The following is a 58,619-nucleotide window of genomic DNA, read 5'->3' as shown; positions in this document are numbered from 1 at the left end:
GTCAGTTCCTCGTTTTTTTCAATTTTTTTATTAATTTTTTTTTTTGATTTTTTTTATTTTTAATTTTTTTTTTCAATTTCTTTAAAAAAATCAAAAAATTGCCACGTGTTAAGCTGTCATCGTGCCACATGGCAATGACAGAGTGATGTGACAGTGACACGTGTCAGTATTATGCCACATGTCATTTTCTTAGTCTCAATTTGTTCCCTTTATTTTAATTTGTCTTAATTTAGTTCCAATTTTTGTAAAAATTAGTAATTTTGTCCCTCTCCAAATTGAAATCAAATTTAATTTCTATATAAATGTACACAAATATTTCCATCAAAATTGATATTTAAAGTAAATATTTTTAACCAAATTAAGTTCATTTAATTCATATTTTACATTGAACTTTATTTAAAATGGTTTAAAAGTTGTTAATAGAAAATAATGTTAATAGAAAAAAATTCATAAATTAACTCGTTCATGTTACAATAAAACACATATAAATTTAAAATTTGAAAACAATTTTAAGTAAAGTTGAATATGAAATATAAGTTTAAATAAACTTAGCTATGTTAAAAATATATAATAAAAATATCAAATTTAATAAAAATATTTGTATAACATTTATATAAAATTAAATTTTGTTTCAATTTGAAGAGGGACAAAATTGCTCATTTTTACAAAAATTAGGACTAAATTGAGACAAATTAAAATAAAGGGACCAAATTGAGACTAAGAAAATGACACTTGGCATAATACTGACACGTGTCACTGTCACTGCCACGTGGCACGATGACATCTTGACACGTGACAATTTTTTTGATTTTTTTAAAAAAAATCAAAAAAAAATTCAAAAAAAAAAATCAAAATAAAAAAATTCAAAAAATCGAGGAACTGACACGTGACACTCCCTCTAACGGCGTCAACCTTGACTTAACAGAAAGGACAAACGTGAGACGTTTCAACAAAAAAGATGACTATTTTGGGACTTGTAAAAATTTGGGTACCATTTTGAGATTTTGACTCCAAAATGGGGACCAAAGGCATAATTAAACCTATAATTTATACCTATATATATAAAAAATACACCTCTTTTGTATGTACACTCTTACTTTTCCTATTTTATTCTTTATAATATAATATTTTAACTTATTTGTCAAGGGTAACTGTATGTATGGAACTATTCACATCACAGCTTCAATTTTATTCTTTCTTTAATCCATTTACCCAACCAACTTTCATTTTTTAAATTTAAAATAAAATTTTTACTAAAATTTATTTATATTTTATTTAGTTTTTTTTTTACTTTATAATTTGGATTAAAATTTTTACTAAAAACTATTTATATTTTATTTGGTAATATTTTGTTGTTTGTTGTATTTTCAAATTTGGATTAAATTTCTTTCTAAAAGTTATTTATATTTTATTTAATAATATGTTTGTGACTCACATTTTTTTCTTTATCTTTATAATTTAGTTACTTTTACTTATTTAACCTACATTTTCTATTTTATGTATCGATAATTTTGTAACTATTTTTTTTTAAATGTTTTTCTAATAATTTCATTAATTATGTATTATTTTTAAATATTTTTAGCATCTCATTTTACCATTTATAAATCAAATTAATGGAATTTAAAAAATTACAATAGCTGAATATTAAAAAATTGTGTAGACACATATACGGATATGTTTACCTAGTATTATATAATTATATAAAGATATTTCTTTGTTTAGTATCTACATTTTTTGCTTATTATTTTACCCTTTAAATAATATTTTATTTTAAATTAAATTAATTATTTTGCTATTTTATTGTTTAATTAGCACATTTTTTAAAATTAACTGTTTTTTTCTTCCAATTTTATTTTTTTAATTTAACTATTTTGTTAAACTAAAAGATTTTTACAAAAATAAATAAAATTCACCTACAATAATGATATAAAATTTATTTTTATTTATTTTTATAATAATAATAATAATAAATTTTATTATTTTTATTATCATAGAAAAATAAACACACAGAGCATTTGTTTTCGCTGACTATACATAAAATTACAAAAGGATATCAAATAAATGCAAAAAAAAAAATTAAATAAATATAGAAAAATAATAATTATAACAACAATAATATTAATAGATAAACGAAGGTTTAAACCCTAGTTTAGATAAGAAAATTTATCTTAGATAAGGAAAGAGTGGAAAAAAATTAAATGATGTATATGAATACCGTGTTCATTTGTGTGGATGTATTATTAATAGAGAATAACAATCGAGCGCTTTATCTAATAAGATTTGTGAGTGAATGTTGGTAATTTATCAAGTTAATCTTGCATCCCATCTTGCTTCATTCGATTCCATCTCCCATATATCTGTGTATTATGAGGGATGTGTTGGAGGTCAGGTGCATGGTGAAGAACCCACCGTCCAAGGTGGGCTATGTGGCCCAACATGGAGAGAAAATGGATTAGGCGTCACCAAAAATGGTGCATGAATAGAGGCTATACACGCATAAATGAAATCAGTTCCAGGAGTTTTGAAATCGGATCTAAAAAATGTACACATGTTCGGAATCAATTCTATTTTTTTCTTTTTTGTAACCTATTCCACTTTCTAAAAAATGTTATAACAAATATTTAATTTTTAGAACTTTAACATCGAAAATAAAAAATATTAAAATTTTTATACCGAAAATATTATAATTTTTATTTATTTCAATTAATAATTATTTTTAATAATTTTATTTATCATAAAAAAAATTCAGAAATAATTACAACTCATCTAAATATCATTTTATATTACTTTTAATCCCAAAAATAATTTGATAATCTTATTTTTTTCATCTAATTAAATTTTATTTTTAATTAGTCAAAATTTTCACAAACTAATATAAAGTTTATCCTTATATCCACCCAAATCAACCATCTACCTCTCGTTCAAATCATTCATTCAAACAGAATACACCATAACAGCTAAAAAAATGATATCTTTCTAGAAATTTGTAGTCTATTATAACTATCTTACAAATATATTTTAATTTTATTTTTAAATAATTATTATATAGTAATTTAATTGTATAGAAAACAAATTTAAAATTAAAGAGTATTTAGAAAGTTAACTAAAAATCTATAATGGATAACACATTTTTTTCATGACTATTTTTATAGACAATTTTTTATAATTTCGTCCAAAATTATTCTTTTAACTCAACTAATTATCACAATAAAATAAATATAAACAATCTAAAATTAGATTATTAAACAACTTATTTATTACTATTTCATATAAAATTTTCAATAATTTAATAGTGTTTTTATTTTAACAATCATTAAAATAATAGATAATGATATTTTGACAATTTTTTCTGACCTATTTTTAATTCATTCCAATCACTCTTCAATTATGTAAGGATGATTGAAGTGGTAAGTTAATAATAGATAGAAAAAAGAGTTAAAATATCACTATCCTAAAATAATATTATTTATTTATTTATTTAAATATGCAATAAAGTATGTTTTCATTTGCACATAATTACAAGTTTATACCAAGCATAATATTCTCTATGATATTGGGAGATTCGATCGAATATTTTAAGATATATTTACTTATCACATATAGATGTTATTGTCATATGTATTTTTTTTTTATTTTTAATATAACAAAAAAAAATGCATCATAATTATTAAAAAAATATATAAAATAAATAATTTTTATAATAGGTTAATTTTTATAGCTAATTAATTAAAATTTTAAAAAGTAATTATAAAATTTAAACAGAAAAATTAAATAAATATCTATATTAAATAATTTTGGAGTGTTAACTTATCTAAAATCAAAGTTGATACATCATTACCTTGAAAAGATAAAATTAGAAAGAACAAAAAAATATATAAACTTAATAATTATGAGATGATACAAAAACCAATTTCTTCTATTAATAAGTATAAATTGGTCACATTTGTATATTTATTACATTAAATTTTAATTTTAATAAAATATATAATTTTGTAAAAGAGGTTACAAAGATGTATGTGAAAAATTAAAGTGATAATAATTTCTGTACTAAAGAAATTGTAATTAAAAGGAAATTTTTTCTCCACTAGTATTATTAGTGAAAATATATACCCACTTTTTCATTAATTAAAAATCATTATTATAATCATTACAAAAATAAAATAATTTTAGATTTTGTAGGTAGTTCTTTTATATCTTAATTAGTTATTTTAATTTAAAAAACTTTTAAAAAAATTACTTATAAAGTAATAAATATTTGTATAGAAAGACACTTCAATATTATAGATTATAGATAATTTTTGTTCTTTTATTGTGTGGGCAAGTTTGAATAGTAAAAATGTGTGTATAATAATAGCATAATGGCATTCAGTGTTTACCAATGCAAAGCACGAGTCACATACTCTAGTTATCATAATTATGTAATTTTATAATTATAAAAAATTCTAAAACTGCCTCATACCTGGGTCATAGTTCTTTGAGAAAATGTTGGAATGTAGGGTGGGAGAAGTAAAGTTACCCCCCACAGATGCCCTTTATTGACACCCATGCTAAACAACCGCACGACTAAGTGTCCACAAAATTTTGAAAATACATACAATCAATCATTTTCAGTGCTCTGTAATTCTATATTTATTTCATGTTCGAATTTTCAAGCGCAGCCAACGGTTATTCTTCAGAAAACCATTTCAGTAACGAATTCTGCAGTGACAAGAATGCTAGTATCAGGCGAGAAACATAAATTTCTCAGAATTTGTAAACCATTTGTTCAGTGTATCCAGCCTCTTTCAGGATGCCAGAAACCTGTAGCAAATCAACAATAAAATAAAGAGCATAAGTCCAGGGATCCATAAAATCAGACACATCACACAAAATCATTTCATACCTCCCCTTGTGTCCAGTCCTTGGCCTTTTCTCCAGATATTTGTTTCATCATCCCAGGAGGTCCACACACCTGAAACGCAGGTGATCATAATGGTTCGGAATTAACTAGAGAAACTTTCGAAATAATAATCGTATTGCTAAACATTCACCCTAAGCCATCTATAAACCTTACCGGAGAAAAACTGAAACATGAATATTAGCATAAAATAGTACAAGGCGATAGTTTTGGCATAAGGCTTTCTGACACAGATCAAGACTATTTGCAGATTGCGCTAACCTTCAGAAGTTTAAGTGTCCATTCGTTTTAAAATTGAATAGAATTTGATTATGAACTGTTAAAAAGTAATTGAGATTTGTGACCAGATTAAGATCAGCTACAAATTTTACATTGGAACGAGAGCACGATATGGGAAGTTGATTTCAATATAAAAATAATGGTCTAGTGCAACAATTTGCCATGGAAGGGGCTGTAAATACATTCAAGTTTCAACTACAAAGCATTGACCAGACTATGAATTCAATATTCAAAAGCCATGAGCCGTGTAGCACCTGATCCTAACGGGGACTATTTGTTCCTGGGTCCAAATCCCTATGGTTGCCCCCACTTTAGAGTACTCTCCTCATGACTTCCGGAGGTGGACCTCTCCTTTGTCCACCTCACCCCTTGAAAAAATTATGAATGCAACATTTAATCCAGGGCATATTTCAGCTATCTGACATGAATGACTTTTCTACTAACAGAGGTACTAATTTGGACCGCTGAAAACGATGACCGACACTGCCAGGGATCTTAAGCACACACCAAATGAATATTTTCCTCTCAACATGATTTATTCCATATCCAAAGTGGTATTACCAGAATTTGAACTGTAAATCACTTAATTAAGAAACACAAGTAGCTACCACTAGTGACAACCAATGTAGTAACTCACATGGCTAATTATTGCACTCAGAAGAAAAGAAAAAACATGTTATTATATTCCTAAAGGTTCAAATTAAATTTTTAAGTAGATCATCAGTACGACAACATTAAAAGAATTCTGTCAATGCTGTGTAGGTATTACTTGAAGCAAAACTCACCAGTATTAGAGTATCATCACTAGGAGCAGGTAAGCCTTTCACAACCATATCCTTTGATATGTAACCTGCACCTCCTCTCCAATTTTTTGTTGGATTATCAACAGTGTAGAATATCTGCAAATTTTCTCAGAGAAAAGAGTTTCCAATTAAAATATTTTGTAATTGGCTAATAATGTCATCTTTGCTAAAGATTTTACCTTTAAGTTTGGGTGGCTTGTTGCCAGAATGTCAAGCTTTTGTTTAAGCAGAATGTCATCTGGGGAGACATTAGCATAAAGTAATGATACCTGTACATGTAAAAGGCCAATAGAAGCTGTGATTTTCTTATGCAGTTGTGTTCATCAGAAATAAATAAATTAAAAAGACAAATTCATATCCATAATAAACAAAATGACAGTCCATATATACCGATATGAATTAAGATGCCCAAAAGTTTAAATAAATAAAAAAATAACAGTCCATATAGTGCTATTTGATAACAAAATTAAGAGTAGACAAAAAACTATATATATTCAGGGAATGAAAAGCAGACGCTTACCACCTACCTGAGTTTTGTCGTCAGGATTCTTCAAAATAGCTTCAATTACCTGAAGCATAGGAGTAATTCCCGAGCCTCCAGCAATCTGGGTCAAACAATAAAAAAGAAAAAGAAGAGAGAGCTCAGGCAAGTATAGCAGGGAAAGCAAATTGAAATATTTATGCAAACATATTTGTACAAACTCAACGTATCACTCATGCCATTATATCTACATGAAATAAAGCGATTAAAAAAAGTTCTGTGTAGGCTTATAATAGGAGTTCTGTGTAGGCATCCAAACAAACTTTTGAGAGGAGTACCTAATATCATGCTTTTCCATTTTGATAGACAAGGTGACAAAATAGGCTTAATTTATATATGTTGAAAAGAACTTTTTATTTAGGAAGTATATACTTTTTAGGAGCCACATTCAGTAAACTCATAGTCCATCATAAGAATAAATTAAAATGATGATACCGAACACCATATCTCAGTATTGTCCATGGCTACAGGTGTGAATATGCTTACCATGCCAATCTGCTTCTTCATATTAGGAGTATATCTGAGTTTTTCAATGGGCCTGAAAATAACAAGGGTTTCTTATATAAATTTTAAATATGGAAAGTATTCTTCTGATCTTAAATTGTTATTACAAATGACATACCCTTTCACTTCAACAACATCACCTGGTTTTAAGCTTGCAAAATGCTGGCTCATCTTCCCTCCAGGATACACCTGAAACAATTTGAAAAGTGAATCACCAAAGTGCTCCTTTAAAATGGTAGGCTAGGGGTCTGTTCGAAAAAACTTCTCTGTAAGCTCCTTATGGGAGAGAAAAATAAGAGGAAATTTTGAAATTAGTTTCTCCATGAGCTCATTTGTGAAAGCTCTCTTGTATAACTATCTTAATTTTTTTTTAACTTCTGCAAAGTTAACTTCAACTTATGGAGAAGTTAATTCCTTTTTTTTTTCATCTTATATCTCTCTCCCACAAGCACTTGTGGAGAATCTCTTCCAAGCATAGACTATCTAAAAGATGAGAAACGTAAGCCTTCATAATGTTGACACACCTTGATAAGCAAGTCAAAATATCCTTTCGAATCTGGATCTGAAATAGGAGTATACCTGAAGATTCAGAAACAAGCGCCCTTTTAAATTAACCTCCATGAAATATCAACAGTAAGCTATAAATTATTAGTATCTCAACAATGATCTTGACAATGAGCGGAAATTTTTTGGGTCTTATTCCTATATTATATGACCTTACCAGAACCACACCACCTCCCTCCACCAAATGCAGACAATAATAACTAATGGGTTCTTTTGAAGCTAGAGAGAGAGAGAGAGAGAGAGAGTAGACGTCTGTAGCCTTACTGCCACGTGTAGAGATGCTGTGATAAAACTATATTAAACTTTTTTGAGTTATATTATTTCATATACGTTGTTACACAAATTATGTTTAGAGGAACCAGAAAAACAAACTTTATTCTTTTCATTAATTCTCCTTGAAAGTAACCTTATACTACTTATCCAGATAAACACAAAGATGTCATCGGAAAGTTTTAGAAGTTGAGATCTAAGGAGCTAGCCTCCCAACGAAATCTAGTCCTACACGGGGGTGGGCTAGAGAATCTCATACACTCTAACAAACTAAGAATGCAATTATTTTACTAAATAGTAAATATTGTCAGCAAAAGCATAAGATAAATCCTCCGCTCCGGTACTATGATATATAGTGTATACATGTTGCACTTCTATTATCTAGACTGCATCTTTTAGTAAGAAAAAAAAATTCCTTTGTCATGGTTTCTAAAGGTTAACGGAAACAAAACATAACATGATTAGAATTACATTATTCAAAAGACAAATAGTATTCAAACATATCCAGAGAAAGGTTCTTGTGAGGACAGAAATGCTACTCATTTCAAAGGGACCCAAAAAAAGGTCACACAGGAAGAAGTTGCATGATAAAGAAATAGTGAGAAGGCAAATTAATCTTTTCATTTAATAATGAATGTATAGCTAAACGAATTTCTGAGGTCCAGAAAATAAGTGGAAAAGAATACACAGCATATGAATGCCTTTCATATTCATTTAAAACCAACAAGGTAGGGTGTTAAGACGACAACAAGCCTTCTGAAAAGCTGTACTGAGTAATCACACTAAGGCCATCGTGGCAAACAGAAAAATAAATTTAGAGAAAAAGCATACGAAGCCTACAATTTAATAAACTGATAATAAATAATTGTGAATGTTTTAGACCGAAGATTGGCAGAAGGTTACATGATCAAGAGCCACAATAGAAAATGATCTGGAGATGAAATCATTGTCTGAACAGGAAAACTTACGGGCGTACAACAAATTTTGGTTTTCCTTCAGCATCTTGTCCCAATGGAGCCCTGCAGTTATACAGATGCTTTAAGTTCACATAGTATTGGAACAAAGAAGAAACATATTAACTATTGAAAAATCTAGCAAAACCTTGTAAGGATGCAAGAAGCAATATCCAGACCCAATTTCTGAGTGGGATCAAACGAAAACCTGGCACCAATCACAGGCGAAGAGACACAGTTATACCAATACAATATAAAAGCTGAAAATGCATTTGCACGCATGAAACTAAAATATTAATGAATATGTGCATCAACAATGAAATCATGCCTTGTATGGTTTGGCTTGAATATGTCAAAACAGTTGAATTAAGTTCTTTAAATAGGAGCCTTATCACGTGAGAACTTAGAGCTTAATTGATAAGCAGTCTCGCAACGAAACATGCTCGATAACATAATTAGAGCATAATTCAAGAAGGGCCACAAACCACTTTCATAAACTTAACCAAACCAAGCACTAGCTTGAATGTTAATAAGACCAGATAAGCTTAACTAAGCTCCTAAGAATCTCTTCTAAACACCTGTCTTTTTCTCCAAATTTCCAGCTCCTTGCTTCAGTTGACATACTTATTATGATACGCATTTCAATTCTCTTAACCAGAATATTTTACAAAGTAATAGTTAGACAAGCATTTTCTACAGAAAACTAGGTGTGATAAGAAACAAGGCTTCACTATTGATAGATAGAAACATGTCTTCTACACACAGCCATTCACGATTTGCCATACCTGAATAGCTGAGTATTGTGACTAACCCTGGCAGTGTCCTGCAACTTAAACTCGATCCATTTGTCCGGGTTGAGCGCTGAAAAAGAAAAGTACAGAATCTTGTTTATGACGCATTGGAAGCGAAAGGCAATTCCAAATCAAATGCACACCCACACTCACCAGTATTTCTACTTTCCTCTTGTCCTGTTTGTTGCGAATGAACCTGCAAACAAACAGTCACCGTAACCGCTTTATTATTCCGTTAGTGTTAGTGTTCACGATAAAAGAATCGATCTAAAAATCTAGAATCGTTTTTTTTAGAAAATTGATAATTAGGAATAGGAAAGAACAATTACGAGGTCGGGAGAGGAATGGTAGTAAAGGAAGGAGACTCCGCCGGAAATGGCGGCGATAGCAGCGAAGGGAAGGCGGAGATTGGAGTGAGAGGAGTTGGATTGGGCGGCGAATGGTATCGGAGTGGCTCTCGCAAACCTTCTCAAGAGAGCAGCCATTTGGGTTGTGTTTTAGGAACAGATTCCAGAAGCGCGCAACGCAAGGCAAACCCAGGGATCAAGATTTTCAACCCCTAACTCTCACTTTCACGCCTCCTTCTAGATGCTCTATTTGTTTCTCTTGTGCAAATATTAAACGACCAGTCGTTGCCACTGCTTCATAAACCCTTCTTTTAAGATTTTAAATTCTCCTAAACAAAGACAGCCTAAATTAAGATCACTTTCATCCTTAGTACACGATAATTTGTGAAGGAAATATAATGAGATAAATGTCTTTTTACATTTTTTATACTCTTTAAAAATATAATGCATAGATTATTTACTTAACAGAAACCTAATTGAACTCTTATTGTAAAAACCATTTCATTTTACAATTTTGACATTATGTATCTAATTTTTTAAGTGAACATTGCTTGTATAGTTCGGCAGCTTGCTAGACTAACTCAGTTTTATGTTAGTTTTGTTTTGAAGTTTCTTTATTATGTGCAACACTTCATCTACCAAGTTAATTTTAATGAAATTAGACGAGCTTCTTAAGTTAAAATAATTTTATTTTATATTAAATATTATATCATGGATAATAATTATGGATATTATATTATTAAATATTATATTAGATGTACTAGTTCAGTGAGGGATAGGGATGTCAAAAAAAATCCGTACCTGCGGGTATCCGTGGATAAAACCCGTAACGGGTAGGAAACAAATATTAAAAATGGATACCCGCTACCCGTGGGTATGGATATTTTTGATACCCGCATGTTAATGGGACGGGGACGAGTATCATAGTATTCGTACCCGTGGATACCCGTATCCGATAAACTTTAATTCAAAAAAATACCCTTATATATATATATATATATATATATATATATATATATATATATATATATATATATATTAGTAAAAAACATTATGAGTCTTCATTCAATAATGTGGTCAAATTCTTACCCAACAACGGAATAAATTACTTCCAGATACTGTGGAGGGATTGATGTGTCTCTAAGACTGGTTATGGACCAACATGAAAGGTAATGAAATTAACATTTTTACTTAGATATTTTAATTAAGTGATTGTTATAAATTTTTAATGAACTTCTTATGTTTTCAGACTCTTCTAAATTAAAATTGGACAACATGAAACTTTATACAATGTTGCAAGAGGTGAACATTGATGAAGTTAATAATTTTTTTAATATTTTATTCAAAAATAAACTACAATATAAATTGGTAGTAATTTTTGATTTGTTTGTTTTTCATGGAGAAAGGGGACTTGTTGATCCAAGCACTAATTATGGTTAAACATTTATTTTTTAAAATATTTTTGTAAATACCCGCGGGTACATGTGGATACCCGTGGATATGAAAAAAATAGACGGGTACCCAACGGATATGGATACGGGTACGTGGCGAATATTTATCCAGCAAATATGATACAGGGAAACTACTACCCGTACTCTACCCGCCCCGTTGACATTCTTAGTGAGAGGAGAAAAACAAATCATCAATTGATTTGGTTGTAGTCATCGTTATACTTTAGCGGATATTATAGCACAACATTATAAAAAAAACAAATAATAATGATTTATTAAATAAAAGTTAAGAAAAGTAAAAATCAAATAAATAAAGGAAAAAGAAAATCATATTGCGACATGATCAAGAATAATAAATCAACATTAAATTTTACAAAAGTTAATATTAATAATAACATTAAATAAATGATCACCTTAATAGTTCTTAATGTAATTTTATTTTATTTAAAGAACAAAAATGTCTATAAATTTAAAAAAAATGCTAATCGGGACCAACTAATGCTCTTGTAGCAATATTTAAGGTATAACTGATGAATATTTTTGAATCTTATGAAAATTCATAGATAACTATAATATTAAATTAATCATAACCTTAACAATAAAATAATATAAATGTATTCTTATTTTATTTAAAGGAAAAAAATACTTACAAATGTTATATATTTATATTTGATAAAAAAATTAAAAATAATAAAATAACTATATTTGAATATTGTTAAAAATTAAAATATAATTAAACATAAAATAACTTAAATTAACAGAAAATAAGATATTGTTTTTTTAATACAAACACTATTATGTTAATTGTTTTTATATTAAAAAAATAATATTTTATTTTATGTTAGTTTAATATTTTTAATGTTTAATTATATTTTACTTTTTAGCAATATTAAAATATAGTTATTTGATTACTTGTTTTTTTTTTGTGTCCAGTAGTTAAATCATCAATTATAGATGTATAACACTAATGAACATTTCTATCCTCTAAATAAAATAAAAGTGCATTAATAATTGTTAAGGTAAAAATTCATTTAATATTTCATTCGTCAACTTTTACAAAATTCAATGTTAATAATTATACTTTAAAAAAATTAAATAATAAAATAATTTTAACGTTGTTATACTATTTCTCTTAATGTTGCTAAAAGAATATAATTAAACATAGTTAACATAGAAAGCAACATACAAAATTAAAAAATAAGCAATAGAGTATATCAACTATCAAGTAATAAAATATTAAAAATCGAAAGAAATATAAAAATGGGAAAAAAATTATCATCTTATTTATCATTTAAACCAATGAAAATTAATTTGAATGAGTGACAAAAAACAATATAAAGAAAGAGAAATTTTTTTCATAAAAAGTGTAATCTTTTTATCATTAAAGAATTTAGAAAAGGCTAAAAATTTCAAAAGATTTTTTTTTCTTTTGAAAAAATTAAAGACCATTTCAAACATTTTAAGCCTTCACATTTTAAGTTCTCATTGAGAGACGATCTTCAAATGTTAGAGAGATGTTTTTGTTTGTCTACTTGGAAATTGAAAATGTTGATTTACGAGAGAGTTTCAAATTTTGTCACTCTTTCTCACTAAAGAGACATGCTAAGAAAGTCATCTTATCACATTAAATTTACGTGATTTTTCTTATCATCTAATCCATTAATATATATTATTATAATTATATATATATAATTAATATTTATTTTTTAATAATAACAATCATTATTATAATAATTATATTATTATTATTATTAGTGAGACACAAAATTCAAATGTGGTTTTGTAATATGTTATGTGTAAAAGATTTTAAATGAATTAAGTATATAAAATTAAATACATTTAAATATAACTTGAGACTTTTTTTTGTGTTAAATTAAATAACGTATATTATAAATTATTTCAGAGGTTATTGAGAATATTAATAATTATTTAAGGTTATTAATGATAATATCAATAAATTATATTTTTTTAATTTTAAATAACAGTTTTTAATTTTATTTTAATATTACTTTTCCTATTTACATTAAAGGGTAAAATGATAATCATACAATTTAATTTATTAAAAGTAAAAATTTATTAAATTTTACCGAACATATCATACATAAACTTTTCACTAATATCTATTTAATTCATACTATCTTTCTTTAATCCAAATAATCTCATCTTCACCTGTAAATCAACTTAAATCGAACACAAATTCACTCTTCCAAATCTACACCCCAATCCAAATGTAGGATAAGGGATCAATTATATGAATTTATATTATTTTAATTAAAGAAGTTAATTATTTCATATTTCAACATAAGTATTTTAAAACAATAATCATTAATTGTACTTAAAATAAAAAAATCATGAATTATAAAGAGTGTCCTATGAACATCAGTTAAAATTGCCCTTAAAAAAATACCTAAAATCATACATTTTCAATGAAAAAACTTATTTCAAGTAATTAATTCATTTTTAATAAGTCATTTACTTCGAATCCTATATTATTTATACACTTACTTAATTTTTTTTAAACAAATTTGTAATGATTAATTAATTTTATTAATAATTGTCTCTGTAGTCATCATCAAACGACCAATTCAGCTGAAAAATCGCTAAATTGGTTTGGTATCCAGCTTACTAAACGATTAAACAAGGGGTTTTATTTATTTCTTTTACACTTCAATATTTTCTTCCAATAAAAAGAATCCAAATTATTGATATAGCTTAGACATATTTTAGATGTTAAGATTTAAAAATGTAATTTAAATTTTGTAATCGAAATATGAAAATGTATTACGAATTATATAATTTAAAAGTATATTATAAATTATACAATTAAAATATACTTTATATATATATATATATATTATTTAATTACTCAAATAACTTTCCACTTTTGAACATATGTTAATTTGTTTCCTAAATTTGTTAATGTGCGTCAAATTTTCTACTTTTAAACAAATGTAGTGTGTTAAATTAGTGTCTGCTTTTAAACATATGTTAATTTGGTTTCTAAATTCATTAATGTGCGTCAATCATGCAAAAAATACTAACATTCCCATAAATCAAACATTCATAATAACACAATTCATATGTTATAAACGAATTTACAAATATACTAGTTATAATCAAATATGGATTTATGCATCGATTTGGACAATAGAAATCATGCACCTATCATGAGATCATAAAAAAATGTCATAACTGACCCTTAAACTACAAGGTCGATCGAGCACTCGACTGCATGGTCGACTAGCCACTTGACTGCATGATTTCAATTCCTCATGACAAAGTAAGTTACTTATGACATGGTAAAATGAGAAGTTCTACCTCTAACTCTCACCACTTAGATTACAACACTATATGTAAGTATGTAAGTCTAGCCAAGTATAATATAGTTTCAACCTAACATGTATCTCTAGTCGATGCATAACATTAAACTAACAAAGATTTATATTTCTTCCTTATAAGACAAAACCCCAAACAATCATACAATTCAAAACTTTTCACATTCCATTTCATTGATACAGTTTCATTATCTTAAAACCATCACACTTCCATAAAACACAATTCATAACTTTTTTTACTAACCTTTCTTAAATATACATTGCTTGATATCATAATATAACATTATAAGACGAATTCACAAATACCATAACAAAATTTCACAAAATCTTCGTACTCTCATGTATTATTTACATTTCAACGTTCAAACAATACTATATTCAAATTAACTTCATTCACTTCCCACAAAATATATATATATATATATATATATATATATATAATTTTTATGTATTTGAATGTTGGAAACGGATAAAATATTTACTTTTAGGTTTTTAGTATTAATAAGTTATGATATTAGAAATATACGATGTTATTTAATAAATTGTATTGTTTTATTATTATTAATTTCAACCGTGGACATGTGAGTCTTGAACCGGTGATATTTGGTATAATCTTCAAACATTACTTGTAACTTTGATGTGATATTCTTGAATGTTATAACTTTAATAAGAAACAACCAGGTGTCATTGCTTCAGAGTTGTTCCCAACAATCATGTTCTACTCCAAGCAGTGTCAAATGATGAGTTTGGTTTATGATTATCACCTGATCAATTATTGCTTGTCACATTTTCTAAATTGATTTGCTAGGATCCAATGACCAATTAAATTAGACAAATATTTTAGTTATGATCAATCACTTACCTTTGCACCCTTCTTGAGCCGTGACTATCCTTTGCATATGTTATTTCTTAAAAGTGAGTGGTAGATCCTGTGTTCTAATTCTACAAGTTTCTATCAAATTCTCATAATTATAAATAATAAGAAAACATCTACAAGCTCGATATAAGGTATACTTCCTATCGCTTTATTTCTTAAAGAAAATAAAATTAAAAAATATATTGTATTGTTAAAATAAGGGCGTGATTTGTAACATGTGTATAATTGCTTTTCTTTATCACTTAGATAATTTATTTTAATTCTCTAATTTAAAATATAATTAAAAGTAAATTAGGAATACCAGATATAAAAATCAATTTCTTTATATATTATTATAGATAATTTCTCTTAAATATGTAGTCAATATATATAAATTCTTGACAATTTTTTTTATAAAGTTTGGCAAAATTAGCTTTTCGGTACATAATAAAGTTTTTTCTTCTCTTATCAAATCACATCAAACTTTTTTTTATCTATTGAGACGTTGTCAAGTATACATTGTCAAAAATTTATTAACAAAAGTTTGTTAAAAAATAATTTTCCTTCTAATTTGTATTTTAAATTACTAAAACATCTAAAATATAATTCTTTTATCCATTACAGTTTTATATAAAAGGAATACTTTTACTTTAATTTACTTTTCTTTTAATTTATTCTTAATATTCATTTTTGAAATTATCTTTTAAATAGATTCATGTATAATCAAATTTATTTGATCACAATTAAAAATTTTCTAACAATGTTATTTTCTACCCTCATAATAGTCTCTTAACTAAATAAAAATAAATTCCTATCCATCAATTTTAATTTAATATGTTATTATTTCGTTATATATATATATATGAATATAATATGCAGGCACAGATAGAGACATTTATTGAGCAAAATTGCAAACTAATAATTAGCGGGAGTGGGGACAATCATTGAGCAGGAGACAAATGAACTTTTTCCTTTTTAAATTTGAAAAGAACTATAATGTGTTTCATTGGCTCCAGCATATGGAACAAACGGAGGAGGGATGGCAAATGGATTTTATGTGCATAATTTTTAATCGAACAACACTAAAGACTCGCGTCAAGTATTTATTCCTTTCCGTGCTATTGTAGAAAGAAACAAATAATATCTAATAATTCAGTGAAACAAATAAGTTGTGACATGACGGATCACATGTCTTCGATTCAAAGATTACAACTTAGAGTAGTTTTATTGGTTCCACCATCTATCGCATTCATTGATCTTCTCAACGGTGTACAATGTACTAGCCCAGAGACTTGGAAAAATAAATACTAATAATAAATATAAAAATCTATGTTAATTTGGATTTTTTAAGAAAGTAACAAGAGAAGGAAAATAACAAAATTAAGAAAATAAAATTAAATGTATTATCGCATGATAATAAAGAGAAAATATTTTAAACATGATGTAATTTGATTGATTAAATAAAAAAAAATGTGTGAAAGTAATATACTTAGTCCCACAGATTATTTATTCTTTTCTCCCCTCTACCAAACACACAAAATCAATTAATTTCCTCTCCATCTTTCTCAACCATACCAATCACATCCTAAAGGATTTAGTCTCACACAAATGATAACTATGTTGGTTTAGCCAAAACACTCTCAGAGTAGTACCTTAAATTTCTTACAACCACAGACCTAAACAAGGAAATGTGGGAGGGTGGTGCTGTTACTTGTTACTTTTTTATAAGCCAGTTGTTACTTCTTACTTAGTTACCTACTCTTTTGCATTTTACATGTCATCAATTATTGGTTACTGGAGTATATAAAAATAACACCTTATATATATAAGATCCATTGTGGTTATTTGAATTATTGTCCTTTTGTCCTAGATTCTGTTCTGGGGAATCTGGTATAGAAAGTGATGTCAGCTTGTGCTCTTTCTGATTTGGCTTTAAAATCTGCTATAGGTTTGCCAAAGGCCAAACACCGAAACCATGAAAACCCAAGCAACAGGGTCCTGGTATTTAGTGACGTGACTGTGACAACTTTCTTGAGCACTTGTCGACTTTTCACTGGTGATGGTAAATAGACTCTTGCCATTTAGAGGAGAAAATATTTTCATAGAAACCGGGATGCTAGAGATGTTAGAGAGGGGCATATTGATGTCTCTGCAGACGCTAAATCACCCTCCATTTCTTACGGGTGATGCCTTTAGAAAGAGGACACAGACTCGGTGCAGAGCGAAATCAAATTTAAGCACAGGTTTACAGTTATCTTCTGAAGAGAATGGAAAATATGCAGAGGCAGGTAGTTCCCTTATGAGATGTGAAAGCTCTGCTGGTTCTCTGCTAAGCCAACCAAACACTGTTGGTGTTATAGGAGGAGTGTCAGTTCTATCAACTCTGATTTTCTTGGAGAAGCTTGCTTGTTGGGGTTCAAGAAATGGTAGGGAATGCCCACCTTTCGTTGTTTCCAGTGATGATGTGCTAAGCAAAGTGCTTTCGTTTCGTGGTCCCCTCCCTTCTGCAAGAAGCAGAGTCGATCGAATCAAATTGAATCAGGACTTTGTGATTGAGAATTTGAGGTGCAAAAGGAATTTTCTTCAGCAGTCTGGAGCTCAGGGATTGGCCATGCCTTGCCATCTCTCACATGCGTGGCACAGTGAAATTTCTGAGGATAGTTCCCTACCCTTTCTTCATGTTGGTGATTGTGTGGCCCTGGAACTCAAGAACGCCAAGTTGAAACCAATCCATGCTGCTTATACTGTGAGGATTGGACTGCTGACTACGGATTCCGCTTTTGTAGCTAGTTATTACCAGGAGAAGCTTCAAAGCCAGGTATTCATAGTGACTCGTGTTAATAACAGAAACTAACAAACAATCCAAACACTTCGCGAGTTCAATACTATCGGTACTTTTGTTGGTGTACCAGATTGAATTTTATTTTTGTGTAAATGATGGTAGAATTTATCTGCAGGGATTTGAAGTAGTGTTGCTAGATAAGGCAACCGAGGAGCATGTATTGGTTCCTGCAATGGAGGCATTGTACCGAAAGGACATCGAAGGGGCAAGGAATCTATTGAGAATTGCAATCCATGTTCTGTTGGTTAGGGCAGTGAACCTGGTGCTTCTGGCATCTGATGATTTGCTGGGGGTTCTCCCTCACAATGATCCTCTTCTCAGGAAATGTATTGACCCCATGGATGCTTTGGCCAGGTCAATTATACATTGGGCAGAAACAACGGCAAAGGTGCACAAGAAATTGTAATATTCCCTTCTTCCGAAAGCTTGCCATAGTGATTGCATTATCTCTGTGAAAAGAAAAAGAACCGTGGCTTCGTGTAGATAGAATTTCTCCTTTGCCACTGCATCTTTCTTTGATAGATAGAGGAATAAAATGAGGAACTGCAGTTAGAATAGCATTTGATAACTTGATAGTTGTAGCTCATCTGCACTTCATATTGCAGATTTTGGCGTGCCTTTGTATGCAATAAAATTCTCTTGGTATCTCCGCAGAAACCACTTAAGTCATGATATGTCGTGAAATCACTCCATGCAAAGCAATCACATGGCATACAATAAGCCTAGTAAGTTACGCACAACATAAGTGCATTACTAAATACAAACCTCAAAAACTCTAGTAAAACAAAATTTAAGATGAACTGCAAGTTAATCAAAGAAACATCATGAAACCATAACAAGCAAATGGTCATGTATAATATTAATAAGATCGTTGATAATAGACAATATGAATAGTACGTGAAAGAATAATGCAAAATCAAAAGTTGAGCTCTTCAATTCCAGGACTGCAGAATCTAAAAACAATTTGACGAGAAAATATCATCACCAGCAGCAGAACCCCCTACATTATTGGGGATAAAAAGACATTTAACAATAATAACACAAATTTTATTTCCAGAGGCTCCTTGAAAAAGAGTTTCTGAAATTCCTACGAATTTATCAAAGAACTGATGCGTTATTTTGAATGATGAACCACATCTTTATCTGAGAACGCCCAAGAAGAAATAAGGTGATGGGCTATTGCAAAGGGTCCAGGGAAAACTATTGGAGCATTTTCACCAGCACTTTCCACGTTGAAATCTGAAGCGAAGCTTCTGTTCTCTTCTAGTCCCTTACATATTTGCTCGACCTTTTCTGCTGCAGTTCTTTGGGTTTCCTTGTATTTAGCAGACGTCAATGCTTTTCTTACTTCTTCTCTACTGTACCACTGAGCATCTAGAAAAGCATGTTGCGGAATCAGTTGTTGCCAATTAAATAAACCAAACAAAAGAAATTGAGATAAACAGAAATTATCTGCATAAGTTTATAACTCAAGGAAAATACTTGCATTGCATACACCAAATATACGGATATGGTGCAGCTGAAGTTTCAAACAAAAGTGACACGTGTACAACTGAGAAATCAGCCACTCCACAAACATATAAACGTTGTACCTAAATCTGTCTCACAAATACGGTTTTACAGACTAACTCACCATTTCAAGTCATGCATATAAATAAATGGGAAATAGGAAAAAGAGAAAGCAGTATGAGGGCTAAGTTCTAGTATATACAAGCGAGGTCAATGCACCTTCTAACTCTTTCTTGTCCACAGTTATTTCAAGCGATTTTGCATATGCAAAGAACCCAACCATCAACTGGCATGGAATGCCACTTGGTCCAACTAGAAACAAAAAACAATACAAATTGTGATATTAATAGACAATATGGGGAGGAATATAATTACAAAACTGATAAGGAAAATGGTAAAATACACAGAATTATGTTAACTCATCATTACATGAGATTATGTTCACCTGTGAAAGCTGCCCACGTGTGAGAAGAATTAAGAGTTTCAAACATATTAAGGTCTCACCAAGTTCTTATTTAGTTTGAACATGTTCAAACCACAGCAGAACTACCAGCAATTAATTTCAAGAATTCACTCATGTTCTCCATTAGCCACATGCAACTACGCAAATTAAAGTAAGGTGTAAAAAAATGGACAGGGTCAATTATTGTTATTCCAACGGGTATCTAAATGAATTAAGTGCAAATTATTTGAGCTTTTTCAAGCTAGACCAATTTCATTTGTAAGTTTGTGCCTGAAGCTAAGATTTCTAATTCAAAGTTCGATGTCAATAGCTAACGAATAGCCCTTCTACACGTGCTTGAGTGTGTACACTTTTTTTATCAGCATGCATGAGTGCGTACATAGAAGTAATACATTGACCAAGTAATTTTAGTTTGACTTGTGAAGAAAGAGGCATTATAATTATCACACTCAATATGCAAATAAAAACTATATAAGATCATTAAAGTTACCTTAAAATGAATTATGAAAAGAAAAGAAAAAAAATTATTTCAATTTCTTCTTCCTTTTCAATCACAAATATGAACTTAATTTGAAATCAACCAAACTCGAGTAGCTTGTTTTTTATACAGCGAAACTTGAGCTTCAAATGCTTAGCTTGACTCAATTTGTTTCAGCCCTAGTTAATACCATACAAGTAAAAGCATATTCAAATATATTTGAATATGCTTTTACTAAAAAAACCTTATTACGCAACTTTGTATATGCATAGGCACATGCATGGGTTATCTTAAAAACTAGTATATATAGACGTCTTTGGTGCACGGTTCAGAAGTACTTTTCAATCATTTTCTGATAATGCAAAACCCTATTCTTTCACCTCCTTTCTCTCATCTTTCATGGTATCTAGAGCCGTTTTTTTTTTGTCACAATGACTTCCTCCTCCTCCACTACTAGCACTCCACTTCTAACAATTGATCATTCTTCCTTTATTCCCCACACCTTCAATACCCCTATCAATCTCAAATTGGATGAGGACAACTACTTGATTTGGCAGCAACAAGTCCTTGCCACCGTTTGTGGCCTCAATCTTACGCACTTCTTGGATGGTTCTTGTGCGCCTCCACGCTTCTCCAAATCCGTCAAGCCAAAAAAGACAGATCTGTTACCACCTATTTCTTGATATCAAGAAAATAGTTGACACTCTTGCTGCTGTTGGGTCTCCTACTATTCCCGATGACCATATTGCAGCTATCCTAGATGGTTTATCTGAAGACTATGACGGTTTTGTCAAGTCTGTTACGTCCAAAATCTATCCTTACAGTGTTCAAGATATCGAAGCCCTTCTATTAGCCCAAGAAGAAAGATTTGACAGACACAGCCTCCAAGAACAACAGATAGTGCAAGCAAATGTCGCTTTCACCTCGAATAATACTTCAAGAAATTTTTCCAGATCTCCGTCTAGTCAAAATAGAGGAGGCAGGTTCAGATTTAACAACAGAAACTCAAGGTCTTCCTTCAGAAACAATACCAGAAACTCAACAACAAATAATACTAACCACATGAATCGGGTCCAATGTCAAATATGTGGAAAAAATGGTCATAGCGCTCTGAACTGTTGGCACCAGTATGAACAAGACAATTCTACTTCTATAACAGCTAACTCCTCTCAACTTTTTCCCTCATGTGACAATGATTCATCAATTCTTGGCACACCCTCCACACTTAATGATCCGTAGTGGTATCCTGGTAGTGGAGCCCACATCACATTACCAATGATGTATGTAGGTACTGCACGATTTAAGTTTCCACTCACACAATCACCAATCTTGCTTAATAATCCTTTTCATGTTCCGGAAATTACGAAGAACCTTGAGTGTATCTAAATTTGCTAAATACAATAATGTCTCTTTTGAATTTCACTCTAACACATGCTATGTTGAAAACCAGGCAACTCAGGACAATTCAGGAGATAATTGTACATGGAAATCTTAAGATGCCCTATATGTTTTCCCTTCTTTTATGAATGCAAACAAATACTATGTCCACTCTGCTACGTATAAACCTGTGAAATCTACGTTTACTCTTTGGCACTCAAGACTTGGCCATGCATCATCTAATGTTGTTCAAAGTGTGATCACGTACTGCAATATATCTTGTAATAAACTGAATACTATTTGTGAATCGTGTGTTCTTGCTAAGTCACATCAGCTTCCGTTTCTAGATCAAACACTGTTTACACTGCTCCTTTATAATTAGTGTTTATTGATATATGAGGGTTCCGTTTCTTGATGCTTTCTCAGTTATAGTTGGCTATACTTGATACACTCCAAATCTCAAGTGCTATCTGTTTTCAAACTGTTCAAAGTTTTTCCAGAAACTCAAACTAGCTGCAAACTAAAGCGCAATCAAACAGATAAACTTAAGAATCTCTATGCTTTTCTACTGTTTTACGTGAGTATGGAATATGTCATCGCCTAACTTGTACATATACACATGAACAAAATGGTTCTATCAAAATCGTTATTGGCTGGATCGTCTTTACCTATGAGTTACGGGGGAAGCTTTTACTTCTTTCTATATCTATTATTGATATGCTGCCCACACCTGTGTTGAATAATGTGTTTCCATATCACCTTTTGTTTAATAAATCACCAGACTATCATTTTCTAAAACTTCTGGTTGTCCATGTAACCCAATGCTTCAACCATATAATTCAAACAAACTTGCTTTAAGATCTTCTTTATGTTTATTTTTTGGTTACACTCCTAATTTCAAAGGATATGTTTGTGAGTCTCTTTTAATCTTTCAAACCTAAATGTTTCACATGCAAACAAAAGAGAAATGATAAAATTATCAAAGACTAGAGTTTAATTAACATTAGGTGAAGATGCATAAGTTATAACCAGGCCACGGCTGAGAACTGTGATATACAACTTCTCCCACTTCAACACGAGTCTCTTCCCATGTTTCTCTTCTCACAGCTTCCTCCAAGCTTTCTCCTGGCTAAATGGAACAAGGGGATAGAAACTAATTATATTTTTGTATAGAAGGAAAAAAAAAAAAAGGATCAAACTGAAAACAACTATGAAACGATCCCAGACAAAAATGAACTCTTAAGCTCATGAAACCTGGCCTTACAGGCATCATTTTTCCTGTTAAGAAAGTTGAACTAGTCACAGATAAAAAAAGTACAGAGTTTTGGTCTGTCAGCACCTATAACAGTGACCAATTTGCAGAACCAAAGGAAGTTCAAGAATTCCAGACCACATAAATGGGAGGCTTCAAGGAACACAAACAGAAAAATTGCAATTTACCAAGCTATGCTACTTCATGCTATAACAATAGAAAACCTTTTTGAGTCCCTACAAAATGAAAGCTCTAAAAATTGTCGAAATGTACCTCTGTGAAACCTGATAAGCAAGTATACAATCGATGTAGACGCATTGGTCGTTTAGCCAAAAGAGCACGGTCATTCTCTCTATCAATTACAAGCATAATGACCACCTACATAAGATGATGTAAGCAACAAATATTTGATCAAACACTTGATCATCCTTTTATCAAATCAACACTTAGAAACAGAAGACAACAAACCGGATCAACACGCGGGTATATCCTCTTTTTGCATGAACCATTTGGACATTGCTTCCGTCTCCCAGCTTCCATTGGAACTGTTTTCTCACCACAATGTCCACAAAATCGTGAAACATTATGCCATTCTAGCAGTGCCTTAGCCTGGCCAGGCCAAACCCAGTTATAAAGAAGTTGCACTGACATTGTTCCGACAGTATCATACATACACTAATTCACTATAAAAATAATAATAATTTGATAAAAGGCCAACTAAAATAAGATAAATAGATATCTATGATTTGGCGTCTCTAAGACAATTACGCATTTTACGGTATAAAATGTTTGATTAAAATGCAGAGTGGCACTCACCAATTAAAGTGATAACTTTGATAACCCAAATATAACTTAATAGACTATATTTATAATTTTTATATCAGATAGTAATAAGACGTTTTATTTTATATGCTTGATATAATAATTAGAATTTGTAACTATTTTAGTGATAGTGTATATTATGTAACAAGAAAACTAAGTGGTTTGATCATGTTGCAAAAAATGAACTTACATGACCAGCAATAGCCAAGTTTCCCATAGCTTGCAAATCCGACCAGTCGGTAGCCACCATGAGCGTTCGAAGCTCCACAAAACGCAAACCCGTTTTGCTACCCAATTCAATTACCTCAGCAGAAACATCGATTGCCCAGTAAACGGCGTCGTCCTCGGCACTTGAATTCAGATACACCAACGAGTCCACACTCAACTGGGCACCGGAATTGTCGAAAATAACCCTGAGATCGTCCAAGCCAAGCCAACCCAGATGCCAAATCGGCGGCGAGTCGCCGGAGCTGGCCTCGGACGAAGCCAAGGGCCTCCCATTTCTGAAAGGTAGTACCTTGAAGCTCAGGGAGGGATACGAATGAGTATTTGGTAGCCCAATTCTCGCGTTGAGGGCTTCAAGAGCTGCAGAGGGTGGAAGGGGGTGGCCTGAAAATGAGAATTTGGAGAGAAGAGGGTTGCCGGCGAAGGCATGGGAGTGAACGTTTATGGACATGGTGGCGGGAGAAGCCTTGCTTTTGCGAGAAAGATCTTGTTAGAGATACCGGAGTTTGCTGGGAGAGTCTGTTATGGAAGAAGAATTTTGCAAAGCATTGAAGAAACTTCACAAGTCCAAGTTTTGCTTCCATTTTTGATAGGTGAAAGGTCAAAAGGGAGACTCGCAGTGGTTGGTGGTGATAATGGTGGTGCAAAATATCAATAGTGACGACACGTGTCACTTTTTCAGTTTCCGGTCCCACTCATGACTTGGCTACACTAAAAACCATACAAAAACATTAAAATATTTTACGTGAATCTTTGTATACAATTTTTGATTTAATAAAATGAATTTATAATGCATGTTTTTGAAAACCAAGTTTTGAATGAATATTGGTAGAAATTAAAAAAAAAAAAAAACACAAATATAAATTTTTAAATTTAAGTCATTATTGAATTTAAATTTAAATTTTAGGTATGAAAAGTTGATATATAAATAAATATAAATTAAAACATATGTATTCAAGTTTAAAAAAATAATATTATTTTAACTTTTTAATTATAACTATTCTCTTATAAATGAATTGATCTGAATCCATTTAGACCAGGTCAAATAGGATAAAAGTAAAACAGGATCTGATTTAAATTAGGTCATATTTCTGGTCTAACTCGTTTTACATATTTTTAATTATGTGCGTTAGGTTAAGTTTAATTTAACAATTATACATGTATGTATAATTTTTGTGCTTGCTTAGGCGATTTGAATTGAATAATTTGAATATAGGTCCATATTGATATATTTGGATTGAATTATACCTTTTTTTAAGAACAAGTTTCAAGTTTCATAGTTTTTCTTACTCTTTGGAACAATTTCTTAAAGAATACTAAAATTGGAGTAATATAAACCAATATTAAATTGAAAACTAAAATATTTAAATTTGAATGAAAAATTGATTAAGAATTGGATTTTAATTTTGCAAGCATATAAAAGCTGCATAGTTTTTTGGGGGGAAATTTTGCTATAGAAACTTTAATTTTGAATGAATGGAATAATGATTAAGTTTTGTATGATTAGAATAGAAATATTGATTATTGGAGCTGTGTATGTTGAATTTTTTTTTGATTATTATGTTTGGATATGGGAAATGATAAATGAATTGAATTAGCAATAAAAATAGTTTGATTGATTTGGGTGATGCTTTAATTAGTTGAAATATGTCAATGGAATTACGTGTTAACGAATATGTAATGTGTAATATTAAGTACATGAAATTATTATTAAAAGGGATATTCTTTCTCATTAAAATGTCGTGTGACAAGAATAACACAAATATTTTGAAAAATATTTCTTATTAGAATTAACAAGGCTTAAAAGATTTCTGTCATTTTTTTAGTGTTTATACATGATGTGTAAATAATCTTGACTATTGCTATATTGTAATGTTTAAGTTTCTTTTAACACTTCAATTATGTAAACTCTTACAGGCATTACATTTGTGTGATTACCTAAAACTTTGAAGTTAAATTGTGATCTCATTAAAGTAAATATATGCTACCTTACCCTGCTCTAATTTGTTCTTGTTTTCTACACATTTGCATTCAAATCTTACTGCACATGTATAAAAAAATGTTTACTTAAAAAAAATTTAATACAATAAGATGGAATATCCATTGTTACCAAGGGAAGCAGGGGTGTTCATGGGTTATTTAAATACTCTAACTATACCTATAACTATTTAATAACTATATTACATATAAAAGATATATATAATTAAATTATAACCAATCATTAATAACTAGTTTTAGTTTGCTAATTAATTTTCATTTTAGAAAGGTTGGTTACATAACCAATTATAGCAAAGAGATAACAAATCACAGAGAATTACTGCCAAACCTGAATCTCACACAGCTTTATTTCGATGCAGATAAATATCTTATGAAAGTACACAACCCTTCTATTTTAAGTAAACTTGCAAAAAATTCACACAATAAGTGTTTTCCTAACATTTCTTTCTATGCAATTATGTGGATCATTTGCAATAAGCTTTATCCAACGTTGAAACCTAAGAGAACAACTTATGGTGCGATGGAACTGTGGAAGAAGAAAACATACCAAGGGCCACATGATCATATTCAATGTATGAGTAAAAATAGAATACTATAGTTTAACTATTTAAGACCCGGGCTCAGTCCAGAAATTTTGACAATTGATGAACCCGAATCAGGATCGCACACAACTCAGAATTTGTTTTTTTTTTTTCTCTCACCAATTTGGCTAAATTCCTAAATCCATCAAAACCTCAATGTACAATGAGAATTGCACATCTCTAATTAGAGAAAGAAAACTAAAACAATTAATAGAAAAAATAAGTAAGAACAAATAAATCTATGAATTGATCACCATCAACCAGTGATCACACTTCAAAATTCTGTCTGCAATGAAGAATTCAATCTCCTAATCCAATTGATGAGACTTTTCAAGACAGACTTCAATTCAGATTCCAACTCTACCTGGCAAGTTGTGAGCGAGCGGTAAATCGTCAAGCCAATCACCATAAATTCGGTTGATTTTCTTGGGTCCCTTCCACTTCAGTAAATGCTTCTTGCCCTGCTCCTCTTCATTTGCAGGAGGTACACTTGCTCTCTGGCTTGGAGGAGCATCATTAAAAGGAACTGGTGCAGCTCTTGGTAAGGTTGGAATGGTAGCTTTAGCTGAAATAGGAGCGGCACCTGCTGTTTCTGCCTCATTGCGTCCACCAGGAAATTGTAGTTCTGGGTTTGCAACACAAAAACGCTAAGGAAAACATGGTACTTCTAGAGTAGAGTGTATGCACATTTTGCTCATACTAAGAATATAATGTTATTAACACATGCTAATGAAGGTACATCCAAATTTTTTTACGAGGCAGGGATCAAATATGTAAGCCATTAGCAGAAATCAAGCGATGATCGTTCAGAATTATGCAGAGGCAATATCCTGATCTTGTGATATATTTCAAAGACAGAAATAATCAAGTGAGCCATGACACCATGTTTAATTCTTCAGCATGGGGATTGCTGGTAACACTCGGGATTTTTTTTTTCACAAAGTATGCCAAACCAAACTACTATAAACTTCAGTCAAGTACACTCTTTGCATTTTAATGCATTACAAAAGAGATGGTCAACTACTTAATTATAGAGAAAATCTAGGACATTTCTATCACAGAAAATTCCTAACGACGGTTTATGGTAAATGTATATTTCCATGAATATGTGATATGTGCCTTAGCCAAAGATTTTAAATAAACACTATATAAGTGTTTAATTAATTTTTAACAGAAGCAACATCTGTTGCACCAAAAAATACTCAATGCTCATACACAACAACCAAATGACACGCAATCAAGTACGCTGTCTTCGTATCTTGATTGTTTAGGAAGCAATCTCTTTGGAGGTTAGATCACTAAAAAGTGCAACAGCATCATAGAAAATGACCTTCTGGTTCTAAATATAACCTAGAAGGAGCTATGTTTGTATAGTTTTTTTCTACAATATTCATAGAAGATAAACTGCACAAATTGAATTTAACATACACAAGAAATTCAACTTACTTTTTTCTGGTACAAGTGATTAAGGATAATTTTAACCAAATCTGGTCTAAATCAAGAACTGATTTCAAATGATCTAACAGAATAAATCAAAACAATGAAGAGCCAAAACCAACAATGAATCAATCAAAAAGGGAAATTCGAAGTACCTGCTTGCCCATGAGCATAGTGACAGTCATCCCCAAAGGGGCAGTGGCCTGTTGTCTCAAATTTGATGCACAGTTTAGTCTTCCAATAAGTGGACTTAGCATTCGACCGGCAAACATTTAAGCCAGTGTTGACAACCTTATTACTCTCTAAACAATTTGAAGGATCACCATGTGCCTTGGGAGATCCATTAGTTCCGATGTTTATTGCTGTGCTCTCTCTGTACCTCCCCGAATCATCCCTAAACTTGGCAGGGTCTTCATGAAGAAAACTACACTTATCACCATAGGGGCATTCCTCCCCATTATAATACTTCTTGCACAGCTTCATCTTCTGTATAATTTTCTGGTCATCATCCCAATTTCCGGAGGGCAGCCGCTCCTCATTGCGCAATCCAACAAGCTCTTGCCAGTTCGGGGGTGGCTGCCTCATGTCCTCAACTCCATGTGCAAAGTTGCAATTCTCACCGTTCCTACAAGCCCCAACTCTGAATTTTGCACACATGCGAGTCTTGAAGAAAATGTGGCTGGTTCCCTTATTAAAATTGGGGTTTTGAATCATCCTTGGAGGGCATGCCATTGGATAGGAGTGGTTGTTATCACCGATTCTTGCCCTCTTGAAAGAAGGGGGTTGATCCTGTGGTGAATGTGGCTCCAATAAATCGTTGTTCATTGGAAATTGAAGCCTCACTTCAATGGCATCTGTGTCTGTCGAAAATGACGGCGGTGACATCATAAAGGATGGAATGTGGTCAGAGAAACTCATGGCGAAATTTTGATCAAATTCAATCAAATTTTGATTCTATTTTGATTTGATTCTTGGCTAATGGACTTAAAGAACCAGTAGTGTGTTTCAAGCCCAAAATAAACTGAATCAATAACTTTATCAGATTGAAAACACTGATATTCAATCGAATGATCAATACTGAACAGACAATAAAGAAACTGTGAGAGTCTAAACTGTGGCTAGCTTCTGAGAGGGAGAAAGATGAAATCAAAAGATTGGGAAGACCCAGATGAGAATGTTGGAAAGAAACTAATGGGTTGATCAAAGTTTTGATCTTTTAGGGGATTGATGATCACCGGTATTTAATAAAAGGGCGAAGAAGAGAAAGGAAGGGAATGTTGGGAGGCAAATGCGAGGTTTAGGCCTTTTGGTGGCATAAGAAAGTCAAAACCCTAGCCGCCTATCTAACCCTGATTGACTGATTAACAAGAAAAACAACAAATCAAAATTAAATTATATAAAGAGAACAGGAAAAAAAAAAAGAACATCTCAAATTGTTTGTATATGAAAATATTTGTTCGATTTTTACGGTGATCTTGATGAGAAAAATATCTCATATCATTTTATTCAATTGGATTTTGCATAAGTTTATTTAAACTTAAAAAATAAAGGTAAATGATATGTTTATTTACAAGTATTTATACTTATCTTCAAATAAATAAGTAAAAATTGTTTAGGTTTATTTAAAATTATAAAAAACTTATTTTTATTAAACATTTGTGAAATATTGAAATGAATTTTCAACTATTTCTGTTTTTTTTAATTAAATCAAACATCCAAAAAATAATATATATATATATATATATATATATATATATATATATATATATATATATATATATATATATAAAGTCATCTAAAAAATCAAACATGTCCTTCATCTAATTTTGGTAACAACAGGATTCAGAGGAATGCTTGTTTTACAAAATTAAATTATACTTCAAAAAATAATAATATTTTTTTGAAAATAGAAATATTGTTTTTATCTATATTTAAAAGGAGTAATTGATTACGATTTATTATTTTTAAAATAAAATAATTTCAATAAAATTGAACGTTTCATATGTATCAAGCTCTTTATATTCTGATAAAGATGTCATATTCTCCTTAAATCTTGGTGAAAGAAAAATATAGCAAAATATGGTAACAATAAAAATGATAACTTTTTCATCAACATTTATACTTAAAAGAAAATTTAAAAACTTTGAGATGGTAATTTAAATACCTAGATTCGTGTAAGGAGTGTATCCTTATCCTTGAAATAAATACACTATATTTCATCCTTATTTTTGGATTTATAGGCTGTACAAAACAATTATTATGTGTAAAAAATAAACTATATATTTTTATATTGTAATTTATTTATTTATTAATACAATTAGTAATCTCTTTTATGCAAATAGAGTTCAAGTTATGGTCCCGATGACTATACCTTTCTTATAATTAGAGATGGTAATGCGTGTCGGTCCGACCGTTTAAGCTCGGTTCACATAAGGATCGCACATCGTAGGCTGATCCGTTTCGTCTTGCATAATTTGTGCGGCCTGTAATCATTGGCCCGTCCTGCACATTACTTAACCATTTTTTTTTAATTCTTATGATAAAACTTTTAATGTTTAAAAATTGGAAAACTTTAAGAAGTTCACAAGATTAAGTAAAGACTTTGGGGAGTTGGATGATAATTTGATAATTTAACATTTTCATCATATTCATATTCATACTATGACATACACAATGTATTCTTTAAATTTTAGCACATTCAAAAAAGCATAATACTTGTCATTTGCAATTATACAAAAATTTGGAATTAATGCAAGAGTCCATAAAAAAATAACTAATGTACACAAGTGCAAGTTTTTTTTATGTGGGCTTGCGGACAGGCCCGCACGGACTGCAAGTTACTACAGGTTTGCGGGTTTACTACCCTGGCCCGTCCCACGTTTTTTTCACAAGCCTGCGGGCTGGCCTGACGAACTAGGTCCATATTGTCATCCCTACTTATAATCTATAAATAAGAAGAATTTGTAATTATTTTCCCTATTTATAATCTACAAATAAGAAGAATTTGTAATTATTTTTCATATTGTTATTTTGTTAATATTATGTTGAAGTGAGACAATGACATCATAATGATAGATTGTTAATATTACGTTGAAGTGGGATAATGATATGGTAATAAGAAATTTTAAATATTTTAGTTCATGATATAATTTTGTATATGAAAAGATGATATTCGAGATTTATGAGATTCAAGAAAAAAAAATAAAAGCTAAAAAACACAATAGAATAAAGTAATTAATAAATATTCAAAATTAGTGATAACATAAATAAATTGATGCACATAATGACTTTAAAACAATTCAATATAATAAATATTCACGTATTATCTTTTTTAGTATAATAAAAACTAATAGTTATAATATAAAAAATTTAATTTTATTCATTTTCTTGAATAGTTAAAATAAATAATCATATGTTTATCTTTAATCATGATCGTTGGTATTTGGTAAAAGAAGATAAAGAAAAAGTTAATATTAATATATAATTAACTTTATAATTATCCGGTATTTAAATTGGAGAATTAGAATACATGTGAATAGAGTTATGATTATTAAAATGCTAAGTATAAATTATTATTTTTTTAATATAAAAATCAAATAAGTATTTAATTATCTTAACTATTAGTAAAATTTAAATTAAATTAACAAAATTAAAATTTGTATGTTTAAATTATTTTTTATTATATTAAAAGCAAAATATACGACTATATACACGATTTGAATATGAAAAACAAATTACATAATAAATTTACTGAAAATTAGTTTAGTACACATTCACAGATATAAAATAAATATTTTAGATGTTAAATAAATTTCTAAAATACCTCTTAGAAATTAATTATAGTATTTTCTTAAAATTAAAATTATTTAAGGTCAAAGGATATTCAATTTATAACTTTATTAGTAAATTTAAGATATAAAAATATTGAATCTACTGTTACTTTAAAAACAAATTTTATTATAGACGTGAAAAAGGTTATAACTCATTTTATTTATGATAATAAAAATAATAAAATTATTATTATTATAATTATTATTAGTATAATTAGCATAAATACAAACATTATTATAATATTATTAAATTAATATATAAAATAAATTTAAATTTATTAAAAATAAAGTGAAATAAAAAAATATAAAATATTAGAATAACTTTATAGAAAACCTAAAAAAATAACTTTTATTCTCTACAAAATGAATAAATAATTATATATAAGATATAACTAAACTTATTTACTAATTTAGTCTCAAATTGAAAATGACAAAATTGGATTGTTTTAAAAGAATAAAAATATTAAATTGAACAAAAAATTTAAATAGATAACTAAATTGTCACAACTGTAAATGTCACGTGACACGACGGTAACTTGACAGGTGACAATTTATAAATTTTTAGAAAAAAAAAATAAAAAAAATAAAAAATTTCACGGTCTGACACACGTTTATTGTACGAACACGTTAATTCTAATCTAACAGAAATGACCAAATTGAACCCTAAATAGAACCAACCAATAATAAAGAAATCAAATTGAACCAAACGAAACGATCAGGGAAATAAATCAATAATTATACATGTATAAAAGCATCCAATAACTTCACTCCAAAACTTATGTTTAAATTATTGTTAGATGAGATACTCTTATTTGCCTTTCTTCCCTTTCCAATTTCCAAGAGCCACATTTCAGTGTTATTTATTAGTATCACTACCAACAAGGCTCGAAGCTAAAGGAGTCAGAGTGTTTAAAGCTGTTGTTTACAGAAAAGGTGGAGAAAAGAGAATGGATATTTGGATTCATGGGAGATTCATGCTTGCATGTGATGTTGCATGAGCCATAAGGTAATTATGTTCTTCTTACATTTTTATGACAGGAATTGTCTGAAGAGGATACCTTTTTGGGTGATTCTTCATTGCAACTACAAAAATCAGAGAAACTAGTCTCTTAATGTTAAATACCGTCCTTTTCACTTAGCTTGTTGAGCTGTTTCGTGTGTAAATTCTTTAATGATCATTTGGGAGAGATTGATGGTGGATGAAAAATCACTTATGGACCAAAGTAGAAAATAAAAGTCAACGAAGGTACTGGAGGAAGAAACAAAAGAGTATGCATTACCCAATTGTTATAAGAAATTTAAGTCTCTTAGTATGTCTGGAAAATTTCATGGGATGGAACACTTTTGAGGTATGATAATTTTAAAATTTAATGTTTGAGTTTTTTTTTTTGCCAATGTACAAAGCATAGTTAAGGAATGTAACATTGCAATAGATTTTAGATGCCTCTTGAAAGTGATTCTTTAGTTTTTTCTTTTTTTTTTGAATTAAGAAAATCCTTTAATCCCTTCATTATTTTGCATCATCTAATGTGCTCCCAACAAGATAAAGGAACCTTGAGAAAGTCATTGTTTATAAATCCTGTGCCACAAATAGTATTACTTCCTTAATCTGGTGCGTCTTTTTCCTAGATGAGGATACCAGAAAGGAAGAGCAGCCACTACATTCAGATAGATTGTCCAACACTTTGGATCCTTGCAATATGCTGGGGGAACTAGTTCATTAAAAGTGGGGTCCTATCTTAACATCTTCAAAGCATATAAACCAAAAGCTTGCTTAATGAAAGCGCAGAATATTTTACAACAGAGCACAGTGACAAACAAAGAACATATATATATATGCTTTTTAGTCAACCTCCACTTTCTAAAGTTGCTATTAAGTCAGTGAAGCCTACAAAAAGATAATCCAGCACTATCATGATTTGAAATTTAGAATTCCTTCCCAGTTTTAGTGCTCAATTAGCAATCAAGACAGTACTCATGCCCCAGCAACAACTTAATTAGTATAAATAATTATGTTTGATTTGTTTGAAGTTCAGTTGAAACATGTATGTTGCATTGGATTCTTGCATGTTTGGAAGGTCTAAGAGCTGTATCTTAAGCTCTTCATTTAGGTGGTAAACTCATTGGTTTCCCTTAGTGTTGTTGAATCTGGTGCTCATAGTGATTCATGACTTGGGTCTGATTTCTCAGTCTGATGTATGAATTATGAAAAGCAGTCTTTGGACCACCCCAGCAACTGAATAAAACAGATGTTCCCCACCAGCACACAATGTCTCAGTCTCTTCTTTCCACTCTCTTTCACACACACCGTTTGTGAAAAGTACTGAAGCAAGTATTATGAACACTTGCATTTGAATTGGTGAAGCTAAGAAGGGAAAGTTTGGGGAGGAAAGTTAACATGAGTATCGAATGCAGAAAATAAAGTGTATGGATTTCATAACCTTCTTGTCAGTACATAATCTAGCAAGAAACAATGACAGCCGGATACCATATTCCTTCCTAATGAAAAAACATTGCTATGATTCTAACAGAGGCTTTCATCCATGATTTATCTAGAACTTGACATAGGGAAAACAAGATAGGGTATTGTTAGGATAAGAAAGACGCCAAGGGAAAAGTCAATGATATTGCAGGTCTTGTGAAGTTTCTTCTTTCAATCTGCACCACCTGAAAGAAGAGTAACAAATGTCATTGGAATTTAGGTTAAATGGTACGTTTTAGAAACATCTTGACTTATATGTTTCAAAAAGAACAGATGAAACGTCAGAAAACTAAACTTTTCTCACCAAAATCCCTTTGCATTTTGCATTTATAACATTCTGTCCTGCTGGCATAATTGTGCACTCCACATCCAAGTCTGTTATATCAGAAAAAGAAAAATATTTGTATCATATTTCATATTTTGTTTGATGAATGCAATAAAATAACACTGGCCACCATCCGTGCTGTAATTATCGTGTCACTCTACATGCCTATGGGAGGAAGAAAAAGAGATTGTACCTTGGATACAATGCAGCTGGTGTGTACACCAGTCACATGTTATTAAATTACATTGTTCAGATTTTATGATAGTTGGATGGATCTTCCAACTCAACCCAAGTAAAATGAAGTTGAAAACTCTATTGGTGTTGTAGGGTTAACCCCATTTTTACTTGGACTAGTTGGAGATGTAGTTAGTGTTTGTAGATACAAATAAATGCAGGGTCTTTACAGAAGTGAAACAGGTGAAAATGTGATGACAATGTGGAAGAAAATAGAGAGAGTATTTTGAGTATTTTGAGTAGTAAAAGACCTTGGGCAAAGCCAGTCTCCAGTCTTCCATCCTGGGGGGAAAGTGTCAGATCCATAACCTCCAGAGTTGTTGGCATATCCTGAAGAATAATCATCTTTCATTGCACCACATCTGTAGCAGTTTAATCGACTGGCATAGTTGTGACCTCCACAGTTGCAGAACCAGTCCCCTGCCAAAGCTTCAGTCCTGTTGTATCTGTAGGTCGAAGGGTCAGGTCCCCCATACTTGGGGTATCCACAACTCTGGCATGCTTCCCTCTTCTTGAAATTTATGTGCTGGCAAACACCACACATCCAATCTCCTCCAGACCAGCTCATTTTCCTGATCAATATCATCAATACACATACTTTATCAACCAAAGTTTGTTGTTCGATCATTCAGTGTAACCAGATAATAAGGGCTATATGTGCATGCAGCCTAGTCAGAATCCTTGTTTTATGCATTATGAATATCACCCTAATTTCTATAAAAGGCATGCAATTTTTTATCCACATATAGGTTATTTGCATTAGAAACTACTGTGTTAGTGATAGCATAGCATAGCATAGCATAGCATAGCAATCTTGTCAATTTTTATGCTCTACTCAATCTATTCATAGGAGTTGAACCATAAGGTTCCACACCACTACCACTACCACTGCATTAACAAAGAAACTAACACATAACGTCGGCGTGTAAGAAATGATTTAAAATGCAAATGACAGGCATAGAAGCAAGAAATTTACCCTTGAAGAAGAATTATGTGAATAATTGAAGTCTCAGGCGAGAAATGAGTAGATGTTTTAGGATAGGTTGAGAGTAAAGATGGTGAATGTGTTGGTTGTGTTGTGAAGCTTTATATACTGGTTGTAAGAGCTATTGAGTGGGACATAAATGCCAGTTCTGGTTCCCTGGTAATGGATTTCTTGACAAGGGATTCTGAAAGAAAGAATTTACTGGAAGTTGTGATAAAATGTGTACAGCCTTGGCTTGTTATTCTTAGAAATGGTGGGAAAGAGAAGTAATACCCAATAATAATAATAATAAGTGTTAAATCTATTTTTAGTTTAAAAACTTGAACACGAAATTGAAATTTGTTTTTGTTTCAAACTTTGATACATTTTGTTTTCTAAATTTTAGAAATAAATTGATATAATTGTTCTAATCTCATGTTAACATTTGAGTTGAAACATCTAAGATGATATAAATAACTTAAATATCAATTCGAACATTTAACATAGGAAAATTATATTTTGACTCTCATTTTTTGACTTCCATTTTTTATTTATTGACGTGACTTAGTTTGAGTCATTGATTCTTTCAAAGGAAAAGATAGTGGTACATTAATCAATGATCCACACTGAACTATGTCAGAAAGTAAGGGATCAGAATAAATAAATGGGAGTCATAGTATCGTTATCCTTTAACATATTGTTGAATTTAAAGTTTAAAGATCGAAATATATCAAAATTTGAAAAAAAGATTACAATTTCACGTCCTAAAATATATTTAATCCTAATAAGAATAGGAGTTGATGCATTTGCATTTGCATACACGTTTATTTTCTGTATTAGTCTTTTTGGCCCATCTTTACGTGATTCCTATGCATTATTGAGAGGAACATATCCAGGGGATGTAAGGCTATATGAGGGGTAGTTGTTATGTGGTAGGCTGCAAATCTACTACAGAATCCCATATCTCTTTAACCCCACCTACGGCTTAACAAGCAGATGAACTCATCCCACCCAATGCATTCTGAGTAAGCCTTCAGTGGGTAGGCTTATGCTGTGCAGTTAAAGGGGGAGTAGTGATGGTGAGATTATTATTATTATGGGGAATTGATTCCAACCTCATGCACATCCATTTCCATCTTCTTTCCTTTCTCTCAATTCCTTTAGGACAATAATTGAAATGCCATTCCAAGATTCACATCCATTCATTGCCAACACTTTCTTTTCATTCTTTACATACCACTCTTCTAAACACATCTATTCATCTCACCGTAAAATTCTCCATTTTTATACACTTTAAACCTCCTCGTCTTTCTTCTTTTCATCCATAAAATCCACACACAAAAACTCAATCTCTTAATACATTTAAATATTCCACAAGATATTGGAGTCAAAAAATAAATTCTCCAATCAGAGACAACCACTGTTTTCTTATTGTTTTTAAGTGTAAAGGAAAGTGGTAAGAAATATTTTGCGGAAAAGTATGCAGCGGGTCGACGCCGGGAAAATTCGACAGGTGAACCTACTTGTGTAGGTTTCAAAAAAGTGCTACAGCGGAATCAAAGTCTTTGGACCTCCAAACTAATATACATACACACGAGTGGTAGAAGTGGATCATACACTAATTATCACTGTTTTTTTCTTTTTTTCTCTTTTTCTCTACGCTGTTCCAATTCACCTAAAAGATGGGCTGAAACATCGTCATAAAATAAATATCCTTTTTAGTATTTGTCATAAAACGTTTATTTGTTTCACAAAATATTACGTCAGAATCAACAAAATATTATATCTCAATTACCTCATTCTCTATAGTATACTTGACATTGTTTTGCTTAGTAATGATATATCTATTTAAGTGCCATTCCTAGAATGACATATGTTGCCATGTGACTGTCACGTGATCGTTGATGTGGTATATATTACTGATGTGACATGCTGAATAAGTTGCAAAAAGTGTTATATATATATATATATTAAATGTATTAAAAATACCATTTTTTAATCATTAAAGTTGCATATTTTTCCTTGTAGATAGATAGTTGGTTGACTGGAAAGTGTTTTATAATATATTATTTCTAAATGATCATTTGTATAAAAATAGGATCTCTGTCTTTTTATTTTTTATTTTTTACTTTTGTTACACATTGAATCTATACTACTAGCTAGTTTTTAATGGTAAAGTTTATGATTATTTTTTGGTTTTGGATGTAGGATTTATTTAAATACAAAATTAACCTCTTCTTCTTCCACGATGATTTTAAGATTATCATATTACGTATTTTCAGTAACTCATAATTAATGTTTAAAGGAGTGACGAATAACTATATTGAAAATCTCATTATTTTTAAGTACTTTAACATTACATGCCATTATAGAAAGATTTTTAAAGTACTCGTGCTATAGTAGAATAATCCAAGGATAGATATTGTTAAAACAATATTAATAAGGTTGCTCCTTGTAATCCTGATATTTTCAGATGAAGCAACAATGGTTCCCTAAACTTTGAGGAAGATGAAATTGTTCTTTTAACTAATTGTAGTATTTTAAAATCTTTTATATCTCAAGTAGAGATGACAAACAAACCCGCCTTCGTGGGTATTATCAGAACTTGTTTTCATTTTGACGGAGAATCCCTGCATTGACTGAGTATGAATATGGAGAATTTCCGACTTTTTCAATTGGGTATGGGGATGGGTATGAGGATGTATATATCTTCGCCATCATACTCGTTCCCGCCATATCTCCATTCCCGTTTAAATTATTAAAAGGCTTAAATACCTTTTTGGTCCTCATTTTCGTAGTGTTTGTTGCGGATGATCCTCATTTTCACATAATGTTTAAAATGGTCCTCATTTTTACCAAATGTTTAGAATGGTCCTCATTTTCGCAATTCGTGTTTTATTTGGTCCTTTTCTATAACGTCGTTTAAATCATTAACGGAACATTGTACAGGTGGCATGGTTTGTATTAGGGTGTGTTACGTGTACTGTACAAGTGGCTAATTAACGTTAATTTTTTCAATTTAGGGGAAATTTTGCAATTAGGGAAATTTAGGGGAACTCCCTACCCTGGCGTCCATCCACCTCATAAGAGAATCTTACCAGGAAGACCCAAGAAAAAAAGAAGGTTGGAAGAGTGGGAGTTGAGAAAGGATAACACACAAATCAGCAAAGGAGGTCATAGAAAAAAATGTAGCATATGCCGTCAGATTGGACATAACAGGAACAATTGCCCAGATAAGCCTGTGGATGCCCAAACTGCTGAGAATGCACCAGATGCCCAAACTGCTGAGAATGCACAAACTGCTGAAACTCAAACAACTCAACCACCAAGGAATGAAGTGGAGAGTCAAGCAACACCACTACCAACACCAGAAGAACCATCTCAGCAGTTTAGGATGAAATTACAGATTAGGAGAAGGCCATGATAGCAGCTACAAACGTCTTAGTTATTTTTTAGAATTTCTGATGTAGAATTTATTATTGATGTACTGCATTTTGACTTTCCTTAAACTTCGTTCAGTTTCACTTTTGTCAAACATTGATGTAGTGCATTTTGATGAGGATGAATTAATGTTATGAATTTAACTTCTTCCAGACTTATATCAATTTAATTTTTCCCAAACTTAAATCAATTTCACTTACTTCAATGCTCAGATTAAGATGTCATTTTGAACATGTTGGGACTAATATCAACATAATCAAACTAATTCATTTCTTCATTTAACAATAGTACAAAATAGATTGGACTTTAAAAGATTACACACAATAACAGTACGAATAATACAATAACAACTCAAGTGAACCCTATTACTAATTGCAGCCTCTTCTCAACAACCTTCAATGACTTCTCCAATTCATTAATCTGCCTCATTTGTGTCATGATGATGACATCCTTTTCATCAACACCACCATTTGAAAAAGTTGCAGCCCACATTATTGGAACCACCACTCTGTAAATCAATAAACCAAAAATTAAAACCAATTTATTATTAACACAAAAATAAAAATAGATTGTACCCAAAATTTTCTACCAATATATTCTTTGGAGTTCTTGCCATCCTCAAAACAGCCATCTCTGCAACTACAAATCGAGGTTAATTCGTTTCTTGTTGAACCACCAATAGTGCATGAAGTGATACAACACGGTTGCCTCCAACGATTACAATCAGAGGTAAAGGAAAAAGATTGGGACCATAACATACCTATATAATGGGATTGCAGGAAGAAGAAGATTGCAGCAATACCAATTGGGAATGGAGGAACAAGATTGCCAAAACTCACCAACTGCCCAAACATTCCCTACCAAAACCCTAGCTCACTTATTTATCCCCAAATATCTAATTAAGCCACCTGTACAGTACACGTAATACACCCTAATACAAATCGTGCCAAATGTATAATGCTCCGTTAATGATTTAAACGACGTTACAGAAAAGGACCAAATAAAACACGAATTGCGAAAATGAGGATCATTCTAAACATTTGGTAACAATGATGACCATTTTAAACATTCTGTGAAAATGAGGATCATTCGCAACAAACACTACGAAAATGAGGACCAAAAAGATATTTAAGCCTTATTAAAATATTCACAATTAATTAAGTAACCTTATATATGTGTATATATGTATATATGTATATGTATATATATATATATATATATATATATATATATATATATATATATATATATATATATATTTCTATTTTTTACTTCTCTTAATTATTTGGTTTGTCATGAAACTCATTCGCATCTCCAATCTATTTTTCATCTATATATATATATATATATATATATATATATATATATATTTCTATATTTCTATATTATATTTTTTACTTCTCCTAATTATTTGGTTTGTCATGAAACTCATTCGCATTTCCAATCTATTTTTCATCTTTTTATAACCTTTGTGTAATTATGTTAAAATGATGTATGTTAATTAAAAAAATTTAATGTCACACATTTCAACATTTCTATTATTTTTTAATATTTTTATTTATTGTATATTTTCCTTTCACATGAAAATATTTAATACTCTCAATTTAAGTGTTTGATAACATAAACACTTCATCTACTAGGTAATATAAAAAAAATATTTACTTATTATTATTAATTTTTGTTTCATTTGAAGAACTCTTTTTGTTTTTCTAAAACAATTTTTTGTTATTTCTCAACCATTGGGTATATATGTTGATATTTGAAAAGTTTTCTTAGATCTTAAGGTATTTTTCATCTTATCATATCCTTAATTATACATTTGTTTTCCTTTTTGCGATTTCTTTTGATAATCCCTGAAATTGTTTATAAGACACACATTTGTTATTTTTTTAATATTTTTATTTGTTGTTTATTTTCATCATGTAGAATAATATTTTGATATATTTTATCTGATTATTTGTTATTTTCTAACTCATTATCAATCATACTGTAATTTTTTTACTATAATTGTATAAATAACTTTTATTTATTATAATATAAAAAATTAATATTATTGCCATGAATTTTTTTTATCACAATCCAACATATATTGAGATCAAAAGATATAAGATCTATGTTAAAATTTTATTATTATGTTTATTATTTGTTCTCTGCGTCATTTTGATTAAGCGGTGTGTTATAACTTTTATTAGTGTATAAAAAAGAAATTCATTAGAATTTAAAAAATTGAAGTAAACAAATATTTAAAATATATTTTAATTTGAATATTTGTTTTTCTTTTATATTTTTAAATTTTATCAACTAGGTTTCATTAATGTTTGCAAATTTAATAAATGTTTTGGTTCTTATGAAATTTTATTTGTTATTCTAATATAAAATGTAAACAATTATAATTTATTTCAAATATTTGATATCGATTAAACAACCATCATCTTAATATTCAATATCTGATAATATTATGTTTCCTTTACCGTAATGTTTTATTATTTTATAAAAATCAAGTAAAATTAATATTGAAAAAGTAAGAAAATAGGTACGAGCATGTGTATGAGATTATACCCGTTAATCGATGAGACGAGGATAAGACAAAAGTTTGATATCTTTTAAATTTGAATATGGAGAGGTAGATGATTCTTTTATGTAAGGACGAGTATAAGATAGCGAAACATGTCCCTGCCCCGCCGGTTACCGTCTCTAATCATGTACATAAACAAGTAATAATAAAGTGGCAAATTTAGAAAATATTATAAGAAAATTTTGTTTAGTTTGAAAACTTGTCCACCTGTATCACCCAAGATTTATTCGAAATCGGTTTGAACTATCAGAATATAGATTTTCATGATTATATCACGAGTTAGTTTTGGTTGGCTCCTGTATTTAATACTTGTTTATATTTTTTCTTCTTTAATTTCCTTAATACCATTTTCTTTAAGAGCACATAATTAATGAACTTAGAGAATGAACATGATGAACATGATAGAAACACCAAAATTCTACAGTGATGTCCAGAATAGCCTTTTATAAAGATAAATAAAACATATTTATAAAAGTTATTTTAATCTTATTAAAAGTATTTCTTTATTTACAGGAGTAAAAATAAAAATGAAGTTTAAAGTATAATATAATTAAACTTATAAGGTTTAGAAAACCAAATATATGTTACTTCATTTTCATGACGCTAATAGTGTATCTTAAGAGGTATACTTTCGCTAATATATAGTGGACATTTTCTTCCACACATAATTGAGTGTGGACAAATGCTTTCCTGATTCTATTAAAATTATTATTAAATATATGAAAAAAAAAACAACCATAAAATTTTAGAATTAATTTATTTTGAAACTTTGGACCAATTTAATTCTTTAACTTTTGAAATATGTATATTTAGTATTTTTAATCAAATTTTGTTAAATTTATTTAACATTTCAAACTCGTTTCATAATAGTATTTGGCTTAATATTAAAGAAAAAATGTGTCAAACAATATAAATAACTCAAATATAATTCTGAAATGCATACAAAATATCAAATAAACCTAACAAAATTTGATTAAAATGACTAAATTTACATATTTTAAAAGATGAAAGACTAAATTAATTCAAAATTTTGAATGAAGTAATTTCAAGATTTAACCTTATAAATAATTTAATATCATTTCTTTATGCATCATAAATGAAAACTAAAATGCCTCGATCTAAGGTCCCTTTCCGCCCACACATCTCTTGGTTACTTCACTCTATCCCTATATTTATTCCTCCAAAATATCTGAGAAAAAAAAAATTCAAAAAGCATAAATGAATACTTATCAAAGTCATATGTAAGACTTGTATCGCAAAGATTCTATTAGTTTCTTATTTTCATCACTCTTTTTTTCACTGTCTCAATTCTTTGTTTAAAGAGTATTTTTCCCGAAATAATATTTAACATAACCTTTCCATAAGACAGTTTAGTATACATAATGCATTTTTAATGACATTAAGATGTATATAAATGTGAGTTTAAACTTTTTTTACCAAATCCTTCAGCCTAAAGGGGAGAGATTTTGATAGAAAAAGAAAAATAGAGGTAAAATTAAGCAGGATGGTGTTTTAGTTTTGTGGTGGCTCTTAATTATTTTATATTGTAAAGAAGCAGTTATATTTTAAGTTGATGGTGTGGGTTTGCTGACATGGCTGACATGGCTGAAATGGGTGGAATCCAGCGTGGGCTGAATACTGGGTTGTTGGCCCAGGTTCGATAAGGAGGAATCGTAATCACTAATTTTCTGCAGACAAGATGAATATTCTGCATGTATTGACATCAAATAAAACCTTAGACTCACACAGTTCATACCCCCACTATCAACCTTTTCTCTCTATTCTATTCAATAATACTTGGAGAATCCACAACCCAATCACACTACCTCTAAAATATAGCCGTTGCTTTTCGAATTTTAACCATATCACAAATTAGCATAATCAAGCTCCTTACGCCAATCTAAACCCAAAAATAGTCATCTCTATGTTTACCACAGAATAAGCTACTTGGCATCTCAAAGAATTTTGCAAAGTCACATCAAGTTTACATAAAAAAATATATATCTATAAAATGTTATGTGTCACACCACCGTATAAGTATATCGTTTTCTGAAAATCCACAACATATATTGCAATCAGAGGCAAATATATATACCAAATCATACAAATGATATAGTGGCCGCAACATGTGTTTGGTCCGACGGTTGATACGTTAAAAAAAGTGAGATAAATTGAAATATTGAGTTTATAAGTCTAAAAAGTCTGAGTTCGCAGTCTACATAAAAAAAATTACATTTGTATATATTGATTATATTTCTTCTTGACTCCTCATGAATGTTTCAAAATCTTATATGAATGAAAAATTATGTATTTTTAAATGTGTTAAAATTTGAAATGTTGAACATGTATGTTAAAGTATGAATATGATCAAAATGTTGAATTATCAATTTATCATTCAATTCCATAAAGTCTTTGCTTACTTTTTGTGAATTTGTTAAAATTTTTTAATTTGTTGAACATTGAAAAATTTATCATAAAAAATTACAAAAAAAAAAAACAAACCAACCTGCAGGCCCACGGGCCAGAACTTAGATAGCGTGGACCAGACTTTTCAATTTATATTTTTCAACGCAAGACGGGTCTAAACGGGACAGACTGACTACCAACCCTACAAATGATAAAGTAAAAATGAGGTGGATGGAGATAGATGGGGAAAAAATAATTTTTCTTAAAATACATATATAAGATTAAACAAATCATAAAAATGCATGAACAAAATCAAGTGTTACTTATTTAATCCTTTGATTTGAGTTATTCCAAAGTAATTAATTAATTCTCCATGGTTTTGAAAGAGAAGAAAGAATTAAAACAGAAGATAAACTCACCCAATCGATTTCATCCGTTCGTACATGTAATGCATTATATCAAATGGATCATCTTATATAAAATTCAAAATATGATAAAGTCACATGTAAATATATAGTATACTTTTGTTTATGCTTTCAAAAAAGTATTGTTTATATCACTTTTTAGACCCATTCCGAATTGAATCAACGACCCTATCTTTATATGGAATACCATGCGTTAATTTATTTAATCAATACATAGAATAACTAAAGTTAATTAAAAATTGAAAAAGTATTTCAGTCTATCAAATTTAAAACATTGTGAAGTGACGCACGCAATTAGCATTTAAGATGTATCTATTTGTAAACATTACGACACAATTTCCACATGCGAGATAGAAAAAGTAAGAAAGATTGTCAATTTTTTAATGAGAAGTTGTATATCACATTTGTAAGAGATGCAATGCAATGGTGCAAACTCTTCACACTAATTTTTTTTTCCTTCTTCTCGTATTTGCTTCCAACCCTTTTTTGTTGCTCATGTTGTACCAATAAGCCAATGCCTTCACCATCAAAATAATGATATAATTTGAAGTTTTTGTTACATGTTTTCTCTTCAATAGGTACTACAAAAAAAGTTTTGTTTTGAAGGCACATGAATTATCAGATCCATCAATTTTCATGGTTTTTCCTTGTGTTACATGTGCAATGCTAGAGGATTTTCCAGAACAAAAATCAAGGTTGCGTCACCGACTAGGGTATCTCATGAGTTTTGAGTGCTGTTTCACACATCGAATTCCACGTTATCGTTAATGAGATTTGTAGCAAATTCTGTTTCATTTTGGTTTCTAATTTGAAAATCTTAGGCGCCGAGGAAGTTATGTTTATAGGTTAACATTTATTGTATCTAATGCTTGCTTGGATTAAGATTTTTTTTTTCGTGAGTATTCATTAGTTAGTGATTGGGAAAGTATTCATATGATGATTTTGATGGAGAAATTTTATATTGATCGGATAGAAGTACGAATATAAATAATATCTATTTTAATTTAAGTATAAGGACGGTGACAGGAATATATATTTTGGATACATATTCTTGTATGTGGGGTAATAATGGTAGTGATAATCATAGGATTATGTATGACTAGCATTTGCTATGTATTATATTATTATGTTGTATATTTCTTTTACAGGATGATGAGAGTCATGAAGTTGAACTAATTCTAATAAAGTTTATTGTTTGTTGGATTTATTGTTTTATCCATTATCAAATTTTTATTGAACTACCTACAGTCTCATGTTTGTAATATATATATGTCTTAGTGTGAAAGAGGTGTGTTGGAAGTTCCAATTAACGAAATATAAGATCAATTTATATTTTTTTTATATATATATATATATATATATATATAATTATATATATAATTAGTTGCAAATGCTATCTTAAAAGTGAATAAGATTGAAAAATTTGGGTTAAGAGGACTATATTAATTCATTTTTAAAGTTTGGGACTAAAATTTGAGATATACATAAATTTTAACTGTGCGTCCAAGTTTATGAAATACAAATATATTTAGTCCTTTAAATTTTCATAATGAAATTAGTTGAATTTGAATAGTTGATTTGTTATGATATTAAATATTCCATAACATTACGGAAAGAATGTGAAGTGATGTATAATGCAATGTGTTTGAAATTTCACATCAATTAGAGATAAAATAAATTAATTATATATAAGTGAGTGCAAACCTCATCTTATACAAACTGATTTTATAAGGTTGAGTTAGACTTACATTTCTTAAGATAGTATGAGAACCATCAAAAAGTCAATCCAATAATATTTGATCTCACGCTTAAAATGTATATGTTTTGGCGTGAAGATATGAGATGAAAATCCTACATGAGCATTTTCTATTATTTTTCGAGACAATGATAGTTTGACAAAGTTTTTCTTAACAAACTTTGACCAACTCTTATTTTTAAGTTACACCGACTCTTATTTTTAAGTTACACCGAACATTTTTCTTCTCTTTCCAAACTACACAAAATCTTTTTTTTATTCAATAAGATGCTATCACGTCAACATTGTAAAAAAACTATGTTAAAAAATATTTTCGTATCTTTCCTAGTCTCTTCTTCCTCTTTCCCTTCTCTACATTTTCATTATCTCCATAATATTATGAAAAAAAGTTAACTTAATAGTTATTATTTAGCATGAATGAATTAATGGCAGATCATCCATAGAATATATTAATTAAATAATAAGTGTATTACTACATACAAATATCCCAACATTGAAAGGAGAGTAAACAGGGAAAGAGACTTAGGAGTGTTGTCTAAAATCTCATTCACATCTCTGCACTTTCCTTCTCTTTGAGGGAAAGATTTTCAGAGAGTATCAACCCAACTCTCACTTGTTCCACCACTTCTTTCTCTCCCTGTTATACTCTCATCTGATGTGTACCCAATAAGAACCACCACCCTTTTTCATGCCTGTTTCATGTTTTCTCCACGCCTTCGCAGCAAATCTTTTGAAGCTCTATTTTTTTGTTTGATTCTCATTTAATTTTCTTGGTTGTTCTTGTTTTCACATGATTAATGCTTTTGTAACATTAGTTCATGCTTACCCCTGCATGCCCCCTGCTCTTATACTCAGCATAGAAGAAGCCATTTTTGACCAAGGGAGCAGCAATTCATGACCTGATTCTTTGTCTCATTTAAATAAATAAAATGAAGAAGTGAGAAAATGGAGTAGAAGGAGAAGTAGAATAGAATAAAAAAATATTGAACACATATCTATCACATAGCAACTGTCCCTCTTAGCCTTACCTAGCTTGGATATGTTCCTCTCAATAATGCATAGGAATCACGTAAAGATGGGCAAAGACTAGATAAACAAACGTGTATGCATGCACTGTTCTTACCCTTTTTCTCCACTTTCCACTAACAACACCATTAGTCTAATTGTATTAAGATAGCCTATGTAGATGTCACAATGTTATTCGACTTAGCAGCCAGTTTCCTATTAATATTATTTATTATCAGAATTTATTAACAATTTACAATTGTTCCTCTCCTTTTCTTTCTTATTCTTTTCATATGGCTAAAATTCATACATTTTACTCCTCCTCGATGCCTCTATTTGTCTTTTCAATACGTGGCCAAGTCATTTTAATTACTTTTTTTTATATGTAATATAATAATATTAAGATTCTAAATATGAATATTACTGCGAGTTTTACATCGAATATAAATGAAAAAGATAATTAGTATATAAACAAAAAATATTCGTATTAGTTCACTATATATATATGAAAAATCCTAAATTTGAAGATTCTTTAAACGAAGAATGACTAGATAAAATCTTAATCAAATGTTTCTAAATAGTCATGGTCTCATTAAATCACGTAGTTTCTTAGCATCTACCGGACCTTAGACCATTTGATAACTAGTTTGTTCATAAGCAAGTTTTATAAATTATAATTGTTTGTTTTATAAACAGGAACCTGCAGAAAGTAACTTGTGTGTGATTATTTCTATTGCATGTAAAGTGTCTTTTATCTAGGCCTTCAAGTAATTCCTACTTTAAGAGATTACGTGGAACGAAGAGACATTGTATTTATGCTCCCACCACAATGTGTTTTACAACTAGTATATAAAGTCTGGCAACACAACCAACAGAGTCATCATCTTGACTCGTGCGACTCTAAAACTACTACTACAGTAGCTCACAAGTCATTACATGCGTAATACTTATAGTGTTCATAATTCTCCTTGAAAGGTAAATTTTTGTTTCTATACTCGTCATTCGAATCTCAAACAATTTCTTATACGTGGATGTTATGCGTGATCTTTCTTTGTTAATGGAGTGCTGTGGAACTTCATATAGGCTCAACCCCTATGAATAGATTTAGTAGAGAAGGACAAATGGAAATTGCAGTTCCTATGCAGATTAACCAAATACTGCATGCTTTTAACAGAAGCTTGGATCATAACTCTTAATGCATTACAGAAGGATTGATAATATCTGCCATTTTTGTGACTAGGCTACATGCATATATATCCCGTTTCTGTTGCATTGAGAAATGATGGAACACAAGTTTATTAATTTAGGACCACAATTGAAGATATTGATCAGGAAAATGAGCTGGTCTGGAGGAGATTGGATGTGTGGTGTTTGTGAGCATATAAATTTCAAAAAGAGGGAAGCATGCCAGAGCTGTGGATACCCCAAGTATGGGGGACCTGACCCTTCAACCTACAGATACAAAAAGACTGAAGCTTTGGCAGGGGACTGGTTCTGCAACTGTGGAGGTCATAACTATGCCGGTAGATCAAGGTGCTATAAATGTGGTGCAGTCAAAGATCATTACTCTTCAGTATATGGCAGCAACTCTGGAGAATATGGATCTCACACTTTCCCCCCAGGATGGAAGAATGGAGACTGGCTTTGCACAAGGTCCATTCACATTTTCACTGCTCAAAATAGTATCTCTTTCTTATCCTACATTACAATTACCATCACTTTTAATAATTGTGTTGAAAATCCAAGTATCACATGAATAAAAATGAGAAAGTTGAAAAGGAAAGAAAAATTATAAATTTATTGTCTTAAGATTTTGGATTAAAAGATGATAGTGAATTTTTTATGTTCGAATTCATGTTTCATCATATAATCTTGAAAGATTCATTGATATTTTTTTTTTATTTAATATAATATTTAGACTTACACTTAAATTTTCAACACAATGTACCGAAGAATATACCTAACAGTGAACATACTGAACATTTTTCCTTCTTCTTGGGTAACAGAATTGGCTGTGGAGGGCATAATTATGCTAGCAGGGAAGAATGCTTTAAATGCAAAATGCCTAGGGATTTTGGTAGGGTACTCTAAATTTTAACCTTTCAGTTGTTCTTTGTTCAAAGTATTCTAAGGATAATCTTTCATTTTTCAACTGCTATTTAACCTCAGTTGCACATTACTTCCTGGTACTGCAGACTAAAGGAAGAAATTTCAGATGAACAGCAATATGGATGATTACCCTCAACTTTCTTCTTCAAACGACATTCTATGATAAATCATTGATCAAGGCCCTCTGGAAATAGTCATAGAATTGCTTTTTCATTAGGATAAAATAAGATGTTATGTCATATTGCTTCTAATTACTAGCTGTAGTTTAAGGTAGTTTATGAAAACCATATTGTTTTCCATATTCTACTTATAAAAAAATTGTGTAGGAGCATCTATTTAATTGAGTTCCTTATGTCATGCTGTTCCAAATAAAATTTTGCATAACAAGACACCAAGTCATAGTCAGACCTTCAGTCATCCTTTTATTTTATTTCCCAGATATTTCTGTATTTAGAAGTTATGGCAGAGAAGTAATAGAAAAGTAATTAATGTGCTTTTCCTTCAAAATATATTTTTAATCCCTATATTCATTAAAAATGCCGGTCACTTGTCACGTGCAATAAAATCTTTTATTTGTGAATGTTTGAAGACTCAAATTGACCAAAAATAAAATCAATTCAGAGTATATATATATATATATATATATATATATATATATATATATATATATATATATATATATATATATATATATATATATATATATATATATATATATATATATATATATATATATATATATATATATATATATATATATATATATATATATGAGTTTAAAACTCACTTTACTAACTAATTTTGTGGTACAACTCAGTGAAACTTATTGTTTGTTGAACATATTATATTATATTATATAATATATATATATATTGACGTGAGGGGATTTGTTGAAAGTCTCACATCGACTGATTAGGTAAAATCAATTTAAATATACAAGTAATTTCACATTAAATTAATTTAATATATTTTTTACCAAGTGGATACATATTATATATACCAAGTGAAAATTAATTTACACAAAAGTATTAGTTTTTTTATAGACTATTTCAATTAGGAGGTGTCTTCCATCAAGATTTTATTTTATAAGAAAAATACTTATGACAAATTTGGATTGAACCAAGACTATTAAGGTTGTGTTTTTTTGGGAGGAATGATTTTAGGAAGAAGGAAAGGAAGAGATCGAACAAATTAGAAGGTGAAATTGATGTTGTTTCTTTTGAGGGATTCAAATGTGATTTTATACTGGGTAGAGTGAAGTTTGCGAAAGTTTAGGACTGAATTACCGATGTGATATATTAAAAAAACTTTTAATAGATAAAAAAGTTAGATTACAAAAATGTCCCTATTGTTATAGGTTATACAAGGATTAAATATGTTTTTGGTCGCTCAACTTTAAGTGAACATTGAGATTATTCCTTCTTCGAAACTTTGGCTCAATTTAGTCCTTTCAACCAATTTTTTTTAAGTTTATTTAACGTTTTGAATGCGTTTTATGGTAGTTTTTTAGCTAGCTAACATTGAAGTAAAAATGTATCAAATAATAGAAATAACTCAAATGCTATCATAAAGTGCGTTCGAAACATCAAATAAATTTAAGAAAATTAGGTTAAAAGGATTAAATCCAGGATTAAATCCACGCAATTTTAGAATTAAAGGACTAAATTAGATCAAAGTTTCGAAGAGGGATTAATTCCAATTTTCATTAAATTGGGGGACTAAAAACATATTTAACCCAAAATTATATATAAATGATTTAGAATTATTTTTATAAATTTTATTCAATTATTGAAATTATAAAAAAATATTTAAAAAATGAATAATACAATATATTTTGTATGAAAATAAATTTAATATGTAAGGTGAAAAAATAAGTAAATATTACGAGGATAACGTGAAAAAAAAATACAAAAAGAATAAATTAGTCATTTAGCATATGTTACCCTCCAATCTCACCAAAACTAGAGGGATGACATTTATTATGAATCATGTTAATCCTCCCTCCCTATCCCTTTCCATCACTCCGAAAAGAACAAGACAATCACCCTCTAATACTCGTTTCTCATTCCTCTTGAATAGGGAATCCACCTAAAAGAACACAATCCAAGTGTTTTTAGTTATTATTAGAGATTTCACGTCAACTATAACTAAGACGAGTTTATATTATATAAGTGAGTATAAATCTTACCTTACACATCGATTTTTAAGATTAAGTTAGACTTAAAGTCAACTTCTTAAGATGATATTAAAAATTTTTAAGATCTTTCTTAACTATATTTATTATTTGTTATGTTATATTGTTTATCGTGTGACTTTCTATTTATATGAATAAATAAAATTTCATATAATATAATGTCATCTAAATATGTAACTCTTTTTTTCTATTTTCATTATGACTTTTCTAACTTTCATTTAGACTTAATATCAACATTAACAACAATATATGTAGTTCTCTTTCTTCCAATTTTAAATATTGTTTTATATCTATGTAATTTGTGTGCTATTATTAGTTATTACATGTTACAAACAAAGTAAAAATTAACAAAATTACTTTATGATTTTTAGACAAATAAACATTATAATTATTAATATTGTTCCCGAATTTGAATAGAGGACTTTCGAAGTGAAGTATGAAATTCTCTTGGACCGTTGTCCTGTAGAGAGGGAGTTTAAAAAAAAAAAAGACAGGAAAAATTTGTCTGTATAAAGATTTATCTGTATAGGATAATAAGTAAGATGAACTTTTAAAAATATAAATGTCCGAGATAAATGTCCGAATTTATATTTTATAATTCTTTAAGATTTTAATTATCAAAATACTTTATAAAGTATTACTTTCTCGCAAACTATTTTAAATTTCGTTGAAATTTTTACATAAACGAGCTTTCAAAATCTTAAAAAATAATACACCTAAGTAACGTTCTACTTTATAACAGAAGAGAAATGTATAATATTTTATTCTCGTGATTTATTGATGCCTTTAAATAAACAAAAAATCTTAAAGTGAAATGGGAATCCCATACTATATGCATTTAATCGATTGGATGTAACGTATGAATGAAAGGATAAGAATAATGGGATGGGTGAAGCTCTTGAGCGTGGCGTCATGGCGCTGATTTTAAAAGTTAAAAGAAATGGAATTGTCACTTGTTTCAATGTTTTTGAGTATCTGCTACTAACAAAAGTGCTCTTAAACCATGCTATGGATACATAATTCCAGATTCCATATAACACAGGTATAATGAAAACGACCACTGCAGCAGGTTACCTGGTCCACTTTAATACCCCCATTCAATTCTGTCTTCTCTCTTATTAATCTCATTAGTATCGGTAAAGTGGGTCGGTCCGATGTGCTTAGATCCGTCCTGTATTAACTCAAAATATAAGTCGAGTTGGTTAGTTTCACTTTCAAAATAAAGGTTGAAAAGTTTGGTACATTTTGTGGGTCGGTATGTTTCTAGTTTTTTAAAAGAAAAATTATGATAATAAGGTTTTCTATGTTTAACAAATTTAAGAAACTTTAACAAATTTACAAAATTAAAATTAAGAATTAAGCAAAAATTTTGTGTAACGTCCCATTTAATTTAATACGTAAAATTAAAGGACACGTCACACATAGATAAATCGACAATGCAGTCCTGGGGTTCATAACGTCACCCCTACAAAACCAGGCACACCACGATGCCAACAAAAGCAGGATAAACAGTTTGACTAAGAGTTTACAAATCCGGTAACAACAAATACAGGGGCCATAGCCCTAAAGAAACATGAAAGAAAGACGTTCGAATTCTAGCCCGGATGGCTAAGCTGCTGGATCACCACTCCCTTGCTGACCACGAGGACCTCGCCCATCTGCTCCCATCAACCAAGTTGATGATCATCGCAAGAAGAACAGCCACATACATCACAAACATGCAACAAAACGGGTAAGCTAGAGCCAATCAACATATTCAACATGCAATCAAATGTATTTTTACTATCTCATCCACATAGCAACCAAACAGGTTATGACTCTTCATTCAATACACTACGACTCGACTCGACTCATCCGGATACGTATAACTTGGTCGGATTCAGCGGATGCTTGCACTTGTGTGGGTACCCCTGCTCGAACCTGAGCTGCTCGAATCCTGAGCCATGTATTACCAGTGTTGCAATGAAACAAATTTCTCCCACCACAAGGTTAGCCCTTAGTGAGTTTCAGGCCTCCTGCTACTCCCACCACAAGAGTCAGTCCGCTCTAAGTGAGACTAACTGACTCCTCGGAGCGTCAGGATGCAACCTTACCTTGAATCCTTACCTAGTTATACAGATGGGGCACCACCATGAACACCCACTAGCAGGGGCCATGGAATTACGTCCCGACCACTGAAGCGCGACCCCGGAGGTCTCACCTAGAGACCCCCAAGGAATTACACGCTGACACGGACCAACATTCATAATTCATCGATAAGAGAATATTAAATCATGTTTTTCAATCCCATATCCACCCTTGGAATTAACATCCTCATATGCATCACCTCTCAAGTCCATACCTCTGATCATCACCACCCCAATGAGTCTGGGGTCTCATCTCATATTAATCATGTATCCCTTTAGTTCCAACGCATTCATTCATTTCACACGTTAAGTCTCATACCAACCCATTCATTCACAATTCATGAATCATGCCAGAAATATATCTCATACTCCATTATATACACGTCCATCATCACACAATCATACCCAATCAAAACAGATCACTCGGGAAACATCAAACGTCCAAATTATAGCACAGTCTCGCCCAGCATCTCGCTCAGGCGAGACGTGCTCGCTCAGGCGAGCCTCCCCCTCGCCTAGGCGAGAGCGCCAAAAACAAGGGCATGGGCAACACGGGATCTCGCTTAAGCGAGATCCCTCTCGCTTGGGCGAGTTGCCTGCTCGCTCAAAAGTTGAGCGAGCCGCCCGGGCGACGTTTCGCGCAAAAAACTTAGGCGAGCTCCCTGTTTCATCTCGCCTAGGCGAGATTGACTCGCTTGGGCGAGATTTACAGGTCTCGTCACTGTTCTTCACTGTAACAGTCATGCATATCCAATCAACCAGGCATAACAAGCATTTAATCACACCAAAACGAAGGATTCATTCATGAAATCATTAACTCACTCAAGAACAACCAAGACAACACCTAAAATACTGGAACCCTAACTTCCCGTACCTGGAAAAGGGTTCGCACAGACCTCGACATTGGGCCCCGAAGCACAGCAGTTCGGGAGACGGATCAGGAACTGGTGGAACAATGGCACAAAAGGAAGAACAGAGTCATCAACCAACATTAAACAGTGGAATACGAAGAAGGGAGGCGAAGACGGTATGTTTTAGGGTCACTTACGTCGTGCAGGAAGTAGGACTTGAGCTTTGAGCTAGCTCGAGGAGGACCTCAGGGCAACCCTAGCAGAGCTCTAGCGGTACGAAGGGGCGGAGCGACGGCTGGTTCAGAAAGGGAAAACACAGACCTCCCATTAGGGCAACGTAGCAGGGTTTATATACACTGGGCCAACCCTTAGGCCCACTTAGGGGCAGCCCACTAACTTTAGGGCAGGAATAAAATGGGGCCTTACATTCTCCCCAACAAGAAAATTTTCGACCTCGAAAATTCATCGATGAGATAGGAAGGAGCTATGTTCTCCTTATCTCCTCTGGAAACCACTACTCAAACACGACATATACAACGACTCCCACACCTATAGTCATTGGAAACTTTGCCTCTGTGCTAAGCGATAGGTGCCCAACTATGTAGATTAAATCAGTCACTACTCTCGAAGCACTCCAAATCCTCCGGCCTTAAAATCCGAATGCTCGTCCATGCATGCCCCACTAACTTGTATCTAACATACTGACTCACTTTCTATTTGCTCTCCGCTACCCCTTGTAGGTTTTTATCAACTTCTCAGATGACCTTAAGTCTCCAACCAAGGCACACTCGTTATCACTTCACATCATCTTGTTCACTCCTTTATGCATCACTTCACTGACTTGATCACTCTTGAGTGTTGGCCTACTGCCACACCATCAACACTTTTGACCACTTTTATGTATATTGAAACTCCTACATCTTCTTCTCATTTAAACCTTCAACTGCTTTCTTCATCATGTCGCATCAGCATCCTATCTTCATCTTTAATCCCCCCTAACTTATAGGCAACATTCCACAAAACCCCAGAACCATAACTTCCATTGACTTCAAATTTCTAGTCTGGTTCGTACCACGTAACTCCACGATACACCTCAAACTGATATATTCCGATTTGGCTTTTCTCAACCTTGTTGAGAGGTTCACTAGTGCTAGTAAGATGACGAGACTAATGAAATCCCCTCACCCATTCTCTTCCCAACCCAAACACTTATGGTTCTCAACCAACTCTCACTCTTACTTCGTCAAATCAAGGATCTTCAATTCCCTTCTCTGGCTAAACATCTACTCTCACGTCCTCACTTCCAAGTTGGCACCCTAACTTGAAATCATAACTCAAACCATCCCCTACTTCTCTTGCACAACTTTCTTTGAGCAACTTCATAATTCCAACTTTAACTGGTAACTGAACATCCTTAACTGATACTCATAAGAACAACACATTTGTTGTTCATAAGTAAGATAATTCTTTCCACACACCTTTTACCCCTCATAAGTATCACTTGCCATCATCTCGCTGCGCTACTCTGATCACCACAAAAGGCCACTCATTTGTTTACTCCAAATGATGCCCCTTTCATGTCTGCCGTGACAAGGAATCAATCATCACCGAGAAACCTTCTTTCAAAACTTCTATGCAACTTGTAAAATCCTTTGGACTCACCTCTTTATAGTCTTAACGTCTCATTTTCGCAACATTGCATCCACCCTTCCTAACTATGCGTCCTGTTAGGCACTTCATCCTTTGTCAATACTCTTTCTTGCACATTTTAAAGACTCTGTTCGCACTTGGATACTCGCCGTTAAACCTTGACGACACAGCTAACATGTTTGGGATTGCCTTACCTCCATCATGTTTTCCACTCTATACAACCATAGGTCCGAAAAGTCAATCCTTCCTTATCTAACGTTTTCCCTTGAACAATCTATTCCACCACTACCTTTCCTCTGATGTTCACCAAATCTGTTGTCATCATTGTGGTCGTACTCAGCATAAGCCACTACTCCTCCGACATCTCCTTTACCTCCGTGTTTATTTCAGACTCGCTGTAGAAACCATTCCATTAGGGACTATTGTCTCAAGTTTCCTCTTCAGGCACCAATGCAAAGGGGAATTTTATCACACCAAGGTCAAAACTCTGGTACTTGTCCCACAGTACGTCCATAACTCCTTTTCCACTGAGATCCTCTTCGTCTATCATCCACTTTCCCTCGTCAGATGTCTTTGATTCACGTGAAGCTTTGTCCCCACTATTTAGCTTGGTCCATACCTCAACCGCCACCATTGAATCATCTCTTTTTAATCCAAGAACACCACCTCGTGGGTTGTCCAGCTCATCAGGATGAGATTGAGAAAACAACTGATTCACCCTTGAGACTACGTCCCAACATCGCATAATTCATATCGGATTTAAATTCAAATACTTTGATCACCCCGAAGGCACCATACCCTCGAGCGGGTCTCCACTTGGTCGCAATTTTGGCGAAACCATCGTCTCAACTTCAGTCCTTTCTTAAAGACAACCATCACTCATCTACCATACCGACGACATCAAGGAGTACACGATTCCAAGAAAATCGGCCCTTAGTCCAAGCATCTCTTCGTATGACACATCTCTGTATGAGATTTATTCGTGCTAACCACTTTAGCATCAACCATTGTAGACACCATGCAAACCACTCAGAACTTCCCTCCTTATTTCCCCCATCATTGTGTGATGACATCAGTTGGGTTGTCCTTCCATACGAGAATAACCCTTTAAAGGCTTGCCCCTTCTTCTAGTACGTGAAACCCTTCACTTTATACCCAGGGTCAGATGTCCTACTCGTGGGAACTATTTTCCCCTTGAAGCATCCCACTCACAAATTTGAAAATACCCATCATTACCTACTGACTATTAATCCTGGTATGAATCCCTTATGCCATTTCTTCCCTACCCATCAATTGTTCCTTTCCCTACTTAGGAACGTCATCTTTCCTGACTGATCAGTAACCCTTATCCATCTCAGCCTCTCACTAGAGGTTTGCCATCTTTTGCACTTCCCAGTCTCCTCCTCTCTTACCTTTCTTGTCGCTAAGCAATTCCTCCACTTTTAGCAACCTCAGATTTGCCAATTGTTCCTCTTACACCACTCCAAGAAGCACTAGATGTGACCATATGACTATATTCAATGACACTCCATCTAACACCGTATGCATTTTCATAATTTGGAACCCCACCATCGTCGGGGTGTAGAATCAGCTTGATTTCCTCAAACGACGTGGCACTTGCATGCACTGATACCCCTTAGTGTTATTACCCTTTTGATTCACTCCCTTTAG

General features: G+C 31.2%; 6 protein-coding genes and 1 long non-coding RNA gene across 10 annotated transcripts; 2 read left to right on the top strand and 5 right to left on the bottom strand.

The window, feature by feature from the left end:
- Positions 1-4,405: 4,405 nt before the first annotated feature.
- Positions 4,406-10,240, bottom strand: LOC114175013 (NADH-cytochrome b5 reductase-like protein). The gene is made up of 13 exons (XM_028059765.1): positions 9,932-10,240; positions 9,756-9,798; positions 9,597-9,672; positions 8,960-9,019; positions 8,827-8,877; positions 7,549-7,603; positions 7,143-7,213; positions 7,007-7,058; positions 6,507-6,584; positions 6,159-6,248; positions 5,962-6,075; positions 4,883-4,951; positions 4,406-4,800 (listed from the first exon to the last, which is right to left on the bottom strand). Exons 1-13 carry the CDS (start codon positions 10,085-10,087, stop codon positions 4,744-4,746), a joined length of 972 nt encoding a protein of 323 aa, XP_027915566.1. The 5' UTR covers positions 10,088-10,240; the 3' UTR covers positions 4,406-4,743.
- Positions 10,241-17,545: 7,305 nt separating this feature from the next.
- Positions 17,546-19,102, top strand: LOC114175846 (probable amino-acid racemase). Its single transcript, XM_028060676.1, has 2 exons — positions 17,546-18,409; positions 18,549-19,102. Exons 1-2 carry the CDS (start codon positions 17,651-17,653, stop codon positions 18,837-18,839), a joined length of 1,050 nt encoding a protein of 349 aa, XP_027916477.1. The 5' UTR covers positions 17,546-17,650; the 3' UTR covers positions 18,840-19,102.
- Positions 19,103-19,260: 158 nt separating this feature from the next.
- On the bottom strand, positions 19,261-25,166 carry LOC114175845 (nudix hydrolase 19, chloroplastic). Of its 2 annotated transcripts, none has more exons than XM_028060675.1 (6): positions 24,525-25,166; positions 23,981-24,121; positions 23,786-23,890; positions 23,290-23,389; positions 20,145-20,254; positions 19,261-19,807 (listed from the first exon to the last, which is right to left on the bottom strand). In XM_028060675.1, the coding sequence occupies exons 1-6, from the start codon at positions 25,008-25,010 to the stop codon at positions 19,778-19,780; spliced, it is 972 nt and encodes a 323-aa protein (XP_027916476.1). In that variant the 5' UTR covers positions 25,011-25,166; the 3' UTR covers positions 19,261-19,777. The 2 variants fall into 2 exon arrangements, with proteins under 2 accessions (XP_027916476.1, XP_027916475.1); XM_028060674.1 differs by having other exon boundaries at positions 20,162-20,254; positions 24,525-25,164.
- Positions 25,167-27,091: 1,925 nt separating this feature from the next.
- On the bottom strand, positions 27,092-29,899 carry LOC114176642 (zinc finger CCCH domain-containing protein 39). The gene is made up of 2 exons (XM_028061752.1): positions 28,731-29,899; positions 27,092-27,763 (listed from the first exon to the last, which is right to left on the bottom strand). Exons 1-2 carry the CDS (start codon positions 29,491-29,493, stop codon positions 27,486-27,488), a joined length of 1,041 nt encoding a protein of 346 aa, XP_027917553.1. The 5' UTR covers positions 29,494-29,899; the 3' UTR covers positions 27,092-27,485.
- Positions 29,900-34,838: 4,939 nt separating this feature from the next.
- LOC114177539 (uncharacterized RNA-binding protein C17H9.04c-like) lies at positions 34,839-36,608 on the bottom strand. Of its 2 annotated transcripts, none has more exons than XM_028062923.1 (4): positions 36,423-36,608; positions 35,698-36,018; positions 35,183-35,262; positions 34,839-35,072 (listed from the first exon to the last, which is right to left on the bottom strand). In XM_028062923.1, the coding sequence occupies exons 2-4, from the start codon at positions 36,012-36,014 to the stop codon at positions 35,059-35,061; spliced, it is 411 nt and encodes a 136-aa protein (XP_027918724.1). In that variant the 5' UTR covers positions 36,015-36,018; positions 36,423-36,608; the 3' UTR covers positions 34,839-35,058. The 2 variants fall into 2 exon arrangements, with proteins under 2 accessions (XP_027918724.1, XP_027918726.1); XM_028062925.1 differs by having other exon boundaries at positions 34,843-35,072; positions 35,192-35,262; positions 36,423-36,604.
- A 12,310-nt stretch (positions 36,609-48,918) lies between these two features.
- On the top strand, positions 48,919-50,541 carry LOC114175187 (ranBP2-type zinc finger protein At1g67325-like). 2 transcript variants are annotated; one of them, XM_028059951.1, is made up of 4 exons: positions 48,919-48,993; positions 49,326-49,671; positions 50,025-50,095; positions 50,214-50,541. In XM_028059951.1, the coding sequence occupies exons 2-4, from the start codon at positions 49,355-49,357 to the stop codon at positions 50,216-50,218; spliced, it is 393 nt and encodes a 130-aa protein (XP_027915752.1). In that variant the 5' UTR covers positions 48,919-48,993; positions 49,326-49,354; the 3' UTR covers positions 50,219-50,541. The 2 variants fall into 2 exon arrangements, with proteins under 2 accessions (XP_027915752.1, XP_027915750.1); XM_028059949.1 differs by lacking the exon at positions 48,919-48,993 and having other exon boundaries at positions 49,266-49,671.
- Positions 50,542-53,781: 3,240 nt separating this feature from the next.
- Positions 53,782-55,718, bottom strand: LOC114179779. Its single transcript, XR_003603525.1, has 3 exons — positions 55,496-55,718; positions 55,322-55,391; positions 53,782-53,979 (listed from the first exon to the last, which is right to left on the bottom strand). It is a non-coding gene; the product is annotated as an uncharacterized LOC114179779 (long non-coding RNA).
- Between the last annotated feature and the right edge of the window lie 2,901 nt (positions 55,719-58,619).

This window comes from Vigna unguiculata, chromosome 3, assembly GCF_004118075.2.
Source record: "Vigna unguiculata cultivar IT97K-499-35 chromosome 3, ASM411807v1, whole genome shotgun sequence".
Classification (NCBI taxonomy): Eukaryota; Viridiplantae; Streptophyta; class Magnoliopsida; order Fabales; family Fabaceae; genus Vigna; species Vigna unguiculata.
This window is presented reverse-complemented; position numbering and strand designations above follow the sequence as displayed.

Coding starts and splice junctions, on each gene's coding strand:
- LOC114175013 (XM_028059765.1), bottom strand. CDS start 10,087: ATGGCTGCTCTCTTGAGAAGGTTTGCGAGAGCCACTCCGATACCATTC. Junction 8,878..8,959: donor GCTTCTTGCATCCTTACAAG/GTTTTGCTAGAT, acceptor GTATAACTGCAG/GGCTCCATTGGGACAAGATG. Junction 6,249..6,506: donor ATCCTGACGACAAAACTCAG/GTAGGTGGTAAG, acceptor TTACATGTACAG/GTATCATTACTTTATGCTAA.
- LOC114175846 (XM_028060676.1), top strand. CDS start 17,651: ATGGTAAATAGACTCTTGCCATTTAGAGGAGAAAATATTTTCATAGAA. Junction 18,410..18,548: donor AGGAGAAGCTTCAAAGCCAG/GTATTCATAGTG, acceptor ATTTATCTGCAG/GGATTTGAAGTAGTGTTGCT.
- LOC114175845 (XM_028060674.1), bottom strand. CDS start 25,010: ATGTCCATAAACGTTCACTCCCATGCCTTCGCCGGCAACCCTCTTCTC. Junction 23,390..23,785: donor GCTTATCAGGTTTCACAGAG/GTACATTTCGAC, acceptor TGTTCCATTTAG/CCAGGAGAAAGCTTGGAGGA. Junction 20,255..23,289: donor CAGTTCTCAGCCGTGGCCTG/GTTATAACTTAT, acceptor TTTTGTTTCTAG/TTGGACCAAGTGGCATTCCA.
- LOC114176642 (XM_028061752.1), bottom strand. CDS start 29,493: ATGAGTTTCTCTGACCACATTCCATCCTTTATGATGTCACCGCCGTCA. Junction 27,764..28,730: donor CTATGCTCATGGGCAAGCAG/GTACTTCGAATT, acceptor TTGCAAACCCAG/AACTACAATTTCCTGGTGGA.
- LOC114177539 (XM_028062923.1), bottom strand. CDS start 36,014: ATGAGCTGGTCTGGAGGAGATTGGATGTGTGGTGTTTGCCAGCACATA. Junction 35,263..35,697: donor GGAGACTGGCTTTGCCCAAG/GTCTTTTACTAC, acceptor CTGATATAACAG/ACTTGGATGTGGAGTGCACA.
- LOC114175187 (XM_028059949.1), top strand. CDS start 49,298: ATGATGGAACACAAGTTTATTAATTTAGGACCACAATTGAAGATATTG. Junction 49,672..50,024: donor GGAGACTGGCTTTGCACAAG/GTCCATTCACAT, acceptor CTTGGGTAACAG/AATTGGCTGTGGAGGGCATA.